This window comes from Pantherophis guttatus, chromosome 6, assembly GCF_059756535.1.
Source record: "Pantherophis guttatus breed Tessera chromosome 6, ASM5975653v1, whole genome shotgun sequence".
Lineage (NCBI taxonomy): Eukaryota > Metazoa > Chordata > Lepidosauria > Squamata > Colubridae > Pantherophis > Pantherophis guttatus.
Window position 1 is genome coordinate 96,566,165 of NC_142068.1, and position 72,089 is coordinate 96,638,253.

General features: G+C 40.4%; 1 protein-coding gene across 22 annotated transcripts; it reads right to left on the reverse strand.

The window, feature by feature from the left end:
* Positions 1–4,472: 4,472 nt before the first annotated feature.
* CCSER2 (coiled-coil serine rich protein 2) lies at positions 4,473–52,523 on the reverse strand. 22 transcript variants are annotated; one of them, XM_087871912.1, is made up of 13 exons: positions 52,347–52,523; positions 50,890–51,005; positions 45,318–46,750; positions 44,163–44,368; positions 34,182–34,272; positions 31,299–31,461; positions 29,746–29,935; positions 24,475–24,558; positions 23,202–23,288; positions 22,286–22,384; positions 16,676–16,760; positions 12,442–12,481; positions 4,473–5,744 (listed from the first exon to the last, which is right to left on the reverse strand). In XM_087871912.1, the coding sequence occupies exons 3-13, from the start codon at positions 46,705–46,707 to the stop codon at positions 5,681–5,683; spliced, it is 2,499 nt and encodes an 832-aa protein (XP_087728038.1). In that variant the 5' UTR covers positions 46,708–46,750; positions 50,890–51,005; positions 52,347–52,523; the 3' UTR covers positions 4,473–5,680. The 22 variants fall into 22 exon arrangements, with proteins under 22 accessions (XP_087728038.1, XP_087728042.1, XP_034291258.2 ...); XM_087871916.1 differs by having other exon boundaries at positions 44,163–44,365; positions 50,856–51,005; XM_034435367.3 differs by having other exon boundaries at positions 50,856–51,005.
* Between the last annotated feature and the right edge of the window lie 19,566 nt (positions 52,524–72,089).

The window sequence follows — 72,089 nt, forward strand, 5'->3', positions numbered from 1 at the left end:
ATCTGGCTTCTTGCTAAATTCCCCTGGATTGGAAGTTTCTCTTGTTTTACAGAGCAGTTCCCACTGAGCACGCTAGGTGGCAGAAGATCCATTCTAAATGCAGGATTCATTTCCAGTTTCTCTTAAGAGTACCCAGCAAAAAACAAGAATAGCCAGGGACAGCTAGCACACACACACACACACACACAAAAACACTGGGAATTAGGAAGTTTATTCACTAAAGCAACACTGAGGAAAGTCTTTACATACAGGCTTTTTAAATTATCTTTACAAGCAGGTTCCAATATACAGTATTTCTCTCTTTTTTTTTTCCTTTTCCTTTAGGCCAGTGTTTCTCAACCTTGGTAGCGTGAAGATGGGTGGACTTCAACTCCCAGAATCCCTCAGCCAGCAGCGCTGGCTGGGGGATTCTGGGAGTTGAAGTCCACCCACCTTCACGCTTCCAAGGTTGAGAAACACTGCTTTAGGCGAAAGGCTACATCATAAGAGTATTTTGCAGCCAGTATTGATTTAGTACAAAGACTAACACTGCAGTTAATCTTGACAAATCGTGGTGCTTTTGAGAATCACGCAGGCAGTGAGCAGCTTTGCCACAGCAGTGATCAACTTTAACTTAGTTTCTGAAGACCCAGCTAGTCCTCTCTAACCATGATCGTGTTTCAACAAGGCACTACTCACTGACACGATAATCCCACATCTCACAGCCACAGAGGCTGCACCAGCCAAAGGCAAGGACAAGTTTAAATCTAGGGGGTCTTCAAAGGCCTTGGCCCGCTTCAGCTGGACCAGGTCCGTTGCATTTGAAGAACCGCTACAATGATGGAGGGCAGAGCAAATGGAATTGTCAGTCTGGTGCCAGGATGCTTCTGGCGGTAGCAGGTTGGTCTACCAAAAGCAACAATAATGCCAAAAAAAAAAAGAGGGTGGGGGGGAAAAATGAACCTTAGGATGCTAATGTACCATCAGACAAATGGCTTCAGGCACGCAAAGAATGGGTGGCAAGGACACTCTATTGACCTCCAAACACAGCATTTGAGACTAAGTCAGTTTGCAAGTCCCTATAACTGGATTCCAAACTCTTGAAATATGCAATGCTCCTTGTTTGCACAAGGCAGGTGGTAGTTATTGCAGAGTATTTTTTAAAAAAAACACCACAATTAAATCAAGCAATTCTAACGGCAAGCCTTAGCTTTGGCAAACGTTTTAGGGATTTTCACTTTTGAGTTATGGCATGAAGAATGTGGAGGTTCAGAAAGAAGATGCTTTAACAAGACAAAAGCTTTGCAAGACCAGGTTGTGTAGGCATGCAAGCCACCGTTCCACGAATATTTTGGGATAATGAAGAGGCATTTTATGGGCTGAATCCTCCATGGAAAGGAGGATTTATGTTTAAAAAACCTGAAACACGAACATTAATATATACTGAAAAACTATTTCACTGCTTCAGCCTTTAAATTTAATCTTTAAATTTAGGCACAACTCCATGCTCATCAAGTGCAAATCTGTTTTGTTCCACTTCATTATACACATTGGAGTGGTTTAAATACCTTAGGAATTATTGCATAATGCAGCAGAATCCAATGGACACAATGCATGTTAGCCAAAAGTAAAGATTAATAAAATCCCAGATTCCCCCCCCCCCCCACTTTAAAGAAATCATTAAGGCCACTGGGAATCTGGCTGCCTATCTGAGACTCCTAGCAACTTTGAATGAGCCTTCAAGTCACACTGCAGGCCAGCTTTGAAAATAAGAAATGCCTTTCATCCACTGGACATCCTAAACATACGTAAGAACTTTCTCCAACAAAACTGCATTCAAAAAGGTAGGCCCTGTCAGTTGTATAAGGGAGACTCACAAACCATGATTAAAAACCCACCCGGTCCCACCTTGGCTTTGCCCAATCAATGCCCGAAGTTACGACTCAGGGCAGCTCAGTCAACCCCCTCTGGGCGAGGGACTTCCAAGTTGCCTCAAGACACAGTTTAGAAGTTGAACATCAAACTCGCATGCTGCTATCTGCTACCACCAGCTTGCTTCTCACTGGCCAGTATGACAATGGAATTGGGAGCAAAAGGCGACTGTTATCTTTGGAAAGTAATTCCCCCCCAAGTGCTGTATCTTCCTGAAGCGAAGAGGCCACCTTCCAAGGGTTACTTCTCATTAAGTGCTTACAGCAGAGGTCTTCAAACTTGGCAGCTTTAAGACTTGTGGACTTCAACTCCCAGAATTCCATAGCTGGCTGGAGAATTGAAGTCCACAAGTCTTAAAGCTGCCAAGTTTGAAGACCTTTGGCTAACAGTAACGCTGGGAACATGAATTTAAAAATGCTACTTGAAGGCCTCCCAATGCATACTGAAATACTGGTACCGATATAGAAATTCAACCTGACGCAGTCGCGCTTTTAATAAACCGGATTACGGTTATTTCTTGCCACTGAGAAATGGGACAACCCTCTCCAATGTTTTTCCTCGGTCTAACTCTACAGGTACCCCTGGGTGGTTAGGCATCTTCTGTTGACATGGTACATCCACGCCCTGATTGGGACAAGAAGATGGGTGTTAACTATTGAGGGAAGAACAGCTCGAGTCTGTTCAAGGTGTCAAAAACAGCAAGAAAGTGGTTGTAGATTTTTAATTTTTTTAATCCCTTCTGGACTGCCATTTGTGCAACTACATAGGATTCCGTCTTATTTATAGTGCCGAAAGGAGGCAGACCCTTGGGTCCCATTGGATCAGTCAGCTTGCTTGGACAACTGCTCGCTTGACAGGCTCCGGCTGGTCTGGCACAGTGCCAGACGGATTAGCCAGGGGTTCAGCCCCAGCTACCTGGACTGATGTGCTGGTCAGCTTGGATTAAACAAGGTGTGATCCACATCGAAGTTTGTGGGGCTAGCGTTATGACAGAAAACCCCTGCCCGTTTTAAACGCAACCCTCCTTCAACCGCTATCCCTGATCACAGAAAAAAAAGGCAACTGAAGCTTAAAGCATGTCTGCCATTTGAAGAAAACGGGGTTTTTTTTTCCCCCTCAAGAAAGCATTTTCTGGCCAACAACATCAAGAACATTTCACTGCGTACCTTCAAGGTTTACAAGCGACACAAACACAGCTAAGGGCTCTTGGTCGGTCTTTCGATGATAAACTTAAGTTGGCTGCATATATTTCTTACTTATCCTGCTTAAGAAAAGCAAAGCTACTTTTCCCTGGCTTAATTTAGCCTATCTGGCGCCCTCCAAATACACCACGGTTTCCAGCTAACAAGCCAGGTTATTTGAGGACGATGGAAGATTTTAGCCCAGAGATCTTCAAACTTGGCAGCTTTAAGACTTGTGGACTTCAACTCCCAGAATTCTCCAGCTATGCATAGCTGGCTGGAGAATTCTGGGAGTTGAAGTCCACAAGTCTTAAAACTGCCAAGTTTGAAGAACTCTGATTTAGCCTGACATATTTGGAGGGTGCCAGATTTGGGGAGGTTATTTTGATTTTATTTTTTTTAAAGGGTGCGTTTTTCTATAAGAAACATTCTATAACTAATATTCAGCAGAGCTCAAAATCAGTGCTGTGGTAGATTTTTCAAATTTCATTTAACACTTTTAAGTGTTTTTTTAAAAAATGCCATTTCAAACAAGTGTTCTCAGATTGATACTGGAATAAGATTTCAAGACAACTGAATCACATTTGCAACTTCTATTTCTTCTATTTCTATTTCCCTCCCTTCCATTGATGGCCTATTGGACAGAATTTCTCAGTCTCCAGTGACTGTCTATCAACTTTCCCCAAAGATTAAAACGTGACTTTTGTGACTTCCCAAGATTTCCCCCAAGTGTGTATGTGTACATAAATGCGTTTGGCATTTTTAAAAATAGGGTTTAAAAAAATGTAAGCTTTATTATGAAAAATAATTTCTGAATCCCTACATATATGGCAGAATTTTGTGCAAACATTCCAGATTGGCTTCTTGAGATGTTTTAGTTGTAACAGAACTCAATAAATAATGTTACCGTTAAGCAAGCCTTGAAATGAAAATTTACAAGCTGGCGGTCATGGACTCCTCATTTCCAGAGTCACATCACATGCCATTTGACAACCGTCGGTATAAACCAAAGTCTGGGATATATATTAAATACTGCTTTTCAGTTACGCCATGATAATTGAGTAACACTTATATATTCTACAGAGCTTATCTACAAGGAACGGGTAAGACTTTTAAATATAAATATATCCATTTCACCCTGTGAAATTTTGTGGCCACTTGTGAACCATGAATTAGGGACCCCAAAAACACAGAGAACAGTTTGGGATCTTCCTTGCGAAAACATACAACCTCCGTTAAATATTAAATATACATCTTTTACAAAGTTTGGGGTTATAAATAGAGACAATTTGCATAGGCCTCTTGAGAGACAGACTTATGGCTGAAGAGTAACGTGAAAGGAAGAAAACAACAACAACAAAAGAAAGATCAACAGTATCATTTGTCCATCACTCTCTAATTAATTCCCAGAACCGGAAGTTGGGCCTCTCAGTCATCTATTCTTCGGGGAGACATCTAAAGCAGGGGTCTCCAACCTTGGCAACTTTTAAGACTTGTGGACTTCAACTCCTAGAGTTCCTCAGCCAGCAAAGCAAAGCTGGCTGAGGAACTCTGGGAGTTGAAGTCCACAAGTCTTAAAAGTTGCCAAGGTTGGAGACCCCTGATCTAAAGGATACAATTTCCATCAGCAACTTTCCCGGACAGAGGAGACCATCGGCGCCATCAGGAGAGGTCACAGGCTCGTGCAGATCGAGGCTTGAAGAAGCAATGCACTTTTTTTTTTTAAGAGGGTAAAACTGAGACTAGAAGAAGCAGCATCTGATGATGCGCATCGTTTGGTGCCTTCCAGGCTCTCGCCGGAGCCTCCTGGACAGGAAAAGGGCGGGCAAGCAGCGTCATGGGACAGGACCGCGGCAACGACATGGGAGAATCCCACTCGGGCTACGTCTTTGGTTTAGGGAGTCGGGAGTGACGGTGAAAAGTCAGGGCCCCCTCCCCGGGGCGAAGGGCCGGATCTCGGCTCTGTGGGGCGTCTTTTGCTGGCGTCAGGAGCTTCGAGGGGCCAGCCTGAAATCTCTGCTGCTCAGGAGCTACGATGGTTTGGGGGGTCGTCCTCTGCTTGGGGCGGAAGGAAATGGCCGGAGGGCGAAGTTTGGAGGCCCTCTGGGTCCTGCTGCTCAGAAGGGAGAGGTTAGACACTGACTGGGGTTGTGCTTGGCCGCTCGGTGGAGGCACCAGGGAGTCTCTCGAAGAGCTTGCTGGAGGAGGCACTGGCGCGGTCTGCTTTGGGGCTCGGAGAGCTCTTGACATCTTTGGTGGCAAAGCCTGGTTTGGCCTGGAGCTGTGACTTTTTAGAGCTGGCGTGGCCTGCCCATCCTGCGCATTCAACTGGGCCGAGGGGGCAAGGGGCTGCGAGGCATTCAATTTCTGACCAGCGACGTCTTTCGCTTTTTCTCTGACCGTTTCATTCTTGATGGAATGTGCATTCGCCAGGGAGTTGTCATCGTTCCGCTGTGTGTTTAAAGTGCTTGGTTCACGTCCGCTGTCAGTGCCGGAGCCCAGGGCAGCGTGGTCGTCTTTGTGGCCAAAGTGTTCCGGTTGGTCCTGAGGAGGGGGCTCACTGCGAGCCACGGTGGGTGATGCTTTTGCTAGTTTTCCCTGGCTGAGGTCTGCGGAACGGGGAAGGTGGCTGGAAGGCTGTAGTACTTGAGGCTATAGAGGAAACAGTACATGCCAATGGATTAGGAAAAGAAAGCATGGGAATCTTACTGGCATCTGCTTAAAAATTAACTTTTGTGTTTAAAGCTAATGAGCAAAGGGCAAAGGAACCAATGTTTTCCATGCCTGTGCAAGGACACTAAAGGAATAGGCTTTTGCAGTCAAAATTCATGATTATATTTAGGTCTGTATGTAAATCTATACAATTCCAACACCCAACTGAACTCTTATTATTGTTCCTTGTTCACCTGTATTTTTGCCTTCTAGCCCAGAGGTCACTCAAGGAAACTAATACTAAAACAGAAGGCTCCAATCTTGGCAACTTTAAGACTTGTGGCCTTAGCAAAGCTGGCTGAGGAACTCTGGGAGTTGAAGTCCACAAATCTTAAAGTTGACAAGTTTGGAGACCCCTGTACTAAAACATGAAATTGTATCAGCTAAAAACAGTTAAAATCAACTAATCTTCAAACTAGAAAAGGACAGGTAAAAAGGAGGCACTGGACTCTTTACCCTAAATGCAGTTAAAAGACTTTTCCTGAAGTGACAGTTGAAGGCAACTCCCAAGGCAATTATCCTCCATAGTTGGGGAGCAATGCAGCAACTGTACCAGTAAACAAATGTCGGAAAAGGAGGTCATTGTCTTCATTTGATAGGGTCTTTACTGGTTCAGATGAATTGGGCAACCCCTCCAAATATTTCATCCATTACTGCAGGGATCTCCAACCTTGGCAACTTTAAGACTTGTAGACTTCAACTCCCAGAATTCCCCAGCCAGCTATGCTTGAAGTTTAAAGTCTTAAAAGTTACCAAGGTTGGAGATCCCTGCATTAGAGTAGAAAAACTGGCCTATTCCTATTGTTTTATCCACAATAGCAGACGTAACTGTGCCACAATTAAATGCTGTATAAGCAAATTTAACCACATGAGCACCGTCTTCCCAAGATCCATTGGTTAAAGCTTATTATTTGCAAGAATATGTTGATTTATTGGATTAATCGGATGTTGAAATCTCCATAAAGTCTTTGGGTTCTTCAGCTGTTAATAAATGGTAGGCTTAGTTAGAAGGTTATCTAGGCTGGCTTAATAAGCTATGTTTCAATGCAGAGTATACAACCTGGGATTACTACAGTAGTCCTGTTTCATGATCATTCTCTCTCAGAAACGATAATGAGTGTAAGGAAAAATTCCATAACTTGGTGAATGACTAAATAGGGTACAGGCCTGAGAAAGGTCTCTCCCTCACAGTTTTCACAAGATAAAACAGACAGTAAGCTGCATCATACGTTCCCTGTGTTTTAGTCTCATTTTAGCACTGTACATCCTGAGTTAATTGATGTGGCCTGATTTTAACAGATATATTTTACTGTTTTCTATACACAATGTACCCACCTGCATAGATGTGATGTTAGAAGACATGCAACTGTTGCAGATGGCAAATATAGACCAGAGTGATTTGTAGACAGAAAACATACGACACATAAAACACAAACTGCCCTCAACATACAACAATCTCACACAATCCCTCTATTTATATCAGTGCCTGGAGGCTTTGAGGGGTATTATTATTTTTTGCTGATGTAAAAAGGGCTCTCTTCCATTTCAGGATTTTAAGTTACCCAATGGAGGATAATAAAATAGTTATTCAACCTCTTTGCCTCATCATGGACCAGGCAGCGTTACACACAAATACAAAGTGATTTAATTTTTCTACAGGATGATCCTTTCTTACCATATATATCTACTGAAGGATACTTTCCTCTTTATATTATAAAATACCACCACCATTGAGGGGTGACAAAATGGAATTTGATCAGTACAAGAAAGAAAATTATGTACTAGTATTTGACAGTAAATGGGACGGAATAAAACAATTATTAAAACTGAGAATTAGATTATAGCAAACCTCAATTTATCAAAAGTTCCCAAAAAGAAAATACATTAAAATGCTGCAACGTAAATGTTATTTATATGTTGAAAAACAAACAAAAAACAAACTGTAACATATGCCTCATTACTCATAGTCTTACACAAATATGTGAGTTAGATCCTGTTCTTCTGCTTTAGGAAAAAGTGTGCCTAATGTAACTAAAATGAAACTGAACTAGTTATTAGTGTAATATCAAAAGGAATTCTAAGCCTCAAAAAGGTTAGAGCTGACTTTTGCTTATTAAAATCTAATTTTGGGAGGAGAGAGAAGAGAGGAGAGGTCAGATGCAAAATTTTGACAGATCCAACATCAAGTGCAATAATTTAAATACAAGTTTTTAAATTAAACAGCCTTCATTTCTAAATAAAAATGGGACAGGTTTACACTCAGTTTCACAGATTGTTCAAATAGAAATCTATTTAGAATTTTTTTCCTCTCTCTTCTACTTGATCTACAAAACATTTCTCCTTGAAAGAGAGAAAATCAGAGACAAAACTAGTTGACTCACATTTATAGAGTTTATCTTGGAGGGAGAATTAAATAAGGAAAAAAAACATAACTGGATTAATTTTCTCTTAATGGACAGTGTGTCTAATCGGGTTGGTGACAGGACAGCGGAGGAAAAGAAGGAAAGAAATAGATGAAAGGGTGTGTATAAGGAGGGGTAACCCTAGTTATCTCCCACTCACCCAGTTCTGAAAGCAATGGGGGGAAAAAAACAGAAAATATAGGCTCAGTTTTTCCAACTCCTCCTTGATTAAATCACTGCTATGAGTCACTTTCTACTTCTCTAGCAACTGAAAGAAGTTACTGCAAGTTTATATAGAGAAGAAAAGGAAATCTTGCTTTCTGGGTATGGTGGAAAAATCTGTTTTTCAGCTCCCATCATGTTAAAACAGATCTTGTTTCGTGCCAGGAAGGAACACACCTCCTTCAGCAAATCCTTGCTGCCCAATTGGTCAAATTACTGTCCCAAATGCAGAAACGTGCCCCTTCTCCTTGTGACTGCAGAATCCCTCCCAAACACTATTTTAATCCAGTGATTAAATTCACAACCCTGGTCAAAAATAGCCATGGAACAAGAACTGTCAATTCAGATAGTGGCAAGACAGTTGTGTCAACACTTGAGCTATCCACCGCATATCCTTATTCAAAGTTTCGGTCTTCTACTCTAACTCAACTGGGAATGGTCTGGTTGGGCGGGGAGAGCAGCTCCCAGAATCCCACTGGCTAGGAAAATAAAGGAAGGATTGCTCTAATGCAGGGGTCCCCAAACTTGGCAGCTTTAAGACTTGTGGATTTCAACTCCCAGAATTCTCCAGCCAGCTATGCTGGCTGGAGAATTCTGGGAGTTGAAGTCCACAAGTCTTAAAGCTGCCAAGTTTGAAGACCTCTGCTCTAATGTGTTTCTCAGTTCCTTTATTTCTATGGAGATTCTCAATCACCCACATCATGGTTGTCCTAAAGGTGCTTTATCCAAAAGGCAACTGGACTTCCTTGGGTTTTTTTTTTTTTTCTTTGAAAACATTTCGCTTTTCACCCAAGAAGTTCGAATTTCAGTTAGAACTGAAAAAGCTTCTTGGATGAGAAGTGAAATGTTTAAAAAAAACCACACACACACCAACAAGACAGTCCAGTTTGAAAAAAGCATATTGGGGACTTGTAGACTTTATTACGCAACAATTCATAGAATAGATCTTTTTTTCATAGTCATGGTTCTCGACGAAAAGCCTTTAATGTAAATAATTAGCAAGATAGCTTTTCTTATAATTAAGCTGGCTATCTAGCCCATGTCAATACTTGATGGCTTGAAAACAGCAAACTGGTTTTGGTTGGGTCCAAATGTGGTGAAATGGTTGGAAGATGCTGAATGACAATTTATCACATTAGGGAATGTATCTGTTTTTCTATCATACTTCTTCTTGCCTTTTGAAGCTAAGTGATCATTATATGAATAGGAATAAATCCAATTCAGGGCAACTCCAGAAGAAACCAGGCATCAGTGTTTATTTAGATCACAAAAGTAATCTAAAAGCAGCCAAATATATACAGTAGTGGCCAAAATTGTGGAAACCTTATGGGAAAAGTGTATTTTTGAGATTTGATGGCTAATAACACCAATTTTTTTTTTTTTTTTTTTTTTGGAGTTTCAAGATAATCCTATTCCACAGCTGGAATGGCCTGGAAATAGCCCAGACCTTAACCCAATTGAATATCTATGGAGCTGACGAAAGAAACTGGTTAGTCAGAAGCGACCCAGCAATAAAACCCAGTTAATAGAAGCCATCATTCAATCTTGGTTTCACATTATAACAGCTGCAGAACTAAAAGACTTGGTTCACTCCATGGGAAGACGTTGTAAGGCCATAATTCATGCTAAAGGTTACCCAATGAAGTATTAACTGACATGGGGATCATTTTAGTATATCGTGTTTTTTCTACGTGTTTCACTTTTCTTCTTTATACTGTAACTGCTATTCTAATAGCAAATCCTTCATAAAGGTTATTGCATTACATTCTTGATTAAATTATCTCTCCATTGACATATAATTTTATGGTACTACTCCCAAAAAAAGTGGTGTTATTAGCTAGTTTTAGAAGAGACACATTTCCTAAAAGGTTTCCACAATTTTGGCCATTACTCTGTGTGTGTGTGTCTGTGTGTGTGTGTGTGTGTGTGTGTGTGTGTGTGTGTGTGTGTGTGTGTAGAGTCCTTGACTTACAACAGTTCATTTAATGACCACTCAAAGTTTAAAAAGCGCTGAAAAAAGGATTTATGGCCATTTTTCAGAGTCATGATCTTTGAAGCATCCCGTGATCAAAATTCAGATGCTTGGCAACTGGTTCATACTTATGACGGTTGCCGTGTCCCAGGGTCATGTGATCCCCCCTTTGTGACCTTCTGACAAGCAAAGTCAATGGAGAAGCCAGATTCAGTTAACAACCAGGTTACTAATTTATCAACTGCAGTGGTTCACTTAACAACTGTGGCAAGAAAGGTTGTAAAATGGGGCAAAACTCACTTAACAAATGTCTCACTTAATGACAGAAACGTTGGGCTCAATTGTGGTCATAAGTCAAGGACTACCTGTATATATAAAAATAGCAACTGCTCCTTTGGAACTGTTGACTGTTTTGCACATCTCTGACAATGTTAGTGAGCCTCATGTAGGTCTATTTAATACAGGTGGTCCTTGGATTATGACTACTTGTTCAGCATCAATACAAATTTATGATGATGCTAAACAAGTGTTATTTATGACTGGTCCTTGGAGTTCCGGCCATTGCAACATGCCTGCGGTCACGTGATCACGATTTCTGATATTCCCTGCCAGCTTCCCACAATCAAAATCGATGGGGAGGCTGCAAGAAGTCAGAAGTGAGGTCCCTGCTTAATGACAGCAACCAAGGCTGCCAGAACTGCTGTTGCTAAGTGTCATTGTCAGGTGGCATTGCACTTTACAATGGTATCGTTTCATTATGGCAATTCCAGTCCCAACTGCTACTGTAACTCAAGGACCACCAATATATCAATGGAGTGTCAGCTAAGAGTTACTAGCAAAAGTTGTGACTCGTTTCATTTGTTAAAAAAATAAAAGTTGTCCAACATTTGAGGTGGTGATCGATCGATACGTAGGAAGAATTTTATGGAGGGAGTTCAACCATTTGAGAGATGCACTGCTTAGTTAAGGGAATGAGCCTCTTTCCCACCAAAATTGTATTTGTCAGAATCAAGCATGTACTTTAGGCCTTCTGCTTTTATAGCAGGGAGACAATCCCAGGCTTCCTTTAATTTGTGTCCTTTAAAACACAATTGACCTATTTGGAGCACTGGAATATTCCAGTGGAGTTACTGTAGTTTAAAATTCAACTTAGATGCAGCCAAAGAAGTCATATATCATTTTAAAAAAAAGAGTATAGTGATAGGATCTTTGGGAACATTTGTTACTGATGCTGGGAAAAAGCAGAAGGTTTTCTCGTACCCATTTCTCTCTCGAGATGAACTTTTATACTAAAAAAATGGGTACACAGGGAAGCATGGTCATATCCTGTGATGACTGCTTCCACATTAAGATGCTCCATAACCAAACATTTATGAACAAACAGATTCACCACTTAAATACCTTGACTTGAAACTACTTCAAAACTTGTGTAGGTTCACATATAGTGGAGTATGTGTTCGTATATAACAGGGGTCTCCAACCTTGGCCACTTTAAGACTTCTGGACTTCAACTCCCAGAGTTCCTCAGCCAGCTTTGCAGCTTTGCTGGCTGAGGAATTCTGGGAGTTGAAGTCCAGAAGTCTTAAAGTGGCCAAAGTTGGAGACCCCTGGTATATAATTTTGCTTAAAATACAATTTAAGCTTCTCAATGATAAAATAAACTCAGAAGGAATCTGGTTGACATTGTTTCTGATTAATAAACGGTTATTCAAAGACCTTTGAATGAAATTGGTGAGTTGGACAATAGAATTCTTTCTGAGTCTGGCAATATGTGTATGGTAATACACCAACACATCTCTCATCCTAAAATGTTTTCAATTTTCATTAAAAACCTCTTTCCTTTTCCTATTTACACAGTGAAATATATGTATGTATGTATGTATGTATGTATGTATGTATGTATGTATGTATGTATGTATGTATGAAAAAAACAAGACAAGAGCATGCACAAGTGTGATCTGCATGCACCATGCAGAAAGCAAGCACAACGGTGAAGACACAAAAGGAGAGGTCGGGAAAAAAATCTAAAGTTGTACTGTACCACGCTTTATCACAGAAGTAATGGACTAACTCCTCAACTCCTTGTCAATAGCACAATAGGAAGCAGAGACAAAAAAGAAAAGACAAGGACAATGATATCAGAGGGCCGAGACACAGCAATGAGCCACTGCCATGATTAAGAACATCCTCTTTACACATTGTGATAGTCACAATGCAGATTGTGTCAAAAAGGCAAACGGAGGGCATCTTTTAAATGCAACCATACCTACTCACCTTTATCCAGATCTCAGTATGCAACTATATCCGGTCATCCAATGGATCCTGCCCTCACATCTTGCTCTCAGGGGCCATCACATAATTTTATTATGTCCACCAGGTCACAAAGCTTCAGTGGGTTATCCTATAAATCCATATCCCCGTTTGTCTTTTTCCCACTAAAGACAGTATATTTCTGTGCTTCATAATTTTCTAAAGTGTAAGCATGTCACTCGGCTTCAAATTGTCTTTGGATAACTTCCTAATTTCTTGAACTAAACATCTGCCATGCTATAGAAGTTCTTGAACTACAACCCACCCATCAGCCTCAGACAAAATGGACAATATGGGGGAAGGGGGCTGGATTTTGTAATTCCTACGGAGTTTTCACTCTGCCTTTAAAGTTATGCAAGTTGAAAAGCTGCTTAATGGATAAGCTCTCTCAGCAACCGTAACATACAAGAAGCTAAGGATCTCTAATGAAAAGTTGTAAGTTCTCATGATGCTCTATTTTATTGGAATCAATTTTGCATGGCAGTGCTGTTCTTCCTGATAAATTTTAATAATATTCACAACAAATACAGCTGTTAAAATTAGGATCTCCGAGATAAGGGCATCAAAGCACCAATAGGTCCACAGATGCCTCCTTAGCACTGGTTCAAGGTCTCTTTTCCAAATTTTAAAAAATATTTTAAAAATTCCCTTTTTAATGGAAATATTGCAAACTTCAGCTTACTGTTTTTAAGAAATAAAATTAAAAAGGTGGGACGCTCCTTGAAATGAGGAGAAAGTGATAGGGAATTTTGCTGTCTTCCTTTTCTCTCTGGTGATCCTGTCACTGGATATATTATTTCTCTTAAAACACATCACTGGAAGGCCATTTTAGCTTCAATTCTTGGCTCTCTAAAATTTCCCAAAATAGACCCCCAACAACAGCAAGCCAATAAGGCCAGTGGCAAAGATGCTGTTTTTACACAAGCAAAAAGCCAATTCCCCATCCCTAATCAAAGGGCAGTTCTCAGTTTCAATTCTGTTTCTAATTGTGTACCGTGTTTCCCCGAAAATAAGATCCTGTCTTATATTTTTTTGAACCCTAAAATAAGCACTTGGCCTTATTGCCATGCACTCAAAAGCCTGATTGGGTTTTATTATCAGGGGATGTCTTATTTTGGGGGAAACAGGGTAAACATCAAGAATAGTACTGTGTCACCTGAAAGAAAAACAGAATCTAGAAGGCTGAGTAGCCTAAACATTAAGTGTACAGTTAGGTGGCAAATCCCAGCCAACCTTGTCTGATTCCCCAAATTTAAACAGGGTTCAGGCCTGGCTGGGATTTGATGAAAGTCTACCAGAAAACCTGAGAGCTACACACGAGTTTGGGATGTTGGAAAAACACAGCAGAACAGCAGAGGCAAACAATGAGAAATCTCTGTTGCCAACAAATTGTAGATTTTTTTTTAAAGCTTTATATTACTTTTTTGTGGAATGAGAATCATTTTAGCTACATTAATAACTGTCTTTTTTTGTTTTTGTTTTTGCAGATGTCTTTGTAAGTCGATATATTTATCTACTATTACATGTGTTTCTTTTGCTTTATGTATTTTTGGTTCACTTGTTCCAGTACAGAAGCACTGACAGTAAAATAAAGAACGATGATCAGTCTAATTGCCGATACAAAATATTTCAAATTATTGTTTTTAGCCAAAGAAAACCTATTTATAATCAGGATATGGCTTCAGTTAACTGGAACCCTTTGGAGACATTCATACAGCTATTCAAATCCTTCATATGGTCAGATCCAAATGTAATAAAATGGCCGCCTCTATAGCTCAGTTCCCAGATTTTGCTGTATACAGCAAGGCATCCAAGCTCAGGAATGGACTGTGAAAGGATCACCACTATAATGATCACCCCTATGTAGAACTTCGAAAAAGACTGGGCTTTGGGCAATTCCCAGATTTTTAACCGTTAATCCAGGCTAGCTAGTTGCTTAGTTAACACTTCCTTGGAAATATCTTAAACAAATTCTATCAGCTGGATCTGAATCCCTGACCATCAGGATTTGTTTTGCACAGCTGTTTCTAGTTAGTCTAAATCCATCTGTATAGCACAGGAGTGTCAAACTCAAGGCCCCGGGGGCCGCATCCAGACCATGGGGTACTTAGATCTGGTCCGCAGGGCCGCCCTGGAAGCAATGAAGGACCGGCTGGAGGTGCTTCTGCCAGCGAAAACAGGGTCTCGAGCTCCATTTTTGGCAGAAAATGGCAGAGGGTTGCAGGAGGCCGTGGCAGGCGAAAACGGAGCTCGAGACCCTGTTTTCGCTGGCAGAGCACTTGGGCCGCCACAGGCACCCCTGACAAGAGTGATGTTGAACTGGCCATGCCCCCTCTGGCCTCGCCGCCCCCCCCTCAGGTCAAACACAACCCTGATACGGCCCTCAATGAAATCAAGTTTGATACCCCTGGTATAGCAGATCAGGAAATGGGACAACATTCCATTGGAAACCATGGTCTAAGGCTGATTTGTAAGTCTTGGCTTGTGTTTAACTATGGAAGAAACATAATCTTGCTAATTGGTAGAGATGAAAGCCAAGGGAAGCCAAAAAAAAGCGTATTAAAGGCTTTGCAGACTTTGTTGATTCTTTCTTACTGAGGTTCCATATTCTCCATGTTGATCTTCTCCTTCCTAAACTAGAGGTGGAGAAATTAACCTCCAAACCAAATCTATACTCTCTAAATCCTTCTTTCCAAAAGGGCACACACATAAAACTGATGCAAAAGCAAAACATTAATCCAGAAACCAAGCACACCTGCTGGAAATCTCTCTCTTCCCCCCCCCTCTCTCTCAATGATTCTATTTGTTTGGAAAACTCCAGTTTGTTCAACAAATTGTGGTTAAAATAAACATTATAGTTTAAGCATGACATATTAATTCATTTCTCCCCATACTCTGAAACTCTTTTCTGTACTTAATTATAACAAACAAGTTCATTAATATTGTGCACTATGTCAGGTATTGCTGACAGTTGCCATGGGTGCCCCATAATGAGTTAACATGGTCTGATATAAAACCCTGAAATAATGCAAGGGTGACTCAAGGAATACAAGTTGTTAAACTATAAAAGAACTATATTTCTTGGTTTTCACATTTTAAACCATCTGACTTAGTTCTTACTTTGGAGAGCAGTCTTCTATAATCTGCATATGTTAAAACTCATTAAGTCTGCCATAAGATTTTGTTTTTTTAGGTTTTGCAAATCTGCAGTGTTGCTTTTAAAATTTCCCTTGTAATAATTAAAGAATACACAAAAAATTATATTCTCTATATCAGAACACTACAAATGAGCAAAAATGTTGTTTCTATTGTGCATTAAGAACAAGAATGCGAAAAAAAATTCCCATTTTAGTTCAAACAGTTACAAGTTAATAAGTAATATTAATACAACATGCAGAATTGAAAAAGCTGCTTCTTAGCTGTTACGTGCTTTTTTTTTCTTTCCTTTCCTTTTCTTTTTTTTTTTTTTTTGAGGAAAGACCCCTTGGAGAAACATACACATGTAGCTAGAAGCCAAGCTTAATTCTCCAAAGAAAGCAATGTGTCATGTATTATTATTAAAATATGGTTTGCCTTGAATGTATCTACACAAATATTTTGCAAGGAAATTGGGGTGGTGGGTACACATGCCAATAACATGGACGAACACAGCCACACATTTCAAAATGCCACGGGGAGGGGCAGGAAGCAGGAGGGCAAGCAAATTATAGTTTGCAGGAGAAAGAAATAAAAAACTTCCAGACCGATTTAAGGCCCGTTACAAAACCGTTTTCCATCCAGTAGTCAACAGCAGTTTTATAGCAAGTGAAGGAGGCAAAGGGGTTAAGGATTGTCCCGTGTTCTTGCAAGGGAGAGCAGAGAGAGCGAGAGCTGAGCGACAGGGGGGGGGAGTGCGTGCAAGGGGGAAACTGCTAGTGGAGCAAGGGGTGGGGGGACAGGGGGGTGAGTGAGGAGTACAGACTCACTCTGTCTGCGCTGCGGTGGAAGAGTCCGAGGAATGCCCTGGAATGAGCCCTGCCAGGGAGAGAAGGAAGGAGCAGAAAGACCACTCTGTGCGGAGAAAGACGGGGGAGAAAGAAATAAAATAAAACACAGAACCAGGGGGAAAAAACCAGTACCAAAAGCTACATTGTTCCTCTTCTCTTAACGAGAAATAGCTGCAATTCTAACCATCCCAAATGAATCATTGGATTTGCCAAGCGTCCTTCGACCGCTCTCTTTATTCCAGACACAGACCCGATTCTATTAGCTCATGATAAGCAGAGTTCTGGGGGGGGGGGGGAGTATTCACCCCCCCTTCTGAATTTTCGCTTTTTTTTTGTTTTTGTTTTTTTTGCTTCTGAATGTTATCAAGAGCCCCCCAAGGGTCCTACGTATGCATAAAAAGGTTGAAAGGAAAGCAGCATAATTAAAATTTAGTGTCTGGCTGCGTATATTTCATAAACAAAGACATTCAACAATACAAGTAATGCTCAGGTTAGGACTATAGAGGAGACTGGACAATTTGTCATTTAAGTGGTGTGGTTGTTACATGAGGCATCACGTGACTGGTGGCCATGGGACACTGTGACTGTCATAAATGAATGAGGGTTGCCGAGTGCCCAAACCACAATTGTGTGACCATGGGGATGCTGCAATGGTCTGTGTGAGGACCAGTTGCAAGTTACTTTTTACTGCAACTTCAAACAATGGTTGCAAATCAAGGACTACCCTTTACATTTTAACATATCACACAACCAACTTGATAAAAATTGCTGGGATCTTCTTTTAATTATTTCCAAAGATTGTTAGCTCAACGCAGAAACTAAAAATAGGCAAATTTTAAAAAAAACAGGAAAAGGAATTGCAGAAATTTTAGTTATTTTGAACAAAATTAATAATTAAATGGAGGTAAGTGATTTCACCCACCAGGAAGGTCCCAAGGAAATGTATGTCAAATATTTCAGTAAATCATAGAATATACAATCAAGTTAAAACAATGTATCCAAGCAAACTTTATAAGTTTCAGAAATCTGGAAAACAAAAAATAATTTTCACGGAAGAAAATTCTATCAGCAAGGCCCCAGGACTAAGAATGCCCCCGTCCTGGCCATCTCTCATTTCTGATAGGGGACCCCCACAGTAGAGTTAAGAAGACAGGATAAGTCCCCTGAATATAAATCTTTTGAAAGAAGAGGTCTTCACAGCAAACAGAGTCCCTTCTTTGGATTATTAAAGCAGCTGTATCTTTGCCCAGGCCTGAATAGCAGCTACTCTGTAAGCTGCTTCTACGAGAGTCTCAGAAGCAGTTATTTGTTTCTGCTTGAATGCATCCAGAGTTATCTATTCTCTATCTCGGTCTTTCCATTACTAAATTGCTTTTACTGTCAGGAAAATTTCTCTGGCTTTCAGCTGAAATATGTTTGCACACACACTGTAGACTGTTCCTGATCTCTTCTGAACAACATCTCTTTAGGAGTTGAATCTTAACTGCCTTCACAAGGCTAACCTCCACTTCTATCACTGTCTCCTTGTAAGACTTAATTTTCTGGAGCTGACTCTCTAGGTTGATCATTTGTGCATCCCTTCCTGTTTATTTAAACCAGTGGTCTCCAACCAAGTCTTAAAGTTGCCAAGGTTGGAGACCCTTGGTTTAAACTCTTCTTCCAGTGAAGTGTCTGGAACTGGACGCAGCACTTAAGAAGTTTGACTTCTACAGAAACTATTTTTTCGTACTTTAGAAAGTATAATTTAATAACACCCCAAAGGTCAGATTCCTGACTCATTCAGTTCATAATTATCTAAGTTCTTAGATCCTTCTTTCACCTCTCCTTTTTTTTTTTTTTAAATTTGATTTATATGCCGCCTTTCTCCGGAGACTCAGGGCGGCTTACAATGCGTTAAGCAATAGCCTTCATACTTTTGTATATTTATACAAAGTCAGCTTATTGCCCCCACAAACTGGGTCCTCATTTTACCTACCTTAGAAAGGATGGAAGGCTGAGTCAACCTTGAGCCTGGTGAGATTTGAACTTGCAGTAATTGCAGACAGCTGGTGTTAATCACAATGCTATCAGTCTGCTGAGCCACCAGGCCCTTCCTGAATCCTCTATTAATGAATTTGTTTTTTATTTCTAAAAAAGAGTAACTTGTCTGATTAAATGTTGTTATTTTCAGTCTTTTCCCTAACTTTTCAAAATCATTTAAGTTTGTTTCTTCTTGCCATCTGCGAATTTCCTTTCTTTCCTTCACGTCCTCATTTAATACAGTAACAGCAGCCTGGGACCACCCTTGGTATCATCTCACTCAATATTTCTTTCAATAAAAAGGATAATTTATGAAAACATATTGAAAATGTTTGTCAAGCTTCTATGCATCCAACTAAAGTTATGCCATCCGCCCGCACTTAATAAGCTTGCCAATTGGAATAGGATTAATTAAATTTCTCCAGATTTATCTTTCAGGTGCAACTATAGCTTTGGTTGTTATTTGGAAATTCTGAGCATATTGTTTTAAAGAACTTAAATACGTGTATTTACTTCTATTTCAGGAATTAGATATATGTGTTTAATATATTTTTAAAAATACTCAGAAGCATATTGATTTTTTTTGGTGGAGTCTACCTTTTGTGTAAATCTCCAGGTGTAGTTATTGGTATATGTCATTACATAAATATAATTAATAAATAAAAAAATAAATGAAATGAAATGAAAAGATCTGGCTATATACATTTTCATGTTTTTCTTTCATCTATTTGAAAAAAAAAATAGATTACAATATCTTCCTGCCCTGTTTCATTTATTTTCTGGAATAAAAATGGAAGAATACACAAATACAAGGATGGTTAAAAGCTATGAGTCTGAGAAAAAAAAAAAAAAACCTGATGGCTTTTCAAGCTGATCTGAAAAATTAATTCTTTTTTTTTTTCCTGGAAAGCTTTAGGGTTGAACCATGTTTTGGTAATTCTGTGATGTAAACCAACTCTAAAAATCTTCAAGAACAAAAATGAGCTCATTCCTTTCTAATTCCCAAAGGCAACAAGGGAAGGGGAAAAAAAAAAAAAGAAATCCTCAAGGGGACTATAAAAAGATTTAGTATATTCCTTTGTAAAAATTTTAACTTTCAACATATCCATTTTTTTTTAAATAACAAAAATTAGCGTGACTTTCCAAACAAGTTCTACAGTTGTGTTTGATTTACTGCACTGACATTTGCTATCCTGGCATTTCATGCAATATCCACTTCATTTACCGTACTTTTCAGAGTATAAAACACACCGGAGTATAAGATGCACCTTAGTTTTTGGACAAGAAAATAAGAAAAAAGCTGATTGGCAGGTGGATAGGCCTCCCAGAATACCCCCAATCAGCTGTTCCCAGAGGTGAATTTTAGCAACAGGTTCCTTGGTTGTGAGCTCTGTGCCTTGCTTTTTTTTCTACCTCTGAAACTTCTGAAACTCCATTTCAGAAAAAACTTTTTTTCCTCCCTCTGAAAGCCTCCGAAACAGAGCTTCAGAAAAAAAGCCTCTGAAGCTCTGTTTGGGGGTTTCTTTTCTGAAGCTTCTTCTGATGCTTTTTTCAGCCTCTGAAACCTCCGTTTGAGAAGCTGGGCAGGGCTACATTCGGAGTATAAGACTCACCCAGATTTTCACCCTTTTTTTGGGGGGGTGGTGGTAAAGTGTGTCTTATACTCTGAAAAATACGGTAAATCTTCAGTAAATTATCTCTGTGTACACTTTATAGATTGTCTCTGTCTTACATAAAAGTACAATTACTAAAAATTAAAACTGGAGTAGGACATTATAGTATAATGTAGTATTTTTTAAATTCCAGAACCACAAAGAAAACTTAATACTAGGAGTAGTGATTCTAAATGGTCAAGAAATTAATGTTGTCAAAGAAATGTATGTTGGTAAATGTTCCCACTACTTTAGAAAAAAGTGTGTTAAATCTGACTGGGTTATAAGATATATTCAGAATTGCCCCCCCCCCCCCCCGTTTTTTCAGAGATAAATTTTTTTTCGCTTTTGCCATGTAATCGACAAAATCCAGTATTAATGAATCTAGGATATATAATACCCGCCTTTTGAATGTGTACCTAAAATATGATGAATGAGGCAAGTCTAGAATTCTAAGCCTTAAAGACTATAAATGTTTTTTATAAAGATTATAAAAAAAAAGAAGTGATAGTGAAAATATCATTATAAAGTATACACACTAGAGCACACTAGAGGTGTCAAACTGGATTTCTTCGAGGGCCAGATGAGCATTGTAGTTCTCTTTCGCGGGCCAGCAGGTGGGGGTGGCGGGGAGCGGGGTGGGTGGGTGGAGAGATGGGACGGACACCTCCTGCAGCACCCTGCTGGCGAAAATGGCCCCCCGCACCTCGTTTTCACCCTCTATGGCCTCCTGCAACACTCTGCTGGCCGAAGGTGGGCCGAAAACGGGCCTCCATGCGACCTGTTTTCGGCCTGCCCGGCATCCAGCAGCACTCTGCCAGCTAAAAACTGGCACAGACACTGTGGGCCGGTCCTTTGATATTTCTAGGCTGCCCCCCTCCCCCCCAGGTTGGATTTAAGCACCAGATCCAGCCCCCGGGCCTTGAGTTTGACACCCCTGCACTAGAGCAATGATGGAGTGCAGATAGTTGTAGACTTACAACCACAATTGGAACCAAAATGTCCATTTCTGACAAGGCGGTTGTTAATTGAATCACATCCAACTTCACAGGGGTTTTGCCAAGCAACTCCCTGGAATTGTTAGGCATATTAGACAACTGTTAAGCAAATGGCTTAGGGCCAGGGTACCTACGAGACCGCCTTCTGCCACCAATAGCCTCCCACCGGCCAGTACGCTCGCACAGAGTGGGCCTCCTCAGGGTGCCGTCCCCCAGACAATGTCGGCTGGCGACCCCCAGGGGGAGAGCCTTCTCTGTGGCGGCGCCCACCCTCTGGAACAACCTCCCCCCAGAGATACGTACAATAACAGACCTCCGGATTTTTCGCCGGGCCCTGAAAACCTATTTATTTCAACTAGCTGGGCTGGCTTGAGTTAAATTTTAAATTGATTTTAAATTGGGTTGTTTTAATTTACGGCCAAAATATCTAATTATTTTAAACTGTTTTTAAATTTTGTATGTCCTGTTTTTTACTTTGGCTGTTCACCGCCCTGAGTCCTATTTGGAGAAGGGTGGTATAGAAATTGAAACAAATAAAATAAATAAATAAAATAAAACTGGATTCCCCCACTGACTGTGACACTGTGTGATTTCAGAAACCAGCTGAGGTCACACATGGTGATCGTACAATCCAGGGACACTACAACTGTCATAAATACATGCCAATGGTCACGTGCCCTCATTTTGATCATGTGGCCATGGGGATGCTGCAAAGGCCACAAGTGTGGGGACCGACTGGTCGGCCACAAATTACTTTTTTTCAGTGCTGTTGCAACTTTGAACAGTCACTAAATGAATGGTTTTAAGTCTAGGGCTACCTCTATTTTGAAGTATGATACCCAATAATACAACTGAAAGTAAATATATAGCATAAGCAAGTATCTCTATGCAAGGAGCATCTTTTCCAGTAAATGACTCACCGTATTTCTTCTCCAGGTGGTCTGGGTGAATTTGTCAGCAAAGCCGCCCGTGGTCACTTCAGGCATCTTACTGCCTTTGTGGCAGTCACACCTAACAGTCTTCATGCAGAGAGAAGAGAGAAAACCCGGTGAGGACCAAGAACAGCCACACAGAGGCTACCTCACAGGGAGATCCAAAGCCAGCTTCAGTCAAGAGGCAGTGGAGATACAAATTCAAATTCAACAGATCCACTAAGAGTAGACCAAAATCACCACACAGCACAGGTCTTCCTGAGAGAAAATTTACCGTATTTTTTGCTCCATAAGACGCTCCTGACCATAAGACACACCTAGGTTTAAAGGAGGAAAAAAAGAAAAAAAAAATCTGCCTCTGCCTCCCAGCATCCATCCGGTATTCATCTGGCTAGCACCCTTGCAGCAAACAGCCTGGTCAGCTTCAGCACGTTATCACAGCCCCAGCACGTGGCTCATCAGGGCTCCGCTCCGTTGCACCCACCACCAGTCAGCGACGGCTGGATCCCAGCCTCCCGTAACCCCACCGATCAGCAGGCTGGCCGACCGGAAACACCACCATTGCTGCCTCCTCCGTGTCTGCTGCCTCCGCCAGGGAACGCTGGAGCCTTCGCTGCAGAGCAGCTGATTGCTGGTTAGATGGGCTTCCCAGAATACCACCGATCAGCTGTTCCAGGCAGTGGGGATTGGTGCCACAATTCGCCGCTGCTGCCTGTCATTCATGTTTGCTGCATAAGACGCACAGACATTTCCACCCACTTTTGGGAGAAAAAAAAGTTTGTCTTATGGAGCAAAAAATACAATAAGTGCTTCTTTCCTAAAATCTTCATGCAGCTAAGGGGCACAACCATTTTCTGCCATTATTACGATCGCATTTGTTTTCATGTGTGGCGTGATTACTTACAAGACGATGTTCAAGCTCCTGGATGGTCTCGTCTTTCTTTTTTAAATCATCTTTCAGCCGTGTGATCTCACTCAGTAATTCGTCAGTCTGGCATAAAAATAATTTCCATCAATTAAGGTATTAATGTGTTTTGAGAAATATTATAATGTCTAATTATCTGCTGCAGAAGGAAAAAGTATGGCTTTGAAACCAGGACTGAATAATGGATTTCACATTACCAAATGTTTAAGAATGATACAAATTGCAGGTATTATTGGTATCTCTACCCTCATATTTCTCTTATTTATTAAATTTCTTTGCCATCCATCTCACTGGGAGACCTCAGCAATTACATGCTGAATACATTCAATAAATAAATAACATTTGCCTAAGACAGATATGTATAGTTTTGTACCAAGACACAGGCATTTGTTTAGGAGGAGAAATAAAGTTAAAAAGACTGGAAACCTATTACTTTTCTGATACTTGCCATACACAAAATAACTGTTATGTGTAGTGAACATTCTACCAGTGCTACCATCATTCACGCAGTCCATATATTATCAGACTTACATAAAAAGTTATGCCATTTTGGGGGATGCCACATTTATAACTACACATTAAATATGATAATTTACACAGCACATCCAAAAATGTAGGAAGTATAACTCAATTTATTCTGAAAAACTGGATTGTGCAATACTTTCCAAAATGGAATATTACATAAGTTAGGGACTGCCTATGTACAATCTTCATTTATATCATAGCTCAGACATTTACGGTTTTATTATTAATTAAATAATTGGACATTTTCCCCACTCAAGTCTATTAAATTACTTGTTTGTGATGTTTTTTATATTCATGTTTTAATCTAACTTTTAAAGGCCTTCCAGTGTTTGCATTTCTCTCACTTTCACATGTTTAAAAGTATTAATTAGAGAGGTCTATTCTATTATGTGTTGTCCGATTTTTAAATAATTTTGTATGCCCATTTATTTTAATTAACCTCTGTTCCTGTTCTACGTTATTGCCTTAAATTCTATGTCTCTACACGGATCCTTTTAAAATAGTTTTATTTAAGTGCCTAATCTATTTTGGGGACTTAAGATGATAGTACAAGCATCCCAACCCTGAGAAAAACATGCAGCTTGGAATTATTTAAATAAAACATATAAATAGTTTAGAACAGATATTAGATTGTATATCTGTGATCTGTCTGGTGTGATTTTCCTAGCAGAACCAAGCCTCTTCAATATCCTGGGCAATTCCATTTTAAGGTCTCATCTCCAATTACCTTATATGTTGGTTCAGGTTCCACCTCTTCTGGACTTGATGGCACTGGGAGTGTGATGTTGTGCAGTGACATGTTTTCATCATTCTGCAAAAGAGCAACATTTTTTTGTTGTTGTTTTGAGCATCTAAATCTTACAAAGATAGCGAGACTTAGGAAATTAAGGCTTAAAAATTTTAAACCCCAGTTGAACAATCTAACATAAACAAAAGGAAGGAGTGTAAGTGGATAGTTGCATGAAGAATAACCCAGAAATTTCATTTTTTCAACTAAAATCAGAAAACCTTTATCAGCTGCCTTCTTTTCCCAAATTCTCCATGAGGGACAGATCCTACAGTAAGTCCAAACTATAAAATAAGCCAACAAACAGAAAAGCAATAGGAATCAACAATTTAACACAACTGCCCAGAGTTTCTGTAATGGCCTTTGATATCCTTGCAAGAATTACACATTTTCTCTCCCCTCTGCTGACCAAAGCAATGAAATAAAGCAACTTATTCCAAGACCTTGTCAACTCAGAGGCAGCCTGGAGGAGAGTCCATCCTCACAACCGCTGTGGCTTGCTGCCATCACTGGCAGTCATTTCTGGTTGGCTGATTTAGCTCTTCATAATTACTGGATACCGTTGCTTCTCCTGGGCCTTTTACAACCACAGCCAGCATGAAACCCCCCTTCTGGGCCTTCAAGGGTTACTGCAGGGCCCATTAACTGCAGCCAGTCCCACACTTTGACTTTTGCTAGATGGGCTAATAGAATAGAGCTGGAAGGGACATTGGAGGTCATCTACTCCAGCCCCCTGCTGAAGCAGGAGAACCTACACCATCTCAGACAAATGGTTATCCAACATCTTCTTAAAAACTTCCAGTGTTGGAGCATTTACAACTTCTGGTGGCAAGCTGTTCCACTGGTTAATTGTCCTCGCTGTTAGGAAGTTTCTCCTTAATTACAGGTTGTTTCTTTCTTTGATGAGTTTCCAACCATTATTTCTTGTCCTGCCCTCTGGTGCTTTGGAGAACAATTTGACCCCTTCCTCTTTGTGGCAGCCCCTCTAATACTGAAATACTGCTATCATGTCACCCCTAATTCTTCTTTTCTTTAGACTAGCCAGACCCAAGACTGGGAGCAAGTTAAGACTCTTCTGATATTTAGATACTCGTTTTTCATCTGCCTTTTCTTGGCGGCTGCTCTAAACCTACCTTCAATGGCGCAAAGGCCTGCGCCTATTTTTAAGTATACAAAGAGCTCTTTGTTTTTGATGCTTGCCAAGTGCTTGAAGCCTTGTCTCGGTTACTTGCTCTGGGGCTCACTTTCCTACCTCTGCAACACATAGGCCTCTCCAACCTGGCCTCTGGGGGATCTGCTCCTTTTGAGGTTTCTGAAACTATTCCATCCTGAATTCCTCAACTAGCTGGCTGGATACTCCCGACTGCCTCTGCTGGGTATTTTCCAGACGCCCACAGCCTCCTTGCACTGCTCTCCTGTTTAATCTCCCTTTGCTTTTCTCTCTTTCCTGAGGAACCCTCAGCTCCAAAAGCTGAAGCCCACTAAGGCTTCTCTTCTCCTTGAGAAGGCAGAGCCAAGACATGGCCATGAAGAAAATTCCCCTTAGTCCTGCCCTCTCAGGCATCCGTTCCTTCCATTGTCCTAATCACTTGAGAAAACAAACCCTCTTCCTTTTCTGCAGCCTGTCAGGTCTACGAAAAGCTTGGAAAAAGCTACACTCTGTTTTCAGTCTAAAATACTGGGCAACAACAACAGAAGAAGAAGCAGCTTGAACTTTAGCATGGGAGGGGTGGGGATACATCTGTACAGTTTCTGACAATACTTTTATTAAGGAATCAAAGGCAGAAAAATAAATAAAAGTGGTGTTGCAAATAAAATAAAACAAAAAACGAGGCCATCTGGGGTGTGTTTAGATCCAGAAGGGATGTGGTTCCACATCTGTTTTTTTGGGGGGGGGGCATAAGCCTCTTCTATGACTTTTAGCACCACAATGACTGGAAACAGGGGATGCCCATTTTTAAGCAACGTGTACACAGATGAGGCAAAAGGGGAAGGGGACGGCAGAAGATGAAATGGTTAAGTCAGTAGCAGTGAATGTGAGTTTGGTCAGAGTCCAGGAATGGAGGATGGGGTGGGGATACAACTTAGTGACTGAACAACAACACACAAACATTCTAAAATAGAGCTTAAAAAAGAGAGGAAATCTCCTCAGTGTTCTCCCAGAGAGGAAAATGCCAGGCTGGGTCTGGAACAAGGTGTTTGTCTTGGTGTCTACAAAAGGCAGCACTTGAAGTCTCTGTCTACTAAAAGGCTCTTGGCCTCGAGTAGATGATCAGGTCTTAGCCAAACTTGGCAGCTGTAAGACTTGTGGACTTCGACTCCCAGAATTCTCTGGGAGTTTTTTTTTTTATTTGATTTATATGCCACCCTTCTCCGGAGACTCAGGGCGGCTTACAATGTGCTCAGCAATAGCCTTCATACTTTTGTATATTTATACAAAGTCAGCTTATTGCCCCCACAAACTGGGTCCTCATCTCACCTACCTTAGAAAGGATGGAAGGCTGAGTCAACCTTGAGCCTTGGAGAGATTCGATCTTACTTTAATTGCAGACAGCTGTTGTTAAATTACAGAGCTCTGTCTGTTGAGCTATCCAGGCTCCTGTTGAAGTCCACAAGTCTTACAGCTGCCAAGTTTGGAGACCTCTGCCTTAGCCCAATAAGCCTCCTGAGGTCCGGACCATCCCCACCCTATTGGCCTTCCAAAAAGCGGTGAAGACCTGGCTTTTCCAGCAGGCCTGGGGCCGTTGATCTCACTCTTGTGATCTGGCGAGATCCAGCCGTGAATGGCGTGAATGAGTTTTTAATGTTTTTAATTTTTCAATGTTTTTTTTATAATTATTTTTTAAAATGTATTGTGAGCCGTCCTGAGTCTTTGGAGAGGGGCAGCATATAAATTTAATTAGGAGGAGCCTGGATAGCTCAGCAGACTAATGCATTGTAATTTAACTCCAGCTGTCTGCAATTAGTAAGTTCGAATCTCACCAGGCTCAAGGTTGACTCAGCCTTCCATCCTTTCTAAGGTAGGTGAAATAAGGACCCAGTTTGTGGGGGCAATAAGCTGACTTTGTATGAAGGCTATTGCTTAACGCATTGTAAGCCGCCCTGAGTCTCCGGAGAAGGGCGGCATATAAATCTAATTAAAAAAAAAAAATTAAATTAAATTAAATTAAATTAAGCCAATGTGGAGAAAACCTTTCCCTCTGACGTTTATTTTTTTATTTTAAGAAAGAGAAAATCAGCTTCTCTATGAAAAACAGTCTGCAAGATGAGACAACTGTGATTTAAAAAGGGTGGCTTTAAAACTACCCCCTAAGTTTTAAATACCCGTGGTATTGACAGCAACCCATTTTACTAATTTTATTTTTCCTCTATGAGGTCTATATTCCTTCATGTATTTTCTACAGTAACTGGAAGAAGCCGTCTTCCGGAATTTGGGCTGCGGAGCTGCCTTTGGAAGCACAAATGCTGACCGTTGGTATTCAGACAGACGGCATCATGGTTGACATCACAACCTGTTGGTTAACAGGCCACATTCCTCTCCCCGGCTGGGGCCACAATGTGAGCCATGAATGGTTTAATAAGTTTATGTTCCAACTCCAATTAGCATAATCAGCAAGCGGCAGCATTAGCTCTGGAGGAACCCAACAGATTTATACTGCTATGATACTTTAATCCTCTTTTCCCAGGCCAAAAGTATTTGTGACTGTGAGGAATGAGAACCAGCCCCTTAATGCTCCCTACGGCAGTTAAGATCAGGGCTGTCCAACCATGGCAACTTTTAACACCTGTGGCCTTCAACTTATAACACCAACGCAATTATTAAATTTGCGGATGACACAACGGTGGTGGGGCTCATTAATAAGAACAATGAGTCTGCTTACAGGAAGGAAGTACAAGGGCTGACATTATGGTGTAATGAAAATAATCTCACATTTAACACCACAAAAACTAAAGAACTTATAATTGACTTCAGGAGGAAGAGAGATGTACATCTACCATTGTACATAAATGGTGAGGAGGTGCAGACGGTTGGTAGTTTTAAATTTCTGGGCATTTATATCTCGGAGGACCTCTCATGGACTATGAATGCTAACATGCTTGTGAAGAAGGCACAGAAGAGGCTGCACTTCCTGAGAATGCTCAGGAAGATAAATCTATCTCAGCATCTACTTCTGTCCTCCTATCGCAGCACCATTGAGAGTGTCCTGACATACGGCATTCTTGCATGGTATGGGAGCAGCTCTGTAGCGGTCAAAAAAGCTCTACAGAGAATCGTTAAAACTGCCCACAATACCATTGGGCTCCAGCTACCAACCCTGGATGACATCTTTGAATCTCGCTGTTTGAGGAAGTTGCATAACATTCTCAGAGATTCTTCCCATCCTGCTTACAACCTTTTTGGTCTGTTGCCTTCTGACAGAAGATACAGGACAATTAAAACTCAGACCACACGTTTTCTGAATAGTTTTTACCCCACAGCTATAATTGCACTCAACAATGAACTAAAGGGCCACCATCAGTGAGCTGTTGGACAGTATTATTTGGTCTGTTGTGTGGATGTTTGGGTGGTTTAGGGGAAGTTATTATTATTATTATTAACTTCCCGAATTTCCCAGCCAGCTGAATCTCAAGCAGAACTGAACTAAAATTTTGAGTTTTAATCAATTTAAAAAATACTTGCTATTCGAAGTGATGCTCTGGTTGCTAAACCCCCATCCACTGCAACATCCATTAACCTGAAAACCCAATTCCCAGCATTTGGGAAAAGACATTCCTCAGACAGGATGACCTTTCTCTCAACCCTCCATTCTGCAGGAATGGGGATATTTACTATTACTACTACTACTAGAAGGTAAAGTAAAAGGTAAAGGTTTCCCTCGCACATATGTGCTAGTTCAAAACATTTCTAAACCTGAAATGCAAATTAGACTCTTCGGGGCACAGGGATTAAGTTTGTAACAGACTATTTTGTACTGTACACAACAGTGCTTGTACACTTGGCACACTTCCAAAACTTGCCCAAAACAGCTATCTTGCTCAATGACGGTGCCTTTTACACCCAAAACAAGGGATTTCCGATTCAAGATGCTACGATCCAGGACATTAGGGCTTATTACTATTTCAGCAGCCAACTTCAGTGTCTTTAAATATTAAATATTTAGTTTCATAATAGAAAAAAGTAATGACATGTTACCTTTTCTCCTCACTAACCTGATGGAGTATTCTTTTCATTTTTAAGAGCTGGGTTTTCACTGCTGTGCACTCTTGAACCATATGCCGAAGGGTCATTTCATCCAAGACCACAGTATTTGCTGGCAAACTCCTCAGTGGTGGATACAAGCCTGATGCCCCATAGCCTTCGAGATGACTGACAGGGGGAGATTCGACATAGTTGCAACCCCTGAAACAGAGTTTGGAGGGTGTTAGTAAAGAACCTTTGTTTATTAAGTCTCCACAGGAGAAGTGCATTTCTGTATTGAATTAAGAGCAATGCAGTATTCTATCTACAGTAGTGGCCAAAATTGTGGAAACCTTATGGGAAAAGTATATTTTTGAGATTTGATGGCTAATAACACCACTTTTTTTTTTTTTTTTAAAGTTTCAAGATAATCCTATTCCACTGCTGGAATGGCCTGGGAATAGCCCAGTCCTCAACCCGACTAAAATCTATGGAGCCGACTAAAGAAACTTGTTAGTCAGAAGCGACCCAGCAATAAAACCCAGTTAATAGAAGCCATCATTCAATCTTGGTTTCACATTAGAACAGCTGCAGAACTAAAAGACTTGGTTCACTCGCTGGGAAAACGTTGTAAGGCTGTAATTCATGCTAAAGGTCACCCAACTAACTATTACAGTAACTGACATGGTGATAATTTTTGTATATCTCGTTTTTCCATTGATATATAATTTTATGGTACCACTACTCCAAAAAAAAAAAAAAAGTGGTGTTATTAGCTGGTTTTAGAAAATACACTTTTCCCAAAAGCTTTCTATAATTTTGGCCACTACTGTAGTTGCTCAAGATCAGATGGTTGTTCTCTGCTCTGAATCCCTGCCAGAAAAACTGTTTGGCTGTGGCAGTGGATCTCCTTTATGATGGCTTTCCAACTTTCAAGGGTTTCCCTCAAGAGTTTACCTTGCACTTGTGTCACTGGTATTTCACCCTCAGTCAAGCCTTATTTTCCCAGGCACTGAAAAATATATGTACCATTTTTATTTATACTGTTTCATTTGTTCTGTCCTACACACATTTTGTTGTTTTGCTTTTAATATGATTATTCTTGCTCTTGCCTTGTAGGCCATCCAGTTATCTTCACACAAAGTGCAATCTTAAAATATTAGCGCTCATTGATTGATAAATCATACATATAACTCACTCTCATAGACTCATTTTTGTTTTGGCTATTGCGTGTTATATATCAAATGTGAAGGTGAACATTTCACCTTCAACACAGTCGCAATCACTTTGGAGAAGCTTTCAGTGAGAAACAGCCTCGTTTCAACTGTTTTGCCCTGAGTTTGAAATCTTTTCAGAAAGATTAAAGTAGCCCATCAGGAATGGAAAACAGCCATTTCAACCTCAAGGTAAGGTGTTGATTGTTGTCTGAGTTAGGGACATTTGACAATTCTCTGGACTGCTGTCTTTTCTTTCTAAGAATCACTGTAGATTTTTAACTCGGGGGGGGGGGACTTCTAATGATTAATGGCTGCTGAAATGATCCCAAACCCCAACCTTCAACCTTTTCCTCCTCTGAGAATCACACCTGTTCAGATCATTTCGGACGTGGGAATAGTGCTCAGTGGGACTAAGATGATAATGATCCTGAGTATTCCACCTCTGGGGTGTCCTCTTCCAGAGTCCCTCTGCTTTCTGCTGTCGAATATTTCTGTCCGGTCGCTCATAACGGTTCATATTGTCATATTCCTCTGTATCAACAGAAGAAAATATAGCAACTCTGATTTAAGCAGAACTAGTATCAACACAAAAACCAAAACAGGTATCAGATGGCACTCTTAGTTAACTCACAGTTGGCCATAATGAAGTCAAGGAATTGCACATAAATTAGGTCGGGCATAAAAAATGACATTTTATTTCACAATATGATGATGATCAGAGGCAAGATATAAATCTCAAGTTTACATCAAGATGTGAAACTCAAGTTTTCTTCTCCATAACACATCAAACAACAGAAATACGATGCTAGTTGTGCTAAATTAACTGGCTTCCAGTATAGCAAAGCTGCTACTGCAGTTCAATAATTTAAATTCTTTCTTTAGCCGCATGAGGAATAAAGAATCAAGCCGTTCCTTTGCTATCTCTCCGAACACAACTTAAAGCAGACAAAACTGCCTCTATTCTTCGCAAGGATTTTCCCCTACACTTATATAATCAATGATGAAACATTATCTTTGAAGAGTTTTATTAATTAAGGAAAGGTTTCAGAACACTCGTTTTACCATGCAACATGAAACTTCTAAAAAAAACACATCCGTCAGTGCCTCCCAAAACAACAGTCTGGTTTCTGACAACTGGATGAGGCAATTGTTTGGAAATCTTAAAAGCCAAACCAAGAAGCGCAGCGGGGGAAGAAAAGTTTGAAGAAACCCGTTCAGCTTTCCACTTACCTAAAACTGTTTTTCTTCTCATGGCTAAGCCTTGGCTGCGTGGCCCTTTTCCTAGCTGTTGCTCGGCTGCCCACTCATAGTTTTGCAGAAGACGGGAACAAACAGGCCTTCCTTCCTGACCATTCCCTGCTTGCGTAGAGTTGGGAAAGCAGCCCAGTTTGACCCTGTGACTTACAACTCCCGTCCTCCAAGTTGCATACTTCTTGCCACAGAACAATTGCTATAAATAGAGGGCAAGTTCCATCACAGGCTCCAAAAGGGAGCCAGAAAATTACAAACCTACAAATTACTTTAGCATTTGCTAGGGTCAATCAGTCTTCGGGCAAGATGTAGTTAACTCCTGAATCTTGGGAGTTGAAAGCGACCACTGAATCCAAGATCTGTTTTCTGAACCCACATTAAAGCAAGACTTGAATGCATCCAGTAAAAAAGAAACCCGGTCTATACCTACAGTCAACGCTGGCTCTCTTCGGATTTTTCCTAACCTTCCACTGAAATTCTAATCACTCTGCTCTGGATGTAAAATTAAAAGGTTTGGTTACTTAAGTTCCAGACTGTAGAAAGGTTTTCTGTGTACTTATCTAGCTAGTTGATTTTGGTGTTTTTTTTAAAAAAACAAACAAACAAACAAAAGGATACACTATAATTTTAACCCTATTATACCAAAAGCATCGGTGAGAACTAATTTAAAAAGACTTAGCTGAAAATGCTGGCTCTAAAAATGAGACAAAAACAGAAGCTGAGAAATCTCTGAACGGGCTTCTGTGCAAACAGTGTTTCAAAAGTATTGTTCTGTTAAGAAACTTCAGAAAAATTAAACAGTGGGGATATTATTCATTGCATTCCTTGGGCATAAAATGAAGTCGTACGGCAGGGGTATCCACATCAGCAACTTTAAGACTTGTAGACTTCACCTTCCAGAATTCCTCAGCCACCTTTGGGAATTCTGGGAATTGAAATCCACAAATCTTATCTCAAAGGTGCTTTTTCAAGAGGCAACTGGACTTCCTGGTTTTGCTTGGAAGACGTTTTGCTTTTCATCCAAGAAGAAGTGAAACGTCTTCAAAGCAAAACCAGAACATCCAGTTGCTCTTGAAAAAGCACCTTTGGGATAAGATTTGTAGACTTCAACTCCCAGAACCTTTGGGACAACCATGGCCTGGATGACTGAGAATCTCCATAGATATCCACAAATCTTAAAAGTTGCCAAGGTTGGTCAGCCCTGAGGTACCCTGAGATAAATGCCTCTATATAGGCACAGCCTTGGTGTCCTACAGATTTCACGGGATGACCACTCTATAGTTGTTGGTTTTCTTGGCTTAATAGAAATCAAAGCTGAGATCAAAGTAGCATCAGTAATACAGACTCCAGACACTTCATGTTATGGTCTGCCAGCAGCCTGAGGACCTGGCAGCGGAGTCAGACAGCGATGAGGCTGAGGAAGAACATGGGCCAGTCCTCGAGGCTGGGGAAGGCCTGGATGAGGGCTCTTCGTCAGAGGCAGAGATGGGGCCAGGGCCATTGGGGAGTGATGTGCAGACTCTGGAGCCTCCAGAGGCTGACAGTAGAGAGGCAGAGGAACAGGAGGAGCCTGTTCCTAGTGCACGTATGAGAAGAGCTGCCAGAAGGCAAGAGCAGCTAAAGCAGAGAGGACGACTCGGGAGTAGGACCAAGAGATGATTGGCCCCTTCCATAAGGCTTAAAAGGCCAGCAACGGCTCTTGGGCTCTTTGTCGGAAAACAATGTTGATAGTCTTGCTGCACTTATCTCTGGTCGGCGTCTTCTGCTTCTGAACTTTTGCCAAGAGAAGCCTTTGGCAGTTTGCCTAATTATACCAAGGTTGGTGATTAGACTGAAGAATTTGTGTTATGAAGAGTTTGTTTTAATTTAGTTTGGACTATGCTGAGAATGAGTTAATTCTCAGCTGTTCTAATAAAGTCTGTTTGTTTTGGAACTGTTTGCGTCGATTACTACCTACTTGGGCCTGGGTCAGAACACTTCAGAAGGATCCTTTCACTAACCATTATCACAGGGTGTGTCCTCAGGTAAGTCGACATCAAGCATAAGATCATCATCTTCAAGATCACAGGACTCAAGGTTGTTCAGGATATCCTGCAAGGAACGAGAAATGGCTTCAAGCTGAGCCCACTGGACTGTGTTTCTCGAAGTCCGACTAACACACATGCAGTTTGAAAGTTTCTGCAACTACAGAAGAGAACTTTATCATGGTCAATGATCAGAGCAGCTTCCAACTATCCAGCACAGCTAGTATTGAAGTGAAAAGCAATAATTAACCCCCAGGCCTCTTCAAATAGGTGCTAAGTATTCAGGTTAAAACAGATCTTTTATTTCGGCCATAGTCCAGCGTAAAATACAAGAAGGAAAAATTACACCCATTTCAGCATTAACTTATAGAAACTTGTAAACTATAAAACATCATTTAAAGCTACAATGACAAACATAATACAATTATATTCAAATGCTAAAATATGTCTAGGAAAGTAAGGAAGAGATGACCAGCAACAAGGAGGGGGGACTCAATTATGCTGGCACTGGGAACCACTGGGAGACTTGGAAGAACACAATAATAAGGGATGGATCCTCATGGAGAAAATCTACCTAGGTCAGGGGTGTCAAACTCAATTTCATTGAGGGCCGCATCAGGGTTGTGTTTGACCTCGGGGGGCCAGGGGAGGGGGGGCATGGCCAGCTCGACGTCACTCCTGTTGGAGGCGCCTGTGATGGCCTGAGCGCTCTGCCAGCGAAAACGGAGCTCGGGAGGCAGAGGGTTGCAGGAGGCCATGGCAGATGAAAATGGCGCTCAGGAGCCCATTTTCACTGGCAGAAACACTACAGGCTGGTCTACTGTTTCCAGGGCGGCCTCGCAGGCCAGATCTAAGCACTTCTAAGAGCCTTGAGTTTGACACCCCTGACCTAGGTGGTCATTAAGAGTTGCAAGCGACTTGAGGACATTCAATTAATCAAGCATCTCTATGAATGTTCTTAATATTATTGGACTAAAATGGGGGAAGGGCTATGAAAATCACATAAAGGACGTTAAAAACAGATAAAGCAGCACAGGGGAGCCATCATATTTTCCAGGTACAAAACCAAGGATTTGGAAGGTAATACATTTGATTTGCATATATTTGATTATTGGCCTTGAAGAAATATCCCAATAGCGTCAATAAAACTATGTCCATTAGACTAGTCCCCAGTACTGGGACAAAAGGCATTTATGAAAACTTTTATTAAGTTTTTAAAATGTTTCTGGTTTCACAGGTGATAGATGTGTCTCTCTGAACGCTGTTATTACCTTTACAAACTACAATTTAGAATAGAATAGAATAGAATAGAATAGAATAGAATAGAATAGAATAGAATAGAATAGAATAGAATTCTTTATTGGCCAAGCGTGATTGGACACACAAGAAATTTGTCTTTGGATTTAATAAGCAACTAGGACTTTTCACAACTATCAGAACATCGTAATCGAATGTAGAAATGAAATATTACTACAGCCCCATTAATATTTTACAGTAAACTCCTCCCCTCAATTGATATTTCACTCGTCCCTTAAAGAGAAAAGGGTAAACTGAATTAATAAACTCATTTCTTTCATTCTAGCACATTGTAGATTTCAAGGTCTTTGTACTAACTGAGTGAAGCAGCAGCAGATAAAGTTGTATCTTCCCCACTAATTTACAAAAGGGATGACAGTCAAAACGGCAGTATTTCTTTTCTTTTTTTAAAAAAAAGGGGGCCAGTCAACATATTTTAAGTTTACAAAAAGCCATCAAATAGTGCTGGATATTAACCTATCCATACATAGAGAATTGCTCTTCTACATTACATCACAGCTGAACGGTGAAGCAGGTCCCATACCTTTAGGAAAGAAAATAAAGATGACGAATGATTAAAATAAAATACTTCTCAAGGAAGGGAGACCAGGGACAAGACGCAGAGGCTGGGTTTAAGCTTATTACTGCCGTTGCCATAGCAACCCTGGGGGGGGATTCAAGACCACCTCCCAGCCTGTATCCAATCACAGAGGTGCAACCACTGACTGCCACCACATTGCCAGTCTGCCTGAGGCTAGCCAAACAATCACATGGAGAGGGATGTCAGTTGCCATGGTGAGAAACAAACCTTACTCTTTATCCTCTTATTGACTCTAGGAAGCCAAGGGGAAAAAAAATGCACAATGACTTTTGCTCAACTACAGTTGTGGAAATCATTCCTCCAAACCAAACTTTGGCAAGTTTCTGGTCACTGCTATTTCTTCATGATTTGGGGTCATTTGCCCATACTTTTGAAATGGAAAAGTGTTTAATGTTTAAGCATAAGGTAAAGGTTCCCCTCGCACATATGTGCTAGTCGTTCCCGACTCTAGGGGGCAGTTTTCATCTCTGTTTCAAAGACGAAGAGCCAGCGTTGTCCGAAGACGTCTCCGTGGTCATGTGGCCAGTATGACTCAACGCCAAAGGCGCACGGAACGCTGTTACCTTCCCACCAAAGGTGGTCCCTGTTTTTCTACTTGCATTTTTTTTTACGTGCTTTCGAACTGCTAGGTTGGCAGAAGCTGGGACAAGTAACGGGAGCTCATCCCGTTACGTGGCACTAGGGATTTGAACCGCTGAACTGCCGACCTTTCAATCGACAATCTCAGCGTCTTAGCCACTGAGCCACCGTGTCCCACCACGACCACTGTACTACCAAGAGCCTTGGTAGTACAGTGGTCTAAAGCACCCTGTTATTAAAACCAGCTGCCTGCAATTACTGCAGGTTCGAATCTCGCCAGGCTCAAGGTTGACTCAGCCTTCCATCCTTTCTAAGGTAGGTAAATTGAGGACCCAGTTGTGGGGGCAATAAGCTGACTTTGTATAAATATACAAAAAGGATGAAGGCTATTGCTTAGCGCATTGTAAGCCACCCTGAGTCTCCAGAGACGGGCGGCATATAAATCAAATTAAAAAAAAAAAAAAAAGGAGAATATTGGTAGTGTAGAGTTGAAATGAGGAGTGCTCTCTGACCTTGGTTGTTTCCTGGCAGACATTTCATTACCCAACTAGGTGGCATCATCAGTGCTAGAAGGTTGAGTGCCAACCTTTCTCCCTTCTAGCACCGATCATGTTATCTAATTTGGGTAATGAAACGCATGCAAGAAAACAACCAAGGTCAGAGAGCATCAAGGGCCCCACATTCATAGATGTCATGGCAATGTCATGGAGGTGGTTCAGATGTAATTCAGAAATGATACTTGGGAATGGGCTAGAGAGCAAATGCAACATTTAGTTGTGACTTATTAAAGTAGCCCCCTCTTCTTCAGAATTGATGATGGGACAATAATTTTAATCGGGTTTTAAATATGGTTTTATAAGGGTTTTAGAATGGGAATTTTAAATTCAGCCAAAACTGAATTATTTTAATATGGTTTTTAAATTTGTCTTGTATATTGTTTTATTATGGCTGTTCACCGCCCTGAGTCCTTCAGGAGAAGGGCGGTATAAAAAAAATATAATAAATAATAAATATAATAATAAAGAATTGACAGCTGTGTAACCCTGGAGACTGACATGACTGCTTTAAGAGGCCAGAGAGAAATGCTGTACCTGTGTCGCTATAACTCCACAGCATTTATTCCAAATTAACTCTGAACTACTGCAGGATCTCTAATTGCTATATACTAATTATCAGATGTAAGGAAAAATATGTTTCATTAAAAAAATTCAAATTAGAGAGTATAGTAGCAATCCATAATAAATGAGATCTCCATGTTCCTGATATTCTTTAAAGCCATTAGATCACTGCCTTTTTTGCATGAAAATAAGTTTTTTTTCCAGTCTTTCTCCTTTTTCTACTGCTTTGTTAAACTACTGTAATAATACCAATGTAATAGGTAATTCATAAATAGTAATTCAGAGCATTTGGAATTATAAATTAAGTCCATTAAAATATCCTTGAGTTTAAAATAGAGATTCTTCATTATGGCTTCTTACACTTGCAATAAAAACAATCTCTTCATTTCATTCTTCCAGGGTGAGTTTCTAAAAACAAATTTATTGCTTTATTCTGAATAAGACTGATCGTCATCGACTGAGATTCCAGCCACATTCTTTTCATAGGCTTGTTTTTGCTCAGCGTGACACAGAATGACCTCTACAATCCTGCAGGTTGCTTACTGCAAAAGGTCATCTTCACACAATAAGAAAAATGTACAGCTTTAATTGGTTGAAAGCAAAAATGTTGACAGGTTTCTAGGTGGAAAAGCAGCAGAGCAATACACGTTTCTTTTTTAACAAAAAAAGAAAAAAAAAAAGAAAGAAACTCCAGAAAAATCATCTCAAGCCTTGCTTGAGCCTTGCATTTGATAGATAATTAAGATATCCAACCCATAAATGTAACAGGATGGTAGCAGGGGTGAAATGCTCCCAGTTCAGACCGAATCGCCCGATCCGGTAGCGATGGCAGCGGATGGTTTGGAGAACCTGTAGCAAAAATCCCTGCCCAACCCCCATGCCCAGCTGAGCCACGCGATCATCAGAGGCTTTTTTTTTAACTTTTAAAAGTATTTTTTCTACAACCTCTTCGACCAAAAAATGCTTTTAAAAGTAAAAAAAAAAAGCCTCTGATGATCACGTGGCTCAGCTGGGATCGTCAGAGGCTTTTAAAAGCATTTTTTTTCTGCAATCTCTTAAGGTTGTAGAAAAAATGCTTTTAAAAGTAAAAAAGTAAAAAAAAAAAGTTGGCCACGCCCACCCATTACCCCCCTACCAAGCCACGCCCACAGAACCTGTAGTAACAAATTTTACATTTCACCACTGGATGGTAGTCAAATGTTTGTGTATGCCAGAGGTCTTCAAACTTGGCAGCTTTAAGACTTGTGAACTTCAACTCCCAGAATTCTCCAGCCAGCATAGCTAAAGTTTAAAAAAAAGCCAGGGTCCATATTTTATAAGGTACAAATCGTGACTAAATCTCGAATTTGTACTCCGTTTTTATTGAGCAGGCAGGGAGAATAAATGCTCAAAAAACCATTGAAGACTTTTGTTGGAAGAAATATCCATCTGGGTTCAGTTCCAAGTGGGGAGAAAGACACTGGAAACATGGAGGCTATTTGGAAAGATGGTTTAATGGTGAACAGGACTAAGTGGTTTGAGGTCCTGGGCAAAATGAGCACATGGGTGAGAGAGAGAGAGAGAGAGAGATTTATACCCCCTCTTGAGCCCCGCCTTGGAGCTTCCTGTTCCTGTGTAAAAAATATATTCTGATTGGTTGTCAAACTTCCATGGGGCCATGCAGGGGTAACTTTGTAAGTTGTCTTGAGTCCCAGGCTTGGTTGAATCTTGCGGAGTGATGCAATCTCCCCAGGTGCCATGTGGTGAGTTCTGTTGCTAGATGGGTAGAGGGCTAATCCTATTATATCCTGAGGGCCATGTCTTAATTCCATCACCCTGGATCTGGTGGGGCAGGGAGCTGCTGCTTTGTCTTTAAACGTATTTCTTCTTTTCTCATCCAGGGAGGTATAATATTCTGCCTTTTTAATATTTCCTAAAATATTTCATTCTTCTAGGAGGGGGGTGGGTGCTAACCCCCTACACTTTTGACTCAGCTTAACTACTACTGCGTTTTTGAGCAACAGGCTGTCTCACAAAGTAAGGTCTCTAGAAATGCCTCGTACTAAGAATATTACTATTGTCAAGATAGATGGATGGATTTCTGCTTTCTGCAATTAGGATTCCCATGATTTACAAATAAAATGAGGATTAAAAAGTAAGAGAAGTCATGTTTCTTCTCTTCTTCTTCTTTTTAAATTGTGTTATTACCTGACTTGTCTCCCTGGCTTGTTGTAACCAGCTATCTCTGTATACCTGAGAAAATGGATGCCCTGGCCCTTACATCATCACTCATGCAACAATTAATTGAATAATAAGCCATAAGGAAGATTATGCCAACTCCCTTTTCTCCTTTATAATTACACATTGTTGCCCTGTGTTGATCATTCTGCTCCCTTGCAAATTTTGCCACATCAAAATTAACCCCCTTCCCCTGATTCTTTAATGCACAAAGCACTAATATCTTCAGGGGGATTATTACAGATTGTTGAATGCCCTCTTTATATAAATTTGCACTGAAGGAATATTTTAAAATGTATACTCTTTTATCTGCATTTAGTATGTAAACTAAAATTAAACAGAGAACACTCTTACTTTTTAGGCAGAGGCTCTATGCAAGAAAATATTTATTGCATGCCCACAGAACATTTCTGTTTTAATACTACGAACACACAGGGCCACTTTGAATGAACCAAATTGTAAAGTGTGACAAAATAGAATACATTGACAGATACGGATACTGCCATTTTCATTTCTTAGCACAGGGGTCTCCAACCTTGGCAACTTTAAGACTTGTGGACTTGTCCACAAGTCGTAAAGTTGCCAAGGTTGGAGACCCCTGTGCTAAGAAGACACAGCAGTTAAAACGTCTGCTTCTTAATTACAAAAGCATATATATTTCTCAAATGACATGTGCATCTATGCCATGGTATTCCTATTACCTGTGGATAACAACATAGATTGCTTTCTAGGTGGCACAAAACAGCCATAATGGCATTTTGGATCTAGTGTCAGAATTCTACAAACGAGGCCATTTTAATCAAGATATATTTTAGAAAGATAGACATGCAAAGTAGGCTAAATTCTAGGCAATTGGATATTTGGCACAAACTGTAAGCACATGTGATCAGTGAAGCATACAGTTAACTTCATTTGTTTCAGGAACAAATAAATAAATACAGTTGTGAATATTGGTACTACTGTTGCCAAGTTAATTACATAATCAGAAAGAGGAAATATGACATCAGTCTGACATGCAATGTTTACACCAGTTATTGCACACTGTTGTGCTGCCACCTAGCCTCTACTCACAACATTTCTAAAGAACTGCTTAAAATATTCAACATCATACAGTCTCAACTGTATTTAAATTTGGGAAGGAGAGAGAAGTTGCACCAAAAATCACCTAGACTTTTTCAGGCAGCTTAACACACCGTGTTTTCAAATACAGGACTGTATTAATAGTAGTGGCCAAAACTGTGGAAACCATTTGGGAAAAGTGTATTTTCTAAAACTAGCTAATAACACCACTTTTTGGGGGAGTAGTACCATAAAATTATATATCAATGGAAAGATAATTTAATCAAGAATGTAATGCAATAACTCTTATGAAGGATTTGCTATTAGAATAGCAGCTACAGTATAAAGAAGAAAAGTGAAACACTTAGGAAAAAACGAGATATACAAAAATTATCACCATGTCAGTTACTGTAATAGTTAATTGGGTAACCTTTAGCATGAATTGCAGCCTTACAACATCTTCCCATGGAGTGAACCAAGTCTTTTAGTTCTGCAGCTGTTATCATGTGAAACCAAGATTGAATGATGGCTTCTATTAACTGGGTTTTATTGCTGGGTCACTTCTGACTAGCAAGTTTTTTAGTCGGCTCCATAGATTTTCAATTGGGTTAAGGTCTGGCCTATTCCCAGGCCATTCCAGCAGTGGAATAGGATTATCTTGAAATTTCCCCAAAAAAGAGTGGTGTTATAAGCCATCAAACCTCAAAAATACACTTTTCCCAAAAGGTTTCCACAATTTTGGCCACTACTGTATATGGACATTCCCATTAGTGTTTATATTTCAGCTCCTAAAAGAGAAAGATTGTGTCTTAAATTTCTAAGCCTGTTTAGTAAAATGAAAAGTTAGTGGATGGTAACAAGATATTACTAGAAGTTTACAAAGTTAACTTTTTCAAAGCGAGCACGTTTATCTCTTCAGTGGGCAATTTCAGCCTCTGTGTTTGTGTTTCTTTATTGCCATTGGGGCCAAAGACCAAAAACAGGGTTACAAAATTGATACAACTGCTAAAAATGATGAACCACTCGAAAAAAATATAAGCTTGCTCAACCTTGCAGAAATCCAAATAAAAATTCTGACTGCTCAAGAGATAAAATATTGTAGCTAGACTCTTAAAAGAATCCTCGTAGTCTTTAAAATGAAAAATGTTCAGAGTATTAATCTAATAAATCTTAATGTCATATTAATATTCCCTCCTGTCTAATTTTCAGGTTTCATATATTTATAATGATAAATGACAATTTTTTTTTCAAAAATATATCTAAAAGAATTAAGCAACAATGGGGATAGCTGTACTGTTAAATCAAAAAAAATGGAAGTGCTAGAGAAAGGGCAATCAGAGAATAAAAAACCTCAATTTTTTGCATTTATTTCACTATGAAAGATATTGCGAGTAGCTTCAACTTACAACTATTTGTTTAGTGACCGTTTGAAGTTAAAACAACACTGAAAAAAGTGACTTATGACTGTCACATTTATGTCCTTTGCAACGTCCCTGTGGTCACGTGATTAAGAGTTGGACACTTGGCAACTGACATGTACTCATGACAGTTGCAGTGTTCCAGGATCACATGATCGCCTTTTGCAACCTTCTGGCAAGTCAATGAAGAAACCAGATTCACTTAACCGTTAATAACTGCAGTGATCTGTTTAACAACCCTGGCAAACAAGGCTGTAAAATAGGGGAAAATTTCACTTAACAACTGTCTCACTTAGTAACAAAAATTGTAGTTGTAAGTTGAGGACTACCTACAGATAGAAGCCAATCACTAAATTAGAGGGGGGGTTTTCAAACAGGACAGCTGAAAAATTCATATTGTGAGGATTAAGAGGAGGCTTCTGTGGGACCTTAAGAAACTAGCATGTGATATTAGCATATATAGTATCAGCATTCTCCATCAAAGGAAGAATTAAAGTTTTCAAACTTTCTACACTTTCCACAAGGTATCAGTCATAGAATAGAATAGAATAGAATAGAATAGAATAGAATAGAATAGAATAGAATAGAATAGAATAGAATAGAATAGAATAGAATAGAAAAATAGAAAATAAAATTCTTTATTGGCCAAGTGTGTTTGGACATACAAGGAATTTGTGTTTGGTGCATATGCTCAGTGTACATAAAAGGAAAAAGAAAAAAATGCATTTAGCAAGAATTATAAGATATAACACTTAGTAAGTCATAGGTTACTAAAAAGCAATCAAATCATACTAGGAAACAAACAGAACAATATAAATCGTAAAAATACAAGCAACATGGTTATAGTCATAAGTGGGAGGAGATAGGTAATAGGAAGGATGAAAATAGTAATGCAGACATAGTAACTAGTTTGACAGTGTTGTGGGAATTAGTTGTTTAGCAGAGTGATGGCATTTGGGGGAAAACTGTCCTTGTGTCTAGTTGTTCTGGTGTGCAGTGCCCACCAGATTAAGATTTTCTGCTTAACATCAAGCATTCACAAACTTTCTAGTGCACCCTCAATTTCCATAGGCCACTGGTCAAAGACAAAAATATACAACACTGAATATTCTCAATAGCTTGGATAGCTGCACCCTGCACGACAATATCCTAAGCAACTGTCTTTCGAAAAAGACTGACCACTCTTGCTCTTGAGCTACAAAAACACTTCCAAAGAATTTTGAAGAGCAGGACCTCTGCTATCTATTTTTCTTATTTAAAATATTTCAAACAAACACTTACAGTATTTTAATTCACTGACAGGATCTTAATACAATTGAACAAGTTTGTAAGTTACAACTGCAAAAGCAATATAAGCAAAAGCACTTATTTCTACATTTAAAGACCAACCAATCTTATAAAGGCAGCTTGTTATATTAACCAGTCTCCCCTCTGGTTCTAACTTCTCCAATTATTCTCATTTCCTGTTTTATTCAAACTGAGATCTTTGTACATGCTGCATCAGCCATGAAATTCTCAGAAAAAGATGGAGTTAATGTGAGATACAACACAGATATTTGCATGGCACTGATAATGTATCAGTGTGTGTGTATGCACGTGTGTGTTTGTCTGTGTGTACACAGAGAATACATACAATGCTGTTCATAATATAAAAACAAAGAATACATACAATGCTGTTCATTTCTGAAGAATCATAACTGCCGCACGGATGGACACTCCCAATGGGCTCCAGCCCTTCTTCATCCCACATGTAGGTCCCATCTGAACTGTCAGAGGGGGAAAGCTCGAAAGAGGAACCAGCTCTGTAATCCATTTCCGAAGAAATTTCATTGTTCCCAGTGGGAAGTTTGGCAGTTTCACTCTTGTCATCTACTTCTTAAATAAAAAAATAACATTTTTTAAAAAAACCCTAATTACAAATACATACAGTATACAGATTCTTAATTTAACACTTCAGTACTTTCCTTTTCGGGACTAAGGAACTGAGGAAAACTTTTATCACATCAAAGCAGCTCTCCAATTGTATTCTGCGACCCATTCAGGAAGCTAAACCACACAAGCTCAGCTTTCTCCTATTGAAGGGGAAAGAACTGCCCTTCATATGCCATTCCACTAAGCCAAAGGCTGGGAACCCACAATGTACTACCCTAGTCGACAATCACACATTTAAGGAAGCTTGTCTTGGTTACTGACTGTGGTTACTGAACCTGAACCAGCTTCCCCAGACCAGAGTTTATCCAGAAAAAAGCAAGTGGACTTGATCCTGGGCTCATATTGAAATGAGGCTGATCTTGAAGATGATTTAGAAATGACAACTGATGCAAACATCAATGGAGATTCTCAATCATCTGGGTCATGGTTGTCCCAAAGGTGCTTTTTCTGAAAGGCAATTGGGCTTTCTTGGTTTTTTTTTTCCTTGAAAGCATTTTGCTTTTCATCCAAGAAGCTTCTTGAAACATTTTCAAGGAGGAAAAAAAAAACCCAATAAAGTCCAGTTGCCTTTCAGAAAAAGCATCTTTGGGACAACCATGACCTGGATGACTGAGAATCTCCATAGACATTAAGCACATCTTAAGCTGACAATGGTAGCTTTCAAAAGTTCAAGTTGTGCAATTAAATCAAATATGGTCTGAATTTTAACATTCACTACAATTAATTGAAAAACAAATGTACATGAGGACTTTAAAATGCCAAACGTTCCAGATTAACAACATTAATAAAAACGTTGAATAGTGGAATGTTTATTTGAGAATCAGTAACATCATTTTATGAGCTCCATTAGCTTCTAAACTGAGTACTGAAAAACAACACCCTGCATATTTACCTGACACATGTATATGCAGCCATTCCTCATTATTGTAGTTCGACTTCTCATTTTCCTGAAAAGATAGCTGTAGCTGATGTGGTGGCATTCCATTTCTATCTTCCAGCTTTTCAGCAGGAACTTTCTCTTCTTGAATCAGCATGGTTCGGCTGGGATCTTCTAAATCTATAAAATCATCGCTAAAATCTTCGCTAAGGTCATTTTTCTCCGAAGAGGACAGGGAAGATATTGATATTTCATCCACATCGCCATCTGTGCACATTTTACAGCTACTCTCTACAAAATCGTCGCTCTGAGCTTCTATTGCATCCGCAGCACCTCTTTTAACATCCGCAGAAATCAAATCTTCCATTAAACTATTAGTAACGTCTTTCTCGGCGTTGCCATCCACGGGGATCTTTCTACCCAAATGGTGGCCGACAGGCTTCAGCAACGAAGGGCGGCCTGATCTGAACCTCAGGGGAGACGCGTCCCCCGAACCGTTTAAGAGGGGCTGTTTCTTGACATGAGAAGGTGCTAAAGCAGCCAACGACCTAGGAAATTCATATCTTGGAGGTTCGTTCCCGTTGGGCACATCCAACTGGCGCGCACTTCTTGACAGGAGATTCGACCTCTGAGACGGTCTAAGAGCTAGGTGTTGATTCTGGTAAGGCCTTGTCAGATCCACCGCTCTGTTAAATGAGTGGGATCGGGTGAGAGATGCGGGAGGCAAAAGAGAGCTTTGAAGGGAATGTGAGAAGCTTTGAGACCGGACCATTTTTTCACAAGCAGGTGAAACATGGTCTGTGGCTCTCGCCAGGCTCTCCCCTGAGCTACTCCGAGTGACAAAATGGTTCCCCCTAATCCTCTGCAAGCCTATCATCGACTGGTTCCCACAAATGCCATTCAACTGCTGTTTTGGTGTGTTAAATCCAGAATAGGAAGACCTGCTTAACAAAGAACTTTTGGCGTACTTAGAATTAGACAGACCCGATAAACATTTCTGATTTAATTCTTCCGCGGGCGATACAAACACGTTGTCTTGTTTCGCTGTTTTTGAAAATGCGGTCTTTGAACTGGTCCTAAGCTCTTCCTGACCAACTGATCCTTCGGACTGAGGACACCTTTTCAATCCAATCACTCGTTCACTGGGATCCTGACTGGAGTTATATTCATTACCGACCCGATCTCCCAGAGGAAATTTGTTAGACTTTCTCCAGTTAAAAGCAAAGGAAGACAGACGAGTGGTGCCATTGTGCTTGCTGAAATTTTTGTCAATGATCTGTGCATTCCCTGAAAGGTGAGGAGCCGTCCCATTTGGAACAGGCGATAAGGTACTGCCAGCAGGCTTGGTTCCATATTTTGGTAACCTGGAAACCAAAGATGTCCTGGTATGAGCTTTTTCTTCCATGTGCTATAGTCCTTCCATGCGATATAGCCTTCCACCATTGATTCTGAAGGGGGAAAAAACGGGGAGATATTAATGTTAAGCACATGCCCTTGAAGAGAAATACAAACTGACACTTAAAACGAGTGAAATATCTTCACATTAGGTAGAATGCATCTACATGGGAAAAAGAGATCAGCTAAATATAACAAGCATACAGGATCCCACTAATGCTATTTGAGGAGGGTATTTATTAGACTTTCTCCAGTTAAAACAAGACAGAAGACAATGTATAGTGCCATTGTGCTCGCAGAAAGGTTTGCCGGCAGTCTGTTGTTGTTTTTTTTCCTGAAAAATTAGGAACAGATTGGAACAAAAAAGGATTTAGGAGCAAGGACTCTTAAGGACTCAATATCTACTCACCTAAGGAGCCTATTAGGTGAGATTAAAACTTGCCTGGAGGACATATATTGCCCCTGCCCCCCAACCAATTTGCTCAGACAGAAGCAGCTACTTTGGATAAGCAGCAAAACATTTCAAACTAAAAAAGAAATATAAGTCCAGTTGCCTTGTCTCAACTTCCATTCAACTCTACCTGGATGACTGAGAATCTTCAATGATAACAAATTAGAAAGTTTCTAAAGTTTTGTTCTGCACTTTAGTAACCAGCGAAGCAAAGATGTCCATTAATACATTTTCTTTGACATATCCTGTCATCCTTCCATGTGATATAAGTTTCAAATACTGCCGGCATTTTTCAATCTGCTTCAACCTAACATGTCAACAATTCCAGAAATGAAACTGTGGTTCAATGTGTTTATGCGCTGAGAGATCAAGGAATGCTCGTCATATCTTCCAATGACCAGATGATGTCTGGAAGCTCTGACAAGTCAGCCATCAACAGAAACACAGAGGTAAACCTGTCTACGCAACATTTAAAAAACCAGGGAGGAAACCACTAATCTTCCCTAGCAGCCAACATCCAGAAAAGCAGGAACCAGCATAAGAGAAACAATCAGGAAAGAAGCAGTGTCCTAACCAAGGAACCATCAAGGAAGAACCGATGCCCCACCAAGATGGTGGGTTCAACTACAGTAAACAAACCACCAGCAAACCTCTTCACTCTCCAATCTTCACTGATGTTACATAGTGTGGTGATGAGAAGTCTGCAGGAAAACAATCTCATTCAGAGGACACAAACAACCAACAGTCCAAAAATAATATCTTATAACAATAATATTATTTATTTTACCTATATTATTAAATATGCTCGTAAGTCATTTTAAGCACTCTATACATGACAAAACTGGCCATATGATTTGTGTGATTGCACAGTTTAAATAAATACAAACTAACATATAGATTATGGAGGGGCACTGGAAATTAATAGCATTGTATATTCACAGGTTTTTGCTCAAGTACCTGATAACACAGCCACTAATTTCTCCATCATGGGCAACCAGGGTTGAAGGTATGTTTCTGTTTTGTTTCATTTTGTTTGTTTTACTGCTTTGTATTTTATTTTCTACGATAAAACAATACATTTAAAAAAAATTGGGCACTTGGCAACAAGTATGTATTTATGACCGTTGCATAGCCGGGGTGATGTGCTCACCATCTGTAACCTTCCCAGCTGCTTCCACCATCAAAATCAAGAGGATTAGCCCGATTTGCTTAATGACTGCATGATTCACTTAATAACTGCAACAAATTACTTAACACCTGTGACAAAAAAAAGTTGTAAAATGAAACGCAACTCACTAAACAACTATCCCGCTTAGCAACGGAAATTTTGGGCTCAATGATGGTCATAAGTTGAGGACCAACTGTACTACTCCAACCAAGATGTAACATTGGCTGCTATTATTCCCCTGGGGGAGAAGATAGTTCACTCATCATCCTGCATTGCCCTCCCCCAGGAGAGCCTTTTTGATTAAATAAAATCAATCCATCTGATGATGGCCTCATTCTGGATTTCAAAGTAATGACAACTAAGCCATTGTTTCCCCTCCATTTACCGGAAGAATCTCCAAAGCACAAGGAAGGAGAAATCAGCCTGCATTCCTTGCTCACTAAAACCTAAGCTTTTTTCCTCAAAGCACTTCCAGGCTGAAGGACAGACAAGTAACATTCACAAATTCCTCGGCTGAACTGTGCCATTCATACTCCACTGCAATGCTGATCTTCCTTTCTCTGCTGATAGATGTTTGACAATGACATAGCTGCTTTAAAGAGCTGCAGACAAGAGCAACATTCACATTTCCACACCTTCTCAAACACCTTCCTGGAACTGAATCTGCACAGCCTACTAGATCTTCTCAAATTAACTTCTTCACTTGCCTGGCGTTAATCAATACTATTTAGAAAGATAGCCAGTTACTAAGCTTGAGCAAGAGAACAAATTATTTGGGGAAGGGAAAAAAATGATTAGGAAACATAATTGAAAACCCTCGGATTCTCGGCTATTTTATTCCAATTAATGTATTATTTTCATTTTAAAAAATCTTCTGAAGTAAATTCTAACTCCCAATTAGGATCAGCAATATCATTTGTAATTTCTAATTCAACATTCTACTTTTAACACTTAAACCATTTAATATATAAACAGATTAGATACATTAAACTGCAGTACTTAATTAGGTCAGTTACTTAGCCATTATTTTATGTTACTTGATGGAGAAGATGCAGTTTAACTACTGATACAGAAATGAACATGAAATTTAAAGTTATACTTTCTACAAAAACAAGAAGAAAAGCTACTAAAAATAGATTACAATATGTTTATGAATTCATAGTCTGACAATCCATATCATATCGCCGTGATCATCAGAATTACTACTGGATGTTGATCACTTTACAACCAGCCAGTGATAAATCTATGATTCTTTCTTCCCACTTGATCAAAAGAGAAGTACTAAGGGCATGATCTATGCAGTTTCTAAACATTAGAAGAAATTGCCATATCCTTAAAATAATATATCTTTTATTTAAATGAACGCTTTTCTTGAGTGGAGCATAAGATGTCTATTTTCAGATATGCATGCTTAAAACAGAGATAATGATGACTCCTGTTATTATTCCAACCTTCATTATTGTATTAGAGCAGCTCTTCTAAAGGCAACTTCCAAGGACTGTAATAAGGAGAATAAAAACAATTTTTAATCCTCTTAAAGATCTTCTATATCTAGTAGAAGGATTAGCTGGCCCTGCAATAGGAGCTGACATCTGCTCACACCTTTTTCCACCTTTCTATGCTGCTCTGGAAATCTTCCCACTTGGCTATTGATTTAGAGAGACCTGTGGCATAGAAAGGTTTCATGTCTGCTTCCCACTCAGGGAGCCACATTTTGTTAATCATTATACCTTGTCACAGAACAGGCATCTACCAATCCGTGGGTTAGGTGTGGATTTTGCTCTAGGGCTGAACAACTTGGATCCTAGGTTAGGGAACTCACGGAAGAGTTAATTCCAGACAGCACAGAGACTTCTTCTGAAAAACTGGGGAGAACCCAGGAGTGTTTTCCCCATGATTTAGAAAGTCTCTTTGGATTGTGGAGATCCCCTCTAAAGCAGGGGTCTCTAACCTTGGCAACTTTAAGACTTGTGGACTTCAACTCCCAGAGCTTTGCTGGCTGAGGAACTCTTGGACTTGAAGTCCACAAGTCTTAAAGTTGCCAAGGTCAGAGACCCCTGCCCTAAATGGCAAGAAGCCCCTGCTTTTAATGGCAAGAAGCAGAGATAAGAAAGGCGGTGGGGGTTAAAATAAATATTTCTCAACTATTGTCTACGGAGTTTCTCAATCATCCAGAGGTCATGGTTGTGCCAAAGCTGCTTTTTTCCAAAAGGCAGATGGACTTTCTTGGATTTCACACACACACCCCTTTTTTTTTTTCTTCTTCAGAAATAAAGAAGCTCCTTGGATGAGAAGCGAAACGTGTTCAAAGGGGGGAAAAAAGCCTAGAAAGTTCAGTTGCCTTTTGGAAAAAGCACCTCCGAGGTTAAATTTCTAGACAACACTGTTGGTTGGGGGGGGCGGGGGGGGAGGCGCTGCATGCATGTTTTAAAAAAATAAACAGAGTTCCAAAAGAAAAACAACAACGCAGCTTTTGTATTAACTCTTAACACTGCCATAGACATTAAAACTCATATTGCATTTAGTCATCACCACCTACTCAGGAAGACCAAGCCCTTCCGTGGCTACTCAACTATTCTTCTAATTTCAGCAAAGGATTCCTTCTGGCTTCCAATGGACCCCACCCTTTCGCCAAGGTGCTCCGAGCGATGGACATCCCTCTTCCCCTCGATTTATTCTTCCCTGTGACCTGGGGAAGAAGACAGGGATGAGCGGAAGTGACTGGCCAGAATTGAGCTCCGAGGTCATCCACAATTGAAAGGTTGTTTTTAATTAATCCTTGGAATGAGAAGCCTTTTGTGCTGGGCGAGTAGACGCTGCTCTACTCTCACCCCTCCCCAGCCGTGCAGAGGAGACCCTCCCTGTGCCCTGGGGAAGGAGACCCTCTTGGCGGACCCCCAGGGCAGAAGGCCAAGCCTGCCTATCCCAGCAGGCTCCCCTTCTGCAGAGGTGGGGGGCGGGGGAGGCCATTTCTGTGAGTCACAGGAGCCAGAGAGCAAAAGCCCCAGTAAGACCAGTGGGGCCTCCCCCTTTCTCTCCTAAAGAAATGGTCCCTTTCATGCATTTCTCTGAGGGGCAGTTTAGAAATGAGATCAATAAATAGAGGGATAGAGAGAAAGAGGGAGGGAGAGACAAGAGAGGGAGGTGGGTAGGTAGGTAGGTAGATGAGAGTGGAGGAATAGGAAGAGAAAGAGAGAGAAAGGGAGGATAGATAGATAGATAGATAGATAGATAGATAGATAGATAGATAGATAGATAGATAGATAGATAGATAGATAGATGAGTGTGAAGGAGTGGGAAGAGAAAGAGAGAAAGGAAGGATAGATGGATGGAGAGAGAGAGAGATTCAGAAGGCATTTTTGAATATTTCAGGCAACTTGGTCTGAGCAAGGAAGAGAGAGAAAGAGATATGATAGATAGATAGAAAGATAGATAGATAGATAGATGAGAGTGAAAGAGTAGGAGAAGAAAGAAAGGGAGGATAGATGGATGGAGAGAGATTCAGAAGGCATTTTTGAATATTTCAGGCAACTTGGTCTGAGCAAGGAAGAGAGAGAAAGAGATATGATAGATAGATAGAAAGATAGATAGATAGATAGATGAGAGTGAAAGAGTAGGAGAAGAAAGAAAGGGAGGATAGATGGATGGAGAGAGATTCAGAAGGCATTTTTGAATATTTCAGGCAACCTGGTCTGAGCAAGGAAGAGAGAGATGATGTTGATGGATGGATGGATGAGAGTGGAGGAATAAGAAGAGAAAGAGAGAGAAAGGGAGGAGAGATGGATAGAGAAAGATGAGAGAGAGAGAGAGAAGGGAAGGGGAGGGAAAGGGAGAGAGAGAGAGAGAGAGAAAGGAGGATAGACAGAAGGGGAGAGAGAGAGAGAGAGAGGAAAAGGGAGGCGAAAGGAGGCGCTCCTGGCTCCAAGCATTCCAGCCATTGGGAGATAGGGTCTCTCCAGGGGGGAGGGGGGCTACCTTCTTTCCCACGGTTGGGGGCGGCCCTTGATTTCCACCCCCCACCCCCACTCACCGCAGGAGCGGAGCAGGCGAGGCGAGGCGAGCCGGCGGCCGTCTTCGGAGGAGGAGGAGGAGGAGGAGTCCGACCGTCCCTCGCTGGGCCGCCCTCGTCCGTCCCCGGAACTGGCCGCCGGCTCTGGCCCCGCCCTACTGACAGCTGATGTCGCGTCACCCGCGGCGCACGCGCACTGGCGCTTGGCCGCCGCCCCCCCTTCCCTGCCCACCCAGCGAACATTCCACTGGCCCCGCCCCCTCTCCGCAACGGCTTTTCCCGCTCGGATTCAAATCGAAAAAGGGGGGTGGGGGAAGGGAGGGAAATAGAAGGAGTTTAATGTTTCTGCTTAATTTTATGCTTAATTTGCTTAAATCGCCGCCCTGGGAAAATTAAATAGGGAGACATAAATGTCTGCGGGGTCCTTGAGATTCTCTGAGCTGGGAGGGTTTTTTTTGCAGACGTTTCATGACCCAAGTAGGGAGCAGCATCAGGGCGTAGGGCATCAATGTTCCCAGCACATATTATTGGCTAGCAATTTCTGGAACTGAGAGCTTTAAAAGAAGAACCAGTTTTCTTTCCGTGGAGCACTTAGGTGCTCTCTAAGCTTGGGTTGGTTGGTTGGTTTGCTTGTTTTGCAAGGGTTTCCTTTACAATGCATTGATGATGTAACCTAGTGGGGTCATGAGATGTCTGCAAGAAAGCAATCAGGCTTCGAGAGCACCAAATACCCCAGGCACAGTCCTCTTCTCCACAAACCCCCACTCCTTTCCAGGACTAATGAAGTTGCCTAATTTGCATCATGACAGGTCTGAAAGGAAGCAAACTCAGCACCAAGGATCCCTCAATTCAATTCTGAGCTATAAATATTCTCTATCATTATGCAGATTTCTGGCAATCTCCAGTATGCTCATTGAGAAGCTGCCTACTCAAAATTATTTTGCTACTATCAAGACTCCCTCCATGCACTTCCCTTAAATTCTTTCTGCGTGCAAGAAATACATTCAGTAAAGGAGGGATTGTTGCCATTATCAAAATATTTAGCATTGGGTTGGAACTGGTGTGCTAGCTAGCTACTTGCCCTCGGCTACCTTTCATTGAGCTAATTCTACATTACAGGCCATTTCACGTCTTTGAATTTACCCCCAGCATAGAGAGAGAAGCTAATTTTAATCCAATGAAGATAACATGGAATAAGTAGATCCAATGCGTAGAGTCAGCATTATTAATGAATGAATGAATGAAGGTCCAATGGGCATTAATTTATTTTGGATCAAATTTTTTAGAGGCAACTGCTTAGGGCAGCTGCGCCAACCGCTTTTCCAATGAACTTCCTGCAAGCCTTTGATTTTCTCCTTGGGGTTTGTTTGGCTGTTTTGTTGCTTACTTTGGATACTTGGACTGTAAGCACAAAGTATTTTCTTTAGAAAACAGCAATAACAAGGCAAATCCTGAACCCAGACAGCACAGGCCCTCCATGTACATTTATTCACGTGAAAGGCTAATACCTTCTTGTCAAAATTCATGGAAATTTAGCATGTTGTTGAGAGATTTATGTATTTTATGCCACATGTTGTATTATGGCCAATGATAATTTATTTATTTATTAGTTCGATTTATATGCCGCCCTTTCTCCGGAGACTCAGGGCGGCTTACAATGCATTAAGCAATAGCCTTCATACGTTTGTATATACCTGCTTAGTAGGGCTTTCACCCACCCCCCCCAAGCGGTGTTCTTTTTTATACAAAGTCAGTTTATTGCCCCCACAATCCGGGTCCTCATTTTACCTACCTCGAAAGAATGGAAGGCTGAGTCAACCTTGAGCCTGGTGAGATTTGAACTTGCAGTAATTGCAGGCAGCTGGCAGCTAAGTGCTACTTAGTCACTGCGCCACCAAGGCTCACCTGAGCCAGCAAAATGTCTAAGCCTACGAGTATGTGTGTGTATAATCAATGTATTTTCTTTGTTTTTCCCCCCTTGTTTTGTTTAAACTTTCTTTTTAATTTCTTCATTTTTGTTTATGGATATGACCCGCCTCGTTATGGTTATGAGTATGCCTGATGGCAAGATAGGAGGCAAATAAATTTAATAGTAATATGATCAGTTTTCTCAAAAGCAGATACATTCCCATCCATCCATCCATAATTCCTCATCATGAGACATTGGGAGTCTGTCAAAGAATATGACTGCTTTAAAGAATAATTCCATTTTCAAACACCCATTTTAGAGTTTGTTTAGCCATATCAATGCTGTGTAGAACCCATGGTAATGTTAACACTTAACAAAGCTTGGCTAGTAAAGATGCACTTTCATGGCTTTTGAAAAGAATTATCATATCATCAAACTAGATATGACTGGGGGCACTGTGTACACCCATTCATCATGCATACCTAAATCCAGTATATAAAGCAAGAAATCGAGCTGACTTGCAGCTTGAACACCAGTAGCAAAAAAACCTACTGTTTTGTTGAAAAGACAAAATTCACATTCTAAATTTAGTTAGACCCATTCAGAGCCTTTACTGTACAAGTACAGGTAGTGCTTGACTTACAACAGTTCGTTTAATGGCAGTTCAAAGTTACAACAGCACTAAAAATGTGACTTATGACCGTTTTTCACATTTAACAACCTTTGTAGCATCCCCATGATCACATGATAAAAATTCAGACACTTTGGCATCTGGTTCATGTTTATGATGGTTGCTGTGTCCTGGGATCATGTGATCTCCTTTTGCAATCATCTCACAAGCAAAGTGAATAGGGAAGCCAGATTCACTTAACCTGATTACTAACTAATCCACTGCACTGATTCACTTAACAACTGTGGCAAGAAAGGTCGTAAAATGGTGCAAAACTCACTTAACAAAAGTCTCATTTAGGAACAGAAATTTTGGGCTCAATTGTGGTCATAAATTGAGAACTACCAGGATTCTTTATTCTGAAGAGTGGTTGTTATAACGTTCAATTTTTCTTTCAGTTATACATTCCAGCTTTACGCCTGGAAACCCAACAGGCATGCAATTCTTACCGAGTGCTAGAAACAAGAAAGTATTAGTTGAAGTAACTGCCAGCAAACGAATAAGGAGGAGTAGGAGGTGAAAGGGATTACAATCCAATTTGTCTACAAATGAAAGGGATTACAATCCAATTTGTCTACAAATTGGATAACAATAACTCAATTAAAATGGTCTTCAACGATTTGATCATTGCGTAAAATATTTGTGAAACCAGATTTTAAACCTGTTGGTGATCTTCTCTAAAACTCTCCTCACTGATCCAGAGAGGAGATGATGCACAAGATACGATGATTAATAAAAACTGCTGCTTTTCTGAAGATGAGATATGTTTTTTACAGTTTTATTCCTGTTGTAGATTTATAAAAATAAATTCAGAAAATCTCACCTGCACACCTGTTATATTCCTAAACCACCTGATACTGTAACATTTCAATACAATATATATTATTAAAATGTATATGATGAAGTTCAGTCATACTGGATTAGTGTCAGTTCTTTTTATATACTTTTCATTATGGTATAACCACGAACATTTCCAATCCTTTCCTTTGGAAAGAAATAATATTGTCTAGAAGTAATTTACCTTCCCCCAACCTATCAGCCTTCAACATCTTCATTTAATGGCTTTCAGACAGGGGTGAAATCCAGCAGGTTCTGACAGGTTCTGGAGAACCAGTAGCAAATTTTGAGTAGTTTGGAGAACCGGCAAATATCACCTCTGGCTGGCCCCAGAGTGGGCTGGGAATGGAGATTTTGCAGCATCCTTCCCCTGCGATTCCCACCAAGCCAGGCCCACAGAACCGGTAGTAAAAAAAATTGGATTTCACCACTGCTTTCAGGTAGTAGATATATATATATATATATATATATATATATATATATATATATATATATATATATATATATATATATATAGTTGGTAGTCCTTGGCTTACAACAGTTCATTTAGTTGATCATTCAAAATTACAATAGCATTGAAAAAAGTGACTTATGGCCATCTTATAGCTATCTCCGAGACCGCCTGCTGCCACCGACGACCTCCCATCGACCCGTGCGCTCCCACAGAGAGGGCCTCCTCGGGGTGCCATCAGCCAAACAATGCAGGCTGGTGACCCCCAGGGGGAGGGCCTTTTCTGTGGGGGCTCCCACCCTCTGGAATCAGTTGCCCCCTGAGATAAGGAGAATCCATGACCTCAGTGCCTTCCGCCGTGCCCTTAAAACCTTCCTTTTCCAACAAGCCGGGCTGGCCTAATTCTTTTTAAGTGTTTTTAATTGTTTGGTTTATTGTTTTAATTAATGGGGCCAAATTTATATATATATTTTTTAACTGTATTTTAATATTTGTATTTGATGTTTTTATTTGGCTGTTCACCGCCCTGAGTCCTCAGGGAGAAGGGCGGTATACAAATTCAAAAATAAAATAAAATAAAATAAATTTTCCCCACTTACGACCGTTGCAGCATCCACATGGCCATGTGATCAAAATTCAGATGCTTGACAACTGACCTGTATTTATGATGGCCGCAGTGCCTTGGGGTCCTGTGATCAGCTTATCTGATCTTTTGACAAGCAAAGTCATTGGGAAACCAGATTCACTTAACAACCGTGTTACTAACTTAACAACTGCGGTGATTCATTCAACAACTGTGGCAAGAAAGATCGTAAAATCGGGCAAACAGAAATTTTGGCCTTAATTGTGGCTGAGGACTACCTGTACTAAATTAGATACGTCAGGTGTAATGTGGGGTTCTGGAGGCTTTCTGTGTTCGTAGTTAATATTGGTTGATCTTGACTTTTTAAAAAATTCATGAATTATGTAATTCTATTTGGGGTTTATTACTGCATATCTTACTTGAGGTTTATTCAGTCATGAAAATCAGGCAACATATTTGACTAAAGAAACGTTTAAAATAATTCAGTTTGCATTGTTAGCAATTTTTATGTTGCTTAAACACATCTTATTATTTTGTACACAAATCAGAGCACAATAAAAATGTGCTAAGAATGATATTCTATGGTTTATTGCTTGATTTCCCCCCCAAAAAAATGAAAATATCTGGTTGAATACAGTATTGTATTCAAAATAATATTTAAGTGTTATGCATAAAATTGTATAGAGTTGTGCATTCAATTCTGCAGCTTTTCTGCATCTGTATCTTTTTTGCTCTATTTCTGCAATAGTCATCAGTACTAATTATGCACGCTTTGCACATTAGTTGACAATTAACCAGGTATCATTTTATTCCATATATTTATTGGAGAGAGGAAAAGAGACTCATCAAGAGGTTAGACGGATAAGAAATGTTACACAAAGTGAAAAAAGAGAGAAATACTGAACGAAGGAAAGGCATGAGAAGGTCAAAAGGGAACATAGTTAACTCTTGTTTACCCACACGCTTCACCGTACTTCTTTCTGCCTTCCTCTTTTCACAAACCATCCTGATTTCCACCATCTCCATTTCATTGCCTTTTGTTATCTGAGCTGCTCTCCGCCTTCTTGATGGATCTATCTGCTGCATCCATGCATGATGTTCTTGGTCTTCTCTGTCCTCTTGATCCATTCTCTCTCACACTCTTTGTTCCTCTCTTAGGTGATACAATCCTCAGGCAACTCTATCCGAGTTTGTTGCAGAAATCACATCCAGGAAGCACACACAGATAGGTGATGCAGCAGGAGTCATTAAATAAGAAACAGATAGACTGTTGCCATGTCTATCCCAGTTGCCAAGTCCTATTCCAGTTCATGAATCTACTCTGACAAACTCCCTCTATGACCACAGCAGATGTCTTTTGTGATGGCCTCTGACTTTCATATTTAATGCAGTATCCATTCATTGTTGACCCTCTTCTAAGTTCACCCTTCTATTGTTGACCCTCTTCATTAGACACTCTTCTAAGTCCTCCATTCCCACCATCTTACCACAAGGTAACTCTGGGCTTACTTTTTCCAACTCTTCCAGCAACCTTGTCAATTTTTTTTCCTCTTTTCAAGAAACATTTCCATTTCTTTCTCATGGTCTTAACATTTTCAAATAACCGGTTGAAGAATATGTCAATGGATATTCTCAGTCATCCAGGTCATGGTTGTTCCAAAGGTGCCTTTTTTTCAAGAGGCAACTGGACTTTCTGGTTTGTTTGTTTGTTTGTTGTTTGAAGACGTTTCGCTTCTGAAAAACTGAAGAAGCTTCTTGGATGAGAATAGGATAGGGATAGGGATAGGGATAGGGATAGGGATAGGGATAGGAATTGAATTGAATTGAATTGAATTGAATTGAATTGAATTGAATTGAATTGAATTGAATTGAATTGAATTGAATTCTTTATTGGCCAAGTGTGATTGGACACACAAGGAATTTGTCTTTGGTGCATATGCTCTCAGTGTACATAAGGAGAATAAAATACATTCATCAAGAATAAAAGATACAACACTTAATGATAGTCATAGGATACTAATAAGCAATCAAATCATATTAGGAAACAATAAAAACAATATAAGTTGTAAAGATACAAGCAACATGGATATAGCCATAAGTGGGAAGAGATAGGTACTAGTAAGGATGAGAAGAAGAATAGTAATACAGTTTTAGTAGTTAATTTGACAGTGTTGTGGGAATTAGTTGCTTAACAGAGTGATAGCATTTGGGGGAGAAACTGTTCTTGTGTCTAGTTGTTCTGGTGTGCAGTGCTCTATAGCATCGTTTTGAGGGTAGGAGTTGAAACAATTTATGTCCAGGATGTGAGGGGTCTTTAAATATTTTCACAGCCCTCTTTTTGACTCGTGCAGTTTACAGGTCCTCAATGGAAGGTTGGTAACAATTGTTTTTTCTGCAGTTCTAATGATCCTCTGAAGTCTGTGTCTGTCTTGTTGGGTTGCAAAACCAAACCAGACAGTTATGGAAGTGCAGATGACAGACTCAATCATTCCTCTGTAGAACTGGATCAGCAGCTCCTTGGGCAGTTTGAGCTTTCTGAATTGGCGCAGAAAGAACATTCTTTGTTGTGCTTTTTTGATGACGTTTTTGATGTTAGGTGTCCATTTTAAGTCTTGAGATATGATAGAACCTAGAAACTTGAAACATCTTCAAAGAAAACATCTTCAAAGAAAACCACCCAGAAAATCCAGTTATCTCTTGAAAAAGCACCCTTGGGACTGTTGAAGAATAAAAAAATCTGCATAGTGTTCCCCAGATTTGGTCATTATTACATCTGATCCCTTTCCTGTCAGAATTCTGACAAACACTTTTCCTGACACACTTAACAAGCGAATTCCCCTGTGAGTTTTGCATCCATCCTGTCCATTTTTCCTTTCTCCGGTCATCAGGCACAGAAGGAATCTTCGTATGTCAAGGATGTCCATGCAAGGATGTAAGGCCAGAAATTCAGGATACCCAAATTGTTTAGCAGGGTATTCATGCTAATTTTTCACAGGTTCTATTGTACTTTCAGTTCACCATGTAGATGATGTCTGCAGCACAAAGAAATTCCCAACCTTTGGGAGCTAGAAACTTCATTTTCCAGTGTCAGGGCTTATGGTGGACCATCTCAACAATATGGTTGCCATGGAAGGAAGCTTGCCCAAAGAAAAATGAGTGCATTTTATTACAAAACATGGCTGTCACCATCTACTAGTCTTGCCCAGGAGGTCAATAATGCTGCATCAGAAACAATCTTGTGAGTCAATAATTGATCTAGAAATACTGGTTCAACTGTTGGCACATGGTAGAGGAAGAGAGATTATTCCACAATAACTAAATATCAATTAAATAGCTGTAAAGTTGATGGCCAGCCCCACCTTCTTCTAACTCGGAAAGAAAGAAGGAAGGGAGGGAGGGAGGGAAAGGAAGGAAGGAAAGGCAGGGAGGGAGGGAAAAAGAAAGAAAGAGAGAGAGAGAGAAGGGAGGGAGGGAGGGAAAAAGAAAGAAAGAAAAAAGAAGGGAAGGAAGGAAGGGAAAGAAGGGAGGGAGGGAGGGAAAGAAAGAAGAAAGAAAAAGAAAGAAAGGGAAGGAAGGAAGAGAAAAAGAAGGAAGGAAGGAAGAAAGGAAAGAAAGAAAAAGAAAGAAAGAAAGAAAGAAAGAAAGAAAGAAAGAAAGAAAGAAAGAAAGAAAGAAAGAAAGAAAGAAGGAAGGAAGGAAAGAAAGAACCATGATCACTATAAGGATAAAATCTAAACTCAACTCAAAGGACCAACAGACCAAAAAAAAAGGTATCTCTCCTTTGTTTAATTCTACCATTTATTTTCTGAAGAGGCTTAATAGTTTCTTGAAAAGTTCTGCCCCGCGAGTCAGACCAGCGGTTTCCAGTATTTCCTGAATATTTACAAATAATGAGATGACAGAAATGGATGGGATTCTAGGCAAGTTCCCGTGATCCTTTATTGGGCACTTGCCCAAAAACCAATTACTGCACATAAGATGGAGAGAAACAAAGCCGACAAGCATGACAAGCAGAAACAGAGAGATGTCAAGGGGAGGGGGGGGCAGAGAGAGAGAGAGAGAGAGATCAAATTCAGATGGCAGCAGATATCAAGTAAACGTACAGAGCGTTTGCTTTTCACAGGGAGTTTGTAATGACTGAAACCAAATCGGAGTCAGCTATTGGGGCTATGTCACCTGTAATCTTAGACAAAGCACTCCAGTTGAAAACCGTGGCAGGGAGAGGTCATTTCAAATGGTATTTTGGCCTTCTTCCATTCCTAAATTGCTGCCTGTTACATGTTAAAGAGAAGTGTTTTGAGACCCGGAAGGTAAAAGCTACTTCTAAATTTGACTTACATTTTTATTACCACCAGCCTCCTATTTTTTCGGAGATAATGGAGTAGATGGGAACCCAGAAGTTGCAGCGGGATATCGAGAGTCTCCCGGGAATGCTGGTTAATTATGCATGGGCAACAACTCAGAGAAGCCAGCGGCATCTGGGAAAACAGATCAATGACAAGAAACAATACACGCTTGCTTTTTCCTGATCCTTAACTGAGAGGAGAGGCCAGATCCTTTTTCAACATTAGAAATGCGCCAACGTTTTGAATCCGCCTCAGTTTTTGACAATAGCACAAAAAAAGGGCCTATTCTTGGGACCGTAGAAATGACATTTGTTCTTAATTTTTACCAAAGGTTAACATCTCGTCTTTTGTGAAGAGCACAGATTTATTGCCACAGAAAAATCATGGTGCTCTTAAATTTAAAAAAAAAAAAAACCAACTTCAGAAGCCGTGTTAAAAGTAAAACATTAGGCAAGACTGTTCCACATGACAGAACAGAAAGAGGAAACAACATTCAGAGGATAAGTTTGATATAATTACTATGATGTAATAAACAATGGTTTATTAGACTGAGGTTCTTCCAGACAAACACTCCCATGAGATACCCAGACGTGGCTTTTGTATGCAATTGTTCAGGAGAGGTTGTTTTGATTGATCCTAATAGGTTCATCTAGCTGTGGATTCTTTTAGATATTTTCAGGGGTTGGTTGCTGGGAATTCGGGAGAACCTCTTAGCTAAGATTCTCTGCAGTTCGGAGAACCCCCAAATCCCACTCCTGGCTGGCCCCACTCACCCCACCCTGTCCCTCCCAGGAGTCCTCACGCGGCCCGTTTTGGATGTAGGTTAGTGCAGGGCGTGCGCGGAGGCTCGGGGAGGGCAAAAAACTGGCCTACCGGAAGTTCAGGAAGGCCAGAAAGGGGCCTGTTTCTGGCCTCCAGAGGACCTCAGGAGCCTGGGGAGGCCGTTTTCGCCCTCCCGGAGGCTCGAGGAAAGCCTCTGGAGCCCGGGGAGGGCAAAGATGCCCACCACCACCACCACCATGGTCCAGGAAGCCGACTAGGCCACACCCACCATGGCCATGCCCACCTAGCAACTGGGCAGAGAACCCCTTGCTAAAATTTTTGAAGCCCACTCCTGGCTATTTCGCCAATGGTACAAGAAAACTATGACTGGCCAATGTTCCTAATTAATGCCATGCCATGTGTAAAATAGCTTACTGTAAGACCTACACCACAATGTCCAAACCAGCTTCCAAAGTTTTAAATAAAAATACGTTAGGGTAAAAAAAAATCAAAACGATATCTATCATCATCACGCAAAACCAACATCTCAATTTTTTGACCACTCTTTCTATAAACGGAATAAAATAAGCGGCCATCTTCCAATCTTTTCCCCAATCAGTTTAAAAGAGCATGTGAAGTTCTCCCTTTTTTATTTTTTTATTTTAAAAAACAGTCACAACAATTGTGTGAGGTAAAACTCAAACTGCAAATAATTATTCACCAATAGTTCATCCAACTTTCTAACCATCGCATCACCTTAAGGGGGCTTTTTAAGAATAAATAATATTTTTCAATATTTTAATATTATTTAATCTTTTACTATAATAGTTTTATGAATAAAAATTATTCTTAAAATTATTAATTTAAATAAAAATTCTTAAAATATTAAAGAATTTAATATTTAATATTTTAATATATTTTTTAAGAATAAATAATATTTTCTTTTTAAGAATAAAGAATTCTAGTCTAGTCTATTTGATTGTCTTATTCTGAAATCTTGTTGAAAGTGACCCCCCTGGAAATAATTGATGTAGCAAAACAATTGTTCAGTTCTATTAAAAATTCAATGCTCTGCCTCAAATGACAAGGAAGAATTGGGCTGCCCATAAAATAGCAGCTTTGAGGGTGAACTCTGACTCCTCTGGAGCTTATAACGTACTTTTGGAGGGAGGTAAAACCTGGTGTAGGAAGGTTTGCACTATCTTGGGGAAAAAAATCAGTTGTTAAAGATTGGTAAGCCTTTAAAACTAGCCTTTTATGCGCTATTTTTTTTTAATGGATAGGTTTTAGATTAAGTAAATCACTTCAAGTGCATATATCGAAAGGCAGATAATAGACTTAATCAATGCAAAGTGAGGGCTTTGGAAAAATCTGGTTCGAAATGCACATTTATGGAGATGATTGTTGTTAAAAAGCCTTTTCTCCACTCTAATACTTTTTCTCCACTCTAATACCCACACTCTTAACCAAGCCTGGCTAAGGGCAAAACATTTTAATGTCCAGCTTATTTTGCTGAGAGTGATATCAGCACATGTTCCCCTTTTGCTCTCTCTGGAATCAGCGGGGCTTAGAAAGACTTGCACTGGGAATGATCATCTCCTAAATAAATTATTTGTGTGGGGACAAGGAAGAAATGCCTGGCATGCCACTGAGAACGATTCAAAAGCTCCCCATCTGTCAGACAAAGCTGAGTTGATAAAATCATACAAATCTTCCACCCTCTTTAGTATAAATAAATACTGTTGTAATCTCCAGGATTATTCCATCTGGCATTGCTGTATAATGGACCCTCTGTATTAGGGAAAAATTAGTCAATTTACTCGCCGTGGTACTGTCTCTTCAGACATTTTTGTGAGGTATTTTAAAGGCTGTTTGTCTTCTTTCTTGCGATCAAGATGTCCTTTGTGTCCTGATGTTTTTGGCAACATCTTTGACTTGTAAAAACAATTTCTTCTTCTTAATGGCATACATCCACAACATCCCAAAACCTTGGTTGAAACCTTGTGTCTTCGATGATATGTTGGTTTGTTTTCTTGGCTGCCCATAAGTCTTCTCCAATAGCAAACCACTCTTCCCATCATTTACTTATTTATTTATTTATTAGTCATATTTCTATGCCGCCCACTCTCCGAGGATTCTGGGCGGCTTACACCAAAGTCAGTATACTAAATAGCATATTGCCCCTAACAATCTGGGTCCTCATTTTACCCATCTCGGAAGAATGGAAGGCTGAGTCAACCTTGAGCTGGTGAGATTTGATCCGCTGATCTGCTAAACTAGCAGTCAGCTGAAGTAGCTGCAGTACTGCACTCTAACCACTGCGCCATCTTGGCTCTTGCTTCTTCAAAGTCCAACGTTCACTTCCATAAATTGTCAAAAGCAATATTATGGTCTTGTGCTATTCTGACCATAAGGCCAAACTAACTGGTAGGTTATAATCAGTGGTGGGATTCAAATAATTTACAATTATTTTCTGCCCTAATGACCAGCTGGGTGGGCGTGATCAGGGGGTGTGACAGGCAGCACTCAGCCTCCTGCATCACCACCACCCCGGGAGCAAAAATGGGCTCCAGGGGACCACACTGCATCGCCTCGTGCCCCGTTTTGGGCCTAATAGGCCTCCCTGCACTTACCTGGGAGCCAAAGTGGGGACTCCTGGAAGGGGCGGGGCGGGGCCAGACAGCAATTTAACAACCGGTCTGCCCAAACCAGCTGAATCCCATCACTGGATAATGCATTTAGCATATATTGTTTTGCTTTAAAAACAAGCAAACAGGCACTGAACAGGACAGCAGGACTGAAGCCAGCCTTTGACTCTTCATGCAGCCTCAAAGAAAGCCCAATCTCTACTTCAACCTGCACAGTCACAGGTTACTTATTAAATCTCCTTCTCTCCTGATCTACCTGCAGTGAAGAACTTGTCACCATCTGGATCTTGCTGAACTACAGTTCCTTGTGGGCAGTGACAACTGACAGCTGAAACCCAAAAACATAGAAAGGAGCTGAGATTGCCCCTGCCTGAAATTATGCCCCATCCCAGAATCATGCATATCAAGTTTGACTTTCAGCTCTACAACACAGAGCTGCAGCAAAACAACACAAAGGCTCTATCAAACATCAAGGCAGGAGCAGGCCAGGCTGGCACAGCCCAGGAACCATCTATGCCCATCATTTCTGCCATGGTTATCTCAAACCTTCATGATCAAGTGGCAAAGGTCAACATGTGAAAAGCTGCACCGCCTACATTTCTAGCAGCAGGCCAAAGGTCTGACTTCTGTATCAGCGAGACCTCCTTACAAAAAGGTAGGAAGAGCCCTCTTGGCCCAGCAGAGTCTATCAGGTTTATCTTATGACCCTGCCTTCTAAAGTCCATATCAGGTTACAAAGCGAATGCACTGAAAGCTGTAGAACGTAGTTTTAGTACTCGTTTACTTACTACAGCTGATGTGATTGTATGTGTGTATGTCTTTTACATGCATAGTAGGCTATGAAAATGAGAAAATGCATAGCTTTGATGGCAAAGACAGGTACTGTATAGGTATTCCCTGACTTACAACAGTTTGTTTAGTGACCTTTCAAAGTTACAGCATGGAAAAAGTGACTTATATGCGTTTTTCATACTTATGACTGTTGCAGCATTCCCCATAATCATGTGATCAAACTTCAGACCCTTGTCAACTGACTCACATTTATGACGGTTGCATTGTCCCAGGGTCACGTGATTCACCTTTTGTGACCTTCTGACAAGCAAAATCAATGGGGAAGTCAGATTCACTTAGGAACCGTGTTACTAACATAACAACTGCAGTGACATACTTAACAAACGTGACAAGAAATATTGGCTATCCAATTGATATGACAAAATGGGAAGAAATCTGGCTTAAACATATGAAATTCCTGTGGGCAACATCATACAAAGAAAATGTGTACAAGATGCTGTATAGATGGCACCTTCCACCTGCTCGTCTTTCTAAAATGTATTCAAATCTCTCACCAAACTGTTGGAAGTGTGGGGAGATTGGCACCTATTTCCACATGTGGTGGACCTGCTCCAGGACGACTGAATTCTGGAAAATTATACAGGCATGGATCATGGAAATCACAGGTTATAACCTAATTCTGAAACCAGAGTACTATCTACTGAAACATTAGGCCAGACAACATAGGCACAAATATATGGTGTCTGTGTGTATTTATCACCACGTCAGCAAGAATATGTTTCGCCCAACATTGGAAGGGGAAAGATCTGCCGGCTGAAGATTTGATTTTGGAGAAAATTTTGGATTATGTGGAAGCCGACAGACTGACTAAAGCATTGAGAGATCAAAAGGACTCCGTATATTTCCAATGTTGGGACAAATGGTACGTTTGGTTGAACAACAGACGCCCAAAAAGTCAAATATAACCAGGATTATGTTTAATGTATGTTAAATCTGACTGAAGCCTACATACCGTAGAAAGTGTAAATATCATGTAAAGTTCCTGTCGCGATCATTTGTTTGACTATTTCTTTTTTTTTTTTTGATGTATTGTTTTAAATAAATAAAAAATTTAAAAAAAAATGTAACAAGAAAAGCCGTAAAATGGTACAAACTCATTTCACAACTTGTCTCACGTAGCAATAGAAATGTTGGGCTCAATTGTAGTCGTAAGTCAAGGACTCCCTGTATCCAGAACTGGAATTCAGACACAACCTTTAACAAACGCATTCTGCTCCAATGTCGGAACACTGTTGCTTTGGTTATCACCATCACCATCATGTCAAATATCAGGCTGCTATTATCTTTAGCATGACCTTCACCATGTAGCTTTCAGGTTTCCTGTTCTACCATTCATTTCATTGGGCCACCTGTTTTTTAATCACTGCAAAAATCAATGGCAAAATAGAGTCAGGTGAGGAGAAAAACAATCAATTCAGTATCATGTAAAATTAGCACAGGGAGGAGCAATTGTCTAACCACCTTGGAGAAGCATGAAAAACAATAACCAGTCTTACAGGACTGCTTTTTTCCAACTGAGGAACAAAGCATGGAGAAAGTCATTTGCTGTCCCTGTATTCCAACCCAGGCCTCAGAAAATGAGGAGAACCCCAGTGGTGGGATTCACCGGTTGTAACAACCGGTTTGCTTTGCGTGCCCTCCAGAGGCCAGAAATGGGCCTGTTTCCAGACTTCCAGTACATCTGGTAGGCCTGTTTTTTGTCCTCCCCAGGCTCCAGAGGCTTCCTTGGAGCCTCCAGGAGGGCAAAAACAGCCTCCCCTGGGTACCGGAGGCCCTCCGGAGGCTGGAAACAAGCCCATTTCTGGACTTCCGGTAGGCAGGGCCGGATTTTCCTATAGGCTAACTAGGCTTCAGCCTAGGGCCTCAAGATCAAGAGGGGCCTACACAGTGGTGGGATTCTGGGGGCGGGGGGGCGGGGGAGCCAGCAATTTAACAAAGGGTTCGGTGGTTTTTTTTGTAATTTTATTGGCCCACGGAGCTTCAGCATAGGCTAATTGGCCTCCCGGCTCTCAGCTGATTTGTCTCCGCTGTTTTGCTCAGGGCTCTTCTGCTTCCTTGCAAAGAAACGAAATTGAAACTGCTTTGCTGTTGCTGCAAGGTTGGAAAATTAGGCAGGCAGAATTCTTTTTTTTTTCCTCACCAAAAAAGGTAGGTGCAAACAATGGGAAATTTAGGGAAAAAGAGGAGAGTTCAGGATTTTAAAACACAAAAGAAAAAAAGCTCTATTTAACTAGGGAATTGTAATAATTGAGATACTATTAATTGTATATTGTGTTGAAAGCAGAAATTGTTAAGTTTTGGTTTGGAGGAATATATGGGGGAAATTATTTGGTTTATTATTATTGGTAAATATAATTAATTGATTTGTAAGAAATTGGATTGCATGGAAATAATTGGAATATTCATGTTCATATTGATTAATATACAAAAAAGGTAGTTATATAACTAATTGATTTATATTAAAATGTTGAATTTATATTAAACAACTAATATTACATAATTAACCAATGTGAGGATGGATATAAAAATAGATGACAATGGGAAGGGGTATAATATAGAATAGAAGGGAAAAATTGAATTTGATTAAGATTAGAGATGAGGATGAAGGGTAATATTGGTTTTTTACAAAAATAGATGAGGAATAAATATGGCAAAAAGGAAATATAGAAATTGTAAATTTAATTGAAATGACTAAACACTGTTTAAATTTGTGAACCGGCCAAATACTCTGTTCAAAGAAAATACATTGTATGTTTGTATGTGTGTTTCTAATTATTGTTATTTATTCATATTTGTTCTCTTTTATTCTTTAAAGTTTAACAATTCATTCTTTATCTTAATATCTTTATATTTGTTTGGGGTTGGCTTTCTTCCCTTTCATCTTTTTTATTGTACAGCAATCTTTCTCCTCAAACCTACCACCTCTCTCTTTTCTTTCCTTCTTACTTTCTCTTCCTCCCCCTCTTCTTCTCCTCCCTACTTCCTCTTCCTTTTTCCTTCTCCTCCTCTTTTCCTCCCTCTCTTACCCTCATTCCTACTCTAATTTCCCTTCCCTTCCTTCATCCCTCTCTATTGCTGTATCCTTTTATGCATATGGACTACTCAGAGGGCTGAAAAAGTTATTTCTGACTGGTCCTCGCACTTTTGACCAGTCCTCGAACTTACGACTTTCCTCACATTTTACATTTTTGCCCTATCTTGTCACCATGGTGAAGAGAAGCAGTTGTGAAATGAGTGACATGGTTGTTAAGAATGCTACAATGGGCATAAATGATGACCAGTCATAAGTGCGAAGACCGGTCAAAAGTGCGAGGACCTGTCAGAAATCACTTTTTTCAGCCCTCTGGGTAGTCCTTTTGTGCATATGGACTACTCAGAGGGCTAAAAAAGTTATTTTTGACTGGTCCTCGCACTTTTGACCAGTCCTCGAACTTACGACTGTCCTCACATTTTACGTTTTTGCCCTATCTTGTCACCATGGTGAAGAGAAGCAGTTGTGAAATGAGTGACATGGTTGTTAAGAAAGCTGCACGGGCATAAATGTGAGGATGGTCATAAGTGTGAGGACCGGTCAAAAGTGCGAGGCCCAGTCAGAAATGACTTTTTTCAGCCCTCTGAGTAGTCCCAATGCACATAGCCACGCCCACCCGGTCACATGACGAGCTACCCACGCCTACACAGTCATGTGACCAGCTAGCCACGCCCACCCAGTCACATGATTGCCAAGCCACACCCCCAACTAGGCCACGCCCACAGAACCTGTTGTTAAAAAAATTGAATCCCACCACTGGTGAAAGGGCCTCATAAGTGGAATAGCCTAGGGCCTCTTTCAATCTAAATCCGGCCCTGCCGGTAGGCCCGTTTTTCGCACTCCCAGAGTCTCCACGCGCACCCTGCACTTACCTGGCATCCAAAATGGGCCATGTGGAGACTCCTGGGAGGGACAGGGCAGGATGGGCAGGGTCAGTCAGTCCTTGGAACAACCGGTTCGGCAAACCAGATTAAAATTAACATCCGGTTAGCCCAAACCGGTGCGAATCGGCTGAATCGCACCCCTGGGGACCCCCTTTTTAATATCCCCAGGCAGTTCCAGCCTTCATAGATCTGGAAAAAACTGCAAATGCATGATTGACTCTCCACCTACAGCACAGGAACTCAGTCCATAACAGGAGCTTCCTGGACCACAGTTTCCCATGCTTTTATCCTTCAGACTGAAGCTTTTAAGCAGGAGTTTATTTTTATTTATTTTTTTATTTATCTTTAATGCAATATGATTTAGGTTTCTTAGAACGTCCAGGTCTAAGTTATACATTTCAAAAGTAAATACAGGGAAATGGGAAGCCATCATCTTTACCTGTGGGAAATATTATTTCTTCCAATCTTACTTTAAACATCTTGCTCAGGAGAAATTGTGCACCTGCCCAGGGCAAATGAATGCTTTACAGATGAATTTATTTAATTGCATCCTTTGCCTTCCTTTGCTTCTTTGAATAGATAATTGCCGTGGATGTTTCAAAGAATCTGTGATACTCTTGACACTTCCCCCATTAGACAGTACTTAAAATAAAATAGAGGAGGGGTATTTTACTGATGTAAATTGCCAGTATCCAATTGTCTGGGAGAACGATCACCAGAAAGCTCTTTATTATACCAAGGGAGGACAGAAATGTAACAGTGGGAAACCTTGAGTTGATGATTCTTCAAAGGATTGGATTCTTTCATTTATATGATTGTAAAATATTGCACGGTTTGTAAAAATAAGTAAATATTAAATTAGCCTTTAAAATCTACACTGTGGGGCAACTACTGAGTAACTGATTAGCTGACTCAAATCAATGTCAACCAGTAGCAATCATACAGGTAGAGCGTCTCCAGGACAATTCAGTCACCCAACTACTCCTTCAGATCTTCCAAAGCCTCTGCAACCTGTAATATCCATCACCTCTGGAGCTGAGTCCATCCACCTTGCTGCTGGTTCTGGCTTCTTGTCTCTCATTCCGTCTTTCTCTATGGAGCAATGGACACTTAAAAGTCTAGATTTGAATATTTTCATCTTTAACTGTGTTTTGTGATGGCTGAATTGGATAGCCACCTCTTTTTATTTATACAGCCACCATTTCTACACATCATCCATTTTTCCTTTTAGGTGAAGATAATATGGGGAAGGAGGGGAGGAAAAGCTAGAATTTCAGCTGGAGCAGCTTGGAGCAGCAACCCCTAATTGCAATATAAAATTCCTTGGTGTTCCTTGAGATATGGTTGGGAATTGCCTCCAGATCACTGTAAAAATAATTGCTCATTTATGCTAAATGTCTATAATTAGGTAGGTTGGAGAGGAAAAGGAAAGGGAGGGTTGATGGGAAAGTTACCTTCAGTTCCAAATAAATTAATTGGCTAGCTTGCCAATTCTTTCTATTTCTTTCTTTCTTTCGTTGATGTAATAAAGGAGAATATTTGTAGTTTAGGTTCTTGGTGCTCTTTCAATCAATATAATCAGAACAGAGCTGGAAGGGACCTTGAAGGCCTTCTAGTCCAGCCCCATTCTCAAGCAGGAGACCCTACACCATTTCAGACAAGTGACCGTCCAGTCTCTTCTTAAAAAGCTCCTGCAGTGAAGCACCCACAACCACTCAAGGCAAGCTGTTCCACTGGTTAATTGTCCTCAATCTTAGGAAATTTCTCCTTAATTCCAGGTTTTTTTCTCCTTGATTAGTTCCTATCCATTGTTTCTTGTCCTGCCCTCTGGTGCTTGGAAAAATAAGTTGACCCCCTCTTCTTTGTGGCAGCCCGTCAAATACTGGAATATTGGTATCATGTCCCCCCTAGTCCTTCTTTTTTCTAGACTGGCCAAACCCAAATCCTGCAATCGTTCTTCATATGTTTTAGTCTCCAAGCCTTTAATCCAGTGTTTCTCAACCTTGGTAGCTTGAAGATGGGTGGACCTTCAACTCCCAGAATCCCCCAGCCAGCAGCGCTGGCTGGGGGATTCTGGGAGTTGAAGTCCACCCATCTTCAAGCTTCCAAGGTTGAGAAACAATGCTTTAATCAGTGGTGAAATGTAAAATTTGTTACTACCGGTTCTGTGGGCGTGGCTTGGGGAGGGGGTGTAATGTGACTGGGTAGGTGTGGCCAACTTTTTTTTTTACTTTTAACAGCATTTTTTCTACAACCTCTTCAGCTGAAGAGGTTGTTTTAAAAAATGCTTTTAAAAGGCTCTGATGATCCCAACTGAGTTGCCTGATTGTCAGAGACTTTTGTTTTCTTTTAAAAGCATTTTTTTTTGCTTTTAAAAGTAAAAAAAAAGCCTCTGACGATCAGGCAACTCAGCTGGGCTAAGCCTTTAAGAGCTTTTTAAAAGCATTTTTTTTTTACAATCTCTTCAGCCGAAGAGGTTATAGAAAAAATGCTTTTAAAAGTAAAAAAAAAAAAAAAGTTGGCCACGCCCACCCAGTTGGTGATCCAGCTCAGACAGGTGTTCTCTGAGCTTAGCAGTTTTCTTGCAGACATTTCATTACCCAACTGGATAACATCCTCAGTGCTAATTGCTGATTTGCTTTGCTGTTCTCTCCAATTGAAAAGGTCTTCCAGTGTGGGTTTCAGAACTGTATTTCAGACTGTATCTCTCAGAAGCCCTGTTCACTAGGAATATTGCAAGGATCCTCTCACTGGGATGAGCCCTGAGCTGGATGGCAGGAGCTAGCCAACC

Excerpts from the sequence above, each read along its gene's own strand:
- CCSER2 (XM_034435363.3), bottom strand. The coding sequence starts at position 46,707 with ATGGAAGAAAAAGCTCATACCAGGACATCTTTGGTTTCCAGGTTACCA. Across the intron at positions 34,273-44,162 it reads CTTCAGAAATGAACAGCATT|GATATCCTGAACAACCTTGA; the intron begins GTATGTATTCTT and ends CGTTCCTTGCAG. Across the intron at positions 23,289-24,474 it reads AACCTGAACCAACATATAAG|ACTGACGAATTACTGAGTGA; the intron begins GTAATTGGAGAT and ends TTTTTATGCCAG.